The 71,173-nt window shown below is 35.8% G+C and overlaps 7 protein-coding genes and 1 non-coding gene across 11 annotated transcripts in view; 2 read left to right on the forward strand and 6 right to left on the reverse strand.

Annotated features, from left to right (window-relative positions):
* Window positions 1-7,470: 7,470 nt before the first annotated feature.
* LOC140882299 (fe(2+) transport protein 1-like) lies at window positions 7,471-9,751 on the reverse strand. Its single transcript, XM_073288231.1, has 2 exons — window positions 8,896-9,751; window positions 7,471-8,144 (listed from the first exon to the last, which is right to left on the reverse strand). Exons 1-2 carry the CDS (start codon window positions 9,535-9,537, stop codon window positions 7,689-7,691), a joined length of 1,098 nt encoding a protein of 365 aa, XP_073144332.1. The 5' UTR covers window positions 9,538-9,751; the 3' UTR covers window positions 7,471-7,688.
* A 20,206-nt stretch (window positions 9,752-29,957) lies between these two features.
* TRNAK-UUU (transfer RNA lysine (anticodon UUU)) lies at window positions 29,958-30,030 on the reverse strand. Its single transcript has one exon. It is a non-coding gene; the product is annotated as a tRNA-Lys (tRNA).
* A 105-nt stretch (window positions 30,031-30,135) lies between these two features.
* Window positions 30,136-36,809, forward strand: LOC140879704 (uncharacterized). 2 transcript variants are annotated; one of them, XM_073283549.1, is made up of 16 exons: window positions 30,136-30,322; window positions 30,894-30,938; window positions 31,051-31,091; window positions 31,184-31,265; window positions 31,421-31,465; window positions 31,766-31,822; window positions 32,294-32,353; window positions 32,450-32,577; window positions 32,710-32,974; window positions 33,101-33,167; window positions 33,685-33,755; window positions 33,899-33,988; window positions 34,887-34,995; window positions 35,467-35,558; window positions 36,317-36,422; window positions 36,521-36,808. In XM_073283549.1, the coding sequence occupies exons 1-16, from the start codon at window positions 30,191-30,193 to the stop codon at window positions 36,613-36,615; spliced, it is 1,485 nt and encodes a 494-aa protein (XP_073139650.1). In that variant the 5' UTR covers window positions 30,136-30,190; the 3' UTR covers window positions 36,616-36,808. The 2 variants fall into 2 exon arrangements, with proteins under 2 accessions (XP_073139650.1, XP_073139651.1); XM_073283550.1 differs by having other exon boundaries at window positions 30,270-30,322; window positions 31,184-31,254; window positions 36,521-36,809.
* A 221-nt stretch (window positions 36,810-37,030) lies between these two features.
* On the reverse strand, window positions 37,031-42,368 carry LOC140883933 (thioredoxin O2, mitochondrial-like). Its single transcript, XM_073290557.1, has 6 exons — window positions 42,092-42,368; window positions 41,459-41,524; window positions 41,253-41,303; window positions 41,062-41,141; window positions 40,666-40,710; window positions 37,031-37,388 (listed from the first exon to the last, which is right to left on the reverse strand). The coding sequence occupies exons 1-6, from the start codon at window positions 42,333-42,335 to the stop codon at window positions 37,290-37,292; spliced, it is 585 nt and encodes a 194-aa protein (XP_073146658.1). The 5' UTR covers window positions 42,336-42,368; the 3' UTR covers window positions 37,031-37,289.
* A 1,714-nt stretch (window positions 42,369-44,082) lies between these two features.
* LOC140884706 (uncharacterized) lies at window positions 44,083-46,417 on the reverse strand. Its single transcript, XM_073291549.1, has 3 exons — window positions 46,257-46,417; window positions 46,018-46,155; window positions 44,083-44,331 (listed from the first exon to the last, which is right to left on the reverse strand). Exons 1-3 carry the CDS (start codon window positions 46,345-46,347, stop codon window positions 44,315-44,317), a joined length of 246 nt encoding a protein of 81 aa, XP_073147650.1. The 5' UTR covers window positions 46,348-46,417; the 3' UTR covers window positions 44,083-44,314.
* A 464-nt stretch (window positions 46,418-46,881) lies between these two features.
* LOC140883824 (pentatricopeptide repeat-containing protein At3g51320-like) lies at window positions 46,882-49,513 on the reverse strand. Of its 2 annotated transcripts, none has more exons than XM_073290415.1 (2): window positions 49,287-49,513; window positions 46,882-49,195 (listed from the first exon to the last, which is right to left on the reverse strand). In XM_073290415.1, exon 2 carries the CDS (start codon window positions 49,093-49,095, stop codon window positions 47,383-47,385), a length of 1,713 nt encoding a protein of 570 aa, XP_073146516.1. In that variant the 5' UTR covers window positions 49,096-49,195; window positions 49,287-49,513; the 3' UTR covers window positions 46,882-47,382. The 2 variants fall into 2 exon arrangements, with proteins under 2 accessions (XP_073146516.1, XP_073146517.1); XM_073290416.1 differs by having other exon boundaries at window positions 49,298-49,353.
* Window positions 49,514-63,154: 13,641 nt separating this feature from the next.
* On the reverse strand, window positions 63,155-67,107 carry LOC140885009 (probable serine/threonine-protein kinase PBL8). 2 transcript variants are annotated; one of them, XM_073291922.1, is made up of 6 exons: window positions 66,929-67,107; window positions 66,067-66,413; window positions 65,595-65,730; window positions 64,745-64,881; window positions 64,281-64,404; window positions 63,155-63,877 (listed from the first exon to the last, which is right to left on the reverse strand). In XM_073291922.1, exons 1-6 carry the CDS (start codon window positions 66,990-66,992, stop codon window positions 63,468-63,470), a joined length of 1,218 nt encoding a protein of 405 aa, XP_073148023.1. In that variant the 5' UTR covers window positions 66,993-67,107; the 3' UTR covers window positions 63,155-63,467. The 2 variants fall into 2 exon arrangements, with proteins under 2 accessions (XP_073148023.1, XP_073148024.1); XM_073291923.1 differs by having other exon boundaries at window positions 66,067-66,410; window positions 66,929-67,105.
* A 1,139-nt stretch (window positions 67,108-68,246) lies between these two features.
* LOC140883433 (DNA replication licensing factor MCM6-like) overlaps window positions 68,247-71,173 on the forward strand; it is a 5,312-nt gene continuing 2,385 nt past the window's right edge. Inside the window, exons 1-8 of the mRNA XM_073289889.1 lie at window positions 68,247-68,730; window positions 68,846-69,008; window positions 69,673-69,866; window positions 69,948-70,143; window positions 70,307-70,381; window positions 70,531-70,760; window positions 70,839-70,953; window positions 71,136-71,173. The exon at window positions 71,136-71,173 is cut by the window's right edge and continues 37 nt beyond it. Of these exons, the coding sequence (XP_073145990.1) occupies window positions 68,348-68,730; window positions 68,846-69,008; window positions 69,673-69,866; window positions 69,948-70,143; window positions 70,307-70,381; window positions 70,531-70,760; window positions 70,839-70,953; window positions 71,136-71,173 (1,394 nt within the window). The 5' untranslated portion in view covers window positions 68,247-68,347. The remainder of the gene's footprint in view (window positions 68,731-68,845; window positions 69,009-69,672; window positions 69,867-69,947; window positions 70,144-70,306; window positions 70,382-70,530; window positions 70,761-70,838; window positions 70,954-71,135) is intronic.

Here is a 71,173-nt window from a genome sequence, read left to right on the forward strand (position 1 = left end):
GTCCCATTTAAATATCGAAGTAAGCGCTTGACGGCGCCCCAATGATGTTCAAACGGGGAATGCATGAACTGAGACAGACAATTGACAGCGAAAGCAATATCAGGACGTGTAAGGAGAAGGTATTGAAGACTGCCAACCACCTGTCGATAACGAGAAGCATCAGTAGAGGGACCAGCATCATGCAGAGAAAGAGTCATGCCAGTAGCAAGGGGAGTCTGAACAGGTTTAGCAGTCTGCATGTTGAAGCGGGAAAGTAGATCAAGAACCTACTTGCATTGAGAGATAAGAATACCACGAGATGTGTGTAGAACCTCAACACCCAGAAAATAAGATAACGGTCCCAAGTCCTTCAGAGAAAACCGAGCGGCGAGCTGTGCTATAATCGTGGCAATAAGAGGGGGAGAGCTTCCAGTAACAATCAAATCATCAACATAGACCAGAAGATAGATAGTGTCAGAGCCACGACGAAGAAAGAATAACGAGGCACCAGAGATGGAATTGGAGAAGCCAAGACCCAGCAAAAACGTGCGGAGTGCATGATACCAAGCGCGAGGAGCTTGCTTAAGACCATAGATAGCCTTACAGAGTTTACAGACATGGGTAGGGAAGTTGACGTCACAGAACCCTGGTGGTTGAGCCATAAATACCTCCTCATCCAAGGATCCCTGCAGAAAAGCATTATTGATATCGAGCTGCCATAGAGACCAGCCCTGCATGACCGCAAGACTTAAAATAATACGGATAGTTGTTGGTTTGACCACATGACTGAAGGTATCACGGAAATCAATGTTTGGGCGTTGATGAAAACCTTTAGAAACAAGGCGAGCTTTAAAGCGGCCAATTGAGCCATCAGGATGGCACTTGATGCGGTACACCCATTTGCAACCAACCAGATTTTGACTAGTATGAGAAGGTACAAGATCCCAAGTTCCATTGCGGAGAAGAGCATCAAATTCAAGAGACATAGCAGCTCGCCATCAAGAATCCTTAAGGGCGGCAGAGACACATGTGGGTTCGAGATCAGAAGAGCCAGGTATGGTGACAAGGGAGAACATGGGGTTTGGTTTGCGAATGTTATTTTTAGAGCGGCTGGTTATGATGGAGGCTGAGGTTGAGGGACAGCGGTGTGTGGAAGCGACGACAGTGAAGAATCCACGCAAAGAGGCGGGGCAGCAGACGGAACTATGTTCGGGGGCCGAAAGACTGGAGGATGGACAAGGGGAAGAAGGGAAGAGTCAACAGGGATGTCACTGGGGGTGGGCGGACAGACGAGGGTGGTGTAGGGGAAGAAAGACTCCTCAAAGTGGACATGACGAGAGACCAAGAGTTTAGTGGACACAGGGTCATAACACAAATATGCACTTTGGGTGAGCGAGTAGCCAAGAAAAACACAAGGACTGGATTTGGGGTCCAGTTTGTGCGTATTATACGGACTCGGCCAAGGATAACACAGAAACCCAAAGACACGGAGTTTTTGGAAATTTGGAGAGTGCCCGAAAAGTTTGGTGAAAGAGGAAGACATAGAGAGATTGAACTTGGGCATGCGATTGATAGTGTATGTGGTAGCAACAAACGCAAACGGCCAGAAGGTTAGGGAAAGGGAAGCTTGGTGAAGTAGAGTAAGGCCAGTTTCGACAATATGACGATGTCGATGCTCGGAATACCCACTGTTTTCAGGTGTGTGTGTAGGGGAGGGGTAAGATGAGAGATACCATGAGAGGAGAAGTGAGCGTAGAGCAATAAACTATCTGCCATTATCCGTGTATAAAGTGATAATTTTAGTGTGAAATTTATTTTCAACGAGGGGAGTAAAACTTGTGAAAGCAGCGAGGACATCAGACTTTCGTTTTAAGGGATAGAGCCATACATATTTAGTATAGTGATCGACAAAAATAACATAATATTTGTGTCCATCGAGTGAGAGAACGGGAGAGGTCCATACATCAGAATAAATTAATTCTAGGGGACGTGAGGAGGTAAGAGCAGAATGATAAAATGGTAATTGTGACTTTTATTGATATTGCAAGAATTACAATGATGGGACGAAAAGTATTTAGACGAGACTGACAAGACTTTAGATGAAACTAAATGACGCATAATATCAGACGATGGATGACCGAGACGTGAGTTCCACAAGGACAGAGAGGCCGAAGTGGCACTAAAGGCGATAGGGGAAGAACCAGAACTCGGCCAAACATAAGTGTCATCCTTACATAGCCCGGTGAGGAGTAGGGCCCCCGTGCGAAGATCCTTTACCTAAAAGGAAGACAACAAGTAAATGACAGAAAGGTGGTTAGTGCGACAAAGTTGGTGAACTGAGATTACGTTTTTGGTCATAGTAGGGACACATAAAACATTTGAAAGTAATAGGGGAGTAGTAGATGTAGATACGAAGACTGAGCTAGTGTGAGAGATAGGCAAACCCTCGCCATTTCCAACTGTCATGGTGTCAGACCCGTCATACGGCATATGGAGAGACAGGTTAGCCAAATCCATGGTGACATGATGGGAGGCACTGGAGTCGAGAAACCACTCAGTGGAAGAGGGTGAGGGCGCGATGTTTAACGCTGTGTGAGCCCACGGAGGGGTGTAGGCTGGAGCAATGCAACCCGATGATGGAGAGGTGGTCCAAGGAATGTGCTGGAATTCGGGGCAGTGCATGGAGGAGTGACCCAAAGTACCACACAATTTACATCGACCAAGATAAGGGAGAGGAGAGGCACTAGGGGGTCCCGAGGAGGGACGAGCAGTCCATGGAGAGGATCCGCGTGAGTCACGACTGCGAGCCGGTGCAGGGGAACGATGTTGTCCAGGAGCAGCAGTAGGCGAAGACTTGGAATACCGAGATGTGGAGAAGCCAGTGACAGGGCCTGATGAGGGAGGCGGCCGAAGGAGAAGTTGTGTAACGTCCCAAAGTTTATTACCGAATGAATTGGCAATTAAAATAATTATTGAGTTGGAAAAAAATAATTATTACTGCCAAATGAGTTATAGAGTGTATTTACAAAATACACGTGCCAATTAGTCAATGAGTTTGACTATTTCTGAATATATGATAATATTGACATTTTGAGATAATTATTGAGATAATGGAATTAAAAATAATTATTGATGCCAGATAATTTAAATTGGAGAAAATAATCAGTTTGGGTGATTGGTCAAAGCCTTAGATTGACTCAACTTATTTATTGGGAATTAATTGGTCTAGTTGTCAGGTCAAAGTTCGCTATTTCAGATAATTTTAAAAATGTGTTTAATTTCATATTGGAGTAAAATAACACAAGAATATTAAAATGGATCAGATCGGGTCATTTTAGAACCAAATTTTATAATATTAAATGGTACACTCTCTCTCACGCACTAAACACCTAAAACACACACTAAACCCTAACCCCCATTCCCGCCTCTTCCGTCGCCGGCCGCCGCCCATCGCCGTCGATTGACTACCCCATCTTGTAGCTCTCGTCGAGGCGGTCACAACCATACCAAGAATTGTGATTTTTGGTGTCCGATTTGCCGAGCACGAAGTCGAGAAGGAGTGGCCACTATTCATCGTCTTCCTCGCGCGTTTTGATCGGAATTTTGCTCGATTGGGTTGTTTTTTAGATGCTAGATGGTAGTAGGTGATGTGTAGAACATTTCCTAAGCTTGTAGTAGCTTTTTCCGTCGCGAATGGTGCAGATCGGAGCTCGGGAAGCTCACGCCGCCGCCGCTTGTTTTTCGCCGATTCCGGTGCCATGGTGGTCCATTCCGGACGTGGCCTAGTCCGTTAGAATCATCTCGTCGAGCTCTACAACCTTGCCAAATTTCATAATTTTTGGAGTTGTTCTGCGATTTTCCGACGACCGACGCCGCCATCGCCGCCGTCTTCTCCGACGAGCCACCGACCTTCGATGTGTTATCCATTTTTGACAGGTTCGACGTGATAGATCCGAATATCCAAGTTTCGAGTCATGAATCGAAATCGTTAAGCGGTGAGAGCGTAATAAAATTCGGTAATTTTTGGTCAAAGTTTGACCAGAGTTGACCAAGGTTGACTTTTGACCATTGTGTGATTTTTCGCAGATTGGAAGCTAGTTGAGAATAATTAGAGATAGAAAAAAACAGTTTAGGAATTTGAGCTTCCAGAATTGGATAATTATGAGATTTCCGAGTCCCGATACGTGCAACCGCAACCGTATTAGTTTTTCGTGCGTTTTAAACGTAAAGGCATGTTATTCTCACATCATTTAGAGCAGTATATTCACTGTTTTTATTATTAAATTGTGTTGTTGCATTTGTATGTGGATATGGTAACTCAAATTTTAACTCATGCATCATTCGTGTTTTTATGTATTGTGAATGATTTTTCTGTCATGGCTAGTTTTTAGTTGTTGTTCACTGGTTTGATGGCTGAGTCAGGTTCCTTTGGGTCTTGGTTTAAGATAGCTTGAACTAGTGTCGGCTAGGTGAACAGTGGGATCCGGGATACTATAAATAGAGGATTTTAATATTTTTGAAGGGTTCAAGATTTTCGAAACGAGGAGGACGCGCAAGGCGGCTATTGCTTGGGAGAAGATTTCTTTCTTTTCTTTTATTTTCGTTTTCAATTCATGATTAAAAACTTTGATTATGAATTATGTTAAACTTTGAGTTGTTTTTTTTCTTCGATCAAGACCACGTGATTGGGCCAGACAATTTATGTAGAAAACTTGTTTGTTTATTAGAGAATTTTCATACTTGATTTTAATTCATTGATTATTGAATTTATATTTGTTTTGTGAATTTCCTGGCCAGTTATTTGCTTGCATGTTAATCGATTCCAATTCGACAGAGGAGGTTTCTAAGAGTCCTGAACCCCCACTCGCGCGCAAACGAGATAAGAGCTCGCTCGCACGCGAACTAGATAAAACGTTGCTGGAATTTCCTTCGGCGCTCGCGCAAGAAATAGGTCCGCCCGCGCGCGTCTTGAATCTCATGTCTCTGGAACTTTGTATGACACACACGCGAGATAAGAGCTCGCTCGCGCGCGCGTCTTTAGCTCAGTTTTCTTCTAAAAACTCCATTAACCTACAAAAATCAACCAGGAACCACCCATCAGAGAACAAGTCTTAGAACAACATTCTATGAGTGGAGATGTATTTTATTTTTTGGGAGATTGTGGGTGATGGGCAGACGCGAGTGCCATCGACAAACCCCAAGAGATCGTATCCAATCAAGAAAGACCGAAACTGGAGATGTCATGCCGCATAATTAGAAAAAGAGAGTTTGAGGGGAAGTTGAGCAAGAGAATTGATGGTGATGAGGGACGAAGAGGCTGTGGGAGAAGGAGGAGGAACAACAGCAGCCATGGAGGGTGTAGGGTGGAGGTGGGAGTTTGGACGGCTATGTGAGGCGTGAGCCGAAGGGCTTATCTGATACCATATAATGAGATATAACTCGAATTGTTTTATTTCATAATAACACTCCAATAAATAGAGTACATACAAAGCTCTATAAAGATAGAAAGATTTTATAAAATAAATCTCTATCGTAACAATACTAAATACATGATAACAAATCAATGAATATGGAAGAAGATAAATACAAATATAAGAAATATCTCCAAAATATTTGCTAACATAACATTTTTTTATAACTAGTGGGAGAAACCTTCGTTGGGTCATTATCGTTTGGATGTTGATGCCGAGTATAATGAGAGGGATGATTGTTTTGCAATTGGGGCTATTATTCGAAATGAACATGGGGAGATAGTTGCGGCACAAACAAGCGTGTCTGATTTCTCAAACCGAGCTCGGTTTTCAGATGTGAATTATGGGCTATTATGCTTGGAATGGATCTCAGCAAGTTGTGTGATTAGTCAAATGTTTGGATTTACTCTGATTCATTGGAGACAATTCATGCAGAGTTAGATGTTAATGGATGCTTGAGCCCAGATGATAATCTTATCAAAGCAATACAATTGCTACTTTTGGATGGTTCCTTTCAAAAACTCCAACATGTCAAGAGGATCGCAAATGCTGTTGCTCATAAGATTGCAAATTTTGCTTTGTCATGTTCTCGTTCTTATACGTGGACTTATTCATGCTTTCCGAAATGGATTTGTAATGTTTTTTTTGAAAGATATATGAATTTGATATTTCAGTTAAAAAAACATTTTTTTATAACTTGAAAATTTATGTATTTATTCTTAAATTCTTTAAGTTTATATGTTATTTATTCTATTAATCAACTTAATGTAATTAAAAATTATATATAAAAAGCGATTTTTAACGCTTAAGTTTGTGAAGCTTGAAGTTTGATCATGACGTTTCGTCACACTTCACGCTTTTTAGAACTTACATACAACCGATATCACATGTTAATTGATTGAAAAATACCGAAAAAATGACAAGGAACATCATGTACAAAGTCCGCAGTAAAATAAATTTAATAAAAAAATGTGTACATTCGAAAATATGCATTAATTCCTACAAGGACACAAAATTTTAAAACAATTGAATGATAGACAAACATTGAAGAAAAAATGAACCTAAATTTTGATGAAATTTTGGATTTTATAGAAAATATGGAATATGAAAAATGAATTGAAATGATTGTTAACTAAAGTGTATGACGTTCATAGCTCGTGAGGAAAAAAGACTATACCGAAGATTATGGACTGTATACTTGAGTAGTAATAGCAGATAAAAATTGAGCCTAAAGTTAGAGTATGAAATTATCAAAGGAAAAAAATTGTTGTTGTTTTTTGTTTTTTGTTTTTTGTTTTTTTGTGTGTCCACTGTAGACAAGTGAACATGTAATAACAATATATAAAAATGTAAAATTTTGGGTAAATTATATATATATATATACACACACACAAATGTTTTATTTTTTTCCTCAAATATTTTTTTAAAAAATTTTTTTTGGCCAATGTGGGCTGTATAATATATAATACATATACGTGTTTTATTATTTGGGCCCAATGTCGGCAAAGGCCAGCTCCGACAGTGGTTACTTGGTTCTTTCTCGATGAACTCTCTTCGACGAAGATTGATTTATGTACGCTATATTTTTTAAAAAAGTGAGATAAGATAAGATTTTTTGTTAGACGGTCTCATTAATATATATATATATATATGAGACGAATCAACTCGATACGTATCCCAAAAAAAAAAACTTTTGCCATAACAAAAAATCGAGTTGGGTCCAATGAGTTCGCGAAGGTCGAATAGAAATTTTCGTGTTTTTTAATTAAGTTTGGTAGTTTACTATGAAAAGGGAATTTAAATTTTATACAACTCTTTGACAAGTACTCAAATGCAAAACCAAATTCATGGGCCCGTGGGAGTCATGTCAATTCAATACTGAATTAAAAGAAGCATCATTCAGCTGTCAGCATACGCTTGTATTCTAATGCAAAGAAATCAATTTGATTTGGTCCTTGTATATTTCTAGATTCTTTAGTTGCTTGGATTTTTATTTCAACTTGGTATATATCGGTGTCAATAATATTAATACCTACTGGCGTAAATTTATATACAAATCCGCACTATAATCTGGCAAACAATATTTGTCACCTCGATTGCTTTTTTCTTGTGTCTTTCCAATTTAAGGTAAACCAGACACTGATTCATAAAACTAAAATTAATATCTAACTTATAGAACCGAAACCCGAATATTATTTTTCCAGTTTCTTAGGGACGGAGACAGAAAATTCTAGTCGATCACGCCCATTTGGCCATGAGGGACATCCCCCCAGCCCCCAACAGAACCGCGGCATACGACTTGATCTGCAGCCTGATATTCCCCTGCAGCTTCGGCCCCATGAAATCCGCGGCCAAGAGATCGACCAGAGCCATGTAAACCAAGAGGCCAGCAGAACAAGCATTCAGCAAGCCTTCCGTGATCAATGCTCGCGGGCTGTCGTCCCTGTAAGTGGTGGAAAGCGCGATCCCCAGAGCTATCCCGAACGGGGTGGTCACCGAGAAGAAGAAGGCCATCGCGGCTTTCTTGATCAACTTGAACTCCGCCTGGAGGATGCACCCCCCCAGCCCCATCCCCTCGAACAACTGGTGGAAGCAGAGCGCCGCCACCAGGCCTTTGATCGTGCAAGTGTTGTTCGAGGCGCCAAGAGACAGGCCTATCACCACCGAGTGCACTATGATTCCTATCTCTAAAACCTGCAATAGGCATCATCATAAAAACGAAGTTCTTCTATAAAGCTTGCATCTTGGTCAATAAAAGCTTACATTAGGCCACACAAAATTATACATAACATAAAAATTCAAACTTGTAACACATGATCAAATATAGGTGACAAGAATTATTAATAGGTTCCATATATCCCATTCCCACTTGGCTATTTTAGCCCACTTCACTTTCAGCCAAGAATATATAGAGCCATAGTGGAATTTAAGGTCCTAAACCTTTAAAACAAAAGGTCAACACATAGAAGACTTTAGACTACACAAAAAGCACATAGACCTTTGTCCCTTCCTAAGATTGTTTTTGTTTTATTAGGACAACTACGACTGGTGGCAGAGTTGTGCCTACACCAGTCTCCACCCAACCTCTCAATATTTAGTCTTCGAGTCATTAATGAGATGGAAACTGGCTGACATATATTCACCACTGTTTTCAAAATTATATAATAATTTCATTTGATTTTGCTTCAGTGGGATATTAATTCTCTTCAGAACCTAACTCGCATGCATTGGTTTCTGTCATATCAAAAGAAACACCAAAACATTTCAACCTATTCATTAATGTGTGTTTAAGTAGAATTCAAATTTAAGCTCTGGTCAATCAGAAATAAAGATACGATTATGATCTCTGAAAATTGTTTTCCAAATATCATCCATATATTGTTTCGTGCAAGAATATAATTAATTAATCAAATAAAATATACATATAGAATCTCTGATTACTAACCATGGCAATCACTCTGTAACGAAGTAGTTGCGTGCCTTCCAGTTCCAGCTTGGATCCGTGGTGGTGGCCATGACCGTGGAAGTGAGAATGCCCGCCGCTCGCCGCCACCGCGCCCATCTCCTGATCTCCGGCGGCGGCGCCTCCGGCACTCTCGGGCAGAACCACCCCGGGGCTTTGTTTCTTGGAATAAAAACTGGTGGTCAAAGAATCCACCATGAGGGTGACAATGGCGGAGAGCATGGCGACGAATCCAGTGAAGGGGAACTTGTGCCACGGATCATCGTCCAAGCAGGTGGATGTGAGCATGTCGAAGGAATCCGGCAGCACGTGCATGAACCCGGTGGCTAAAATGATCCCCGAGGCGAACGATTTGACGATCACGAAGAGGCTGCGCTGCGGGCTGAGCGCCGCCACGGAGCGCGTGACGAGCGGGAGACAGACGCCGATCATGCTGGTGAGGAGGATGCACGCGATGGCGATGATCTTCAGGGTTAAAGCTTTCTTCTTGTTGATGCATGCGTCCGTCTGCTCCGCCCCGCAGCTTTCCACCACGGCCAACACGTGCGGGACGAAAAAATCGAAAGCGAGGAAGAAGACGAAGCCGAGGAGCAGCTTCGAGAGTGGTGGTCCTCTTGAAGCCATAATTATTATGAAAATGATGAGATTTAAGTTTCAACCGTACCTTTTCCAACTATATATATACCCCGGTTCTTGATTATATATATAATAAAAATTAGACAAAACTTAAAATATTATTAAATGTATATTATCAAGAAAAAAATAAAAACAACAAAATCTCGATCGTCGATATGTTTATTTATAACCTATCTGACGATAAAATTTTAAGTTTGAGACGTGAATCGGGTTCAAGACGGAAAATATATTCACACCGTCGTCTAAAAACATGTATATAGCAAGGTGTTAGGTCTTGCCACCGGTGTGCTTGTGGGGGGAGCGAGCTATAACACGAAAGGGGTGTGCGCTGAATTCCAGGAAGCAATTTGCTTGCGTGTAATTACTGATTCATATCTATTCAGCTATTTTATTAATTTAATTAATTAATTAATTACCACCGAGTTCTGTTTTTATTCCACTGAAATAAATAAAATACTTGATATATATTATGGTTATGGAAATTAATCAGTACATTTGTTTGTTTCCATGTGGAATTTACTTGATGCGAGTCATGTGGCAATGCAGTTACACATGGTCTAAATTGTCATTGCCACAACCACTATACACATGCACAATAAATTATAGCACGCTTTCCTTTGCCAACACCTTTTTGGATTAACCTGTCACACAGGGCTTGCCTAATGTGGTTTACTTGACTAGTTAGTTTGCAGGATATTGTGTTAGTCTGAGGGTTTACCCAGAGCGCACCAAAAGGTAGCGGCTGCGGGTTCCCACGTCACAAAAAAAAAATTTATAACACGCACCCCTAAGGGGTGTCCAAGTTGATAGAGTAGGTGAACTCTTGGTCATAGATCAGGAGTTTGATTCCCCCGGTCAACACCTTCTTGGACTAGCTTGTCACACAGGGCTTAGTGTGGTTTACCTGACTAGCGTAGTTTGCAAGCTATTGCGTTAGTCCGGGGGTTTACCCAGAGCGCAGCGAAAGATAGCGGCTGCAGGTTTCTACGTCATAAAAAAAATAAATTATAGCACGCTTAATGTCAAAAAAAAAAAAAACGGTTCAAAAATCTTTTATTACTATAAAAAATTATCTTTTGATATCTTTGAATTAAGTTGTTCAAGAGAAATTATGAACTAGAATAATAATTTTCTAGGAAAAAAATTTAGGTTTCGTTTGGACATGTACTTATAAAACGTTTTTATAAAAATTATTTTTAAAAAAATTTTATAGAATGTTTTAAAAGTTGTGTTAAGAATAAATATGTGCTTGTACAACTATTTTATAAAAAAATATTTTAACATTTCAAAAGTAACGTTGTTCATTTTTATTTTTCATAGTTTCATTATAAAAACATTCAAAAACACATCTCAAATATTTTTTAAAAAACTATACTTGGAAACACTCTGTAAAAAATATTTTTCAAAAATATTTTACAAAAAAATTATCTAAACGCATACTTTAAGTTTTCTTGATTTATAAAACATTGATTTTTTTAAAGTATATGTCCAAACGAAACTTTAGTTTTTGACCGGGGAATCAAAGTTTTTTTTAAAAATAATTTGAATATCACACCTACATTATATTAATCATCGAAGTGTGTTACGCGCGTGTCCGTGGCACGTGCACGAATGAAGTCGTCAACGAATCTTCGAGGTCGACTTGGAAAAAATATGTTGATTGACCCAATCTTTTATTTGTAGATTTCAACCTAGCATATGGGTAATACCGATAAGTTCGACCCTACCTCATGTGTATTACCTCATGGGGTAGGTAAAACTCCCTCGTTGGTCCAATCATATGGGCCCCACATCAATCATGTGGGGTTCACATCATTTGGACCAATCACATGTTTCCACCTATCCCATGGGGTATGCCCGAATTTTCCGGTAATACCCCAATGATAGATCTAATGTCTCATGATTTGTCACGTCAACAATATATAATTAATTACGTATGTATATAAAAATACGAACCGTTAGATGCATGATTTGGGTATTACCTATATGCTAGGATCTCATCTACCCTTTTATTTGGGGAAATTTTTAATATTTTCCTTTTCAATGAGAAAATTAAATATTTTCGGTAACCTTATTTAGAAAATTTATAAGTCTCGGCCTAGCTTTGATGTGTAGGACTGGGTTTTTTTATTTGTAATTAAAAAAAATAAAATAATATCAAAAATAATGTGTGCCACAACGAAACTACTACAATCCGCTGTGGCAAAGAAATTGCAGCGTCCGCTCATGCTTGCAGCGGACGCTGCCAGCATTTACATGGGGACTTGCACGTCCCATGTGCAACCTCTTTTTTTTTTTGGTTTTTTTTAATAAATCAATTATATAATTAATTATATTTTGTAAAATTATTATTTATTAAGTACCGGTGTGATAATTTTTTTCTCAAAAATCTGATTTTTTAATTCTAATTTTTGAATTCGATGATGGGGCTGAAAAATTATTAAGAATAGAAAACAAAAAATTTATGGTTCAAAAAATTAGATTGATTAAATAATTTTTTTGAACATATATATTTATAAAAAAATTAGTTAATCTAAATAAATATATTTTCATTAAATGTATTTTATTTTTTAAATATAAATTATATTTTTAACTTAAATTTGGGTAGCAAAGTTATACATATTCTGCCGTTAGAAAATTTCTCAACCCGAACTCGAGATGAAACAAAATCATCTCGAAAAATATGAACTTGAAACCGACCCAAATATATCAGAATTAATCCTCTAGGTCTATCCATATAACTGAAGGACTTGCAGAGATCCAAACGAATTAAAATAAGTCAATAAATTATTTAACCAATTATTAATACAAAAAATAAAATTTCTATTAAAAAATATGATATAAAATAAATTTATCGAAATATGTTTATTTAATTTAAGTAATTTGTTTTATAAATATAACTGATTCCAAATAAATTTATTTAATCAATTGAATTTTTTTAATCATAATTTTTTTTATTTTTGACTCTTAATAATTTTTCGATGCCGTCAAATTCAAAAATTAGAATTAAAATTTAGACTTTTGATAAAAAAAATTATCAAAATATTATTAATTATATAATTTATTAAAAAAACAAAAACTAAAAAAAGAAAATGTTGTATATGAGTACTTTGTGATCAAAAAAATTAGTTAACTAAATAAACATATTTAGATAAATATATTTTATATAATATTTTTTAATATAATTTTTATTGTTTTATTAAAAAATTGATTAGCGGAGTTATTAACTTATTTCAATTTGTTTGGATCTATGCAAGTCTTTTAGTTCTATGGATAGACCTAAAGAAATAATTCGAATATACTAGAGTTTACAATTTTTGAGATGATTTCGTTTCGACTCGAATTCGGGTTTAAAAATTTTTTAATAACATTTTTGAATCAATTCGACCCGAATAGATATGAATTAACTCCTCTGGATTTATCCACAGAACCGATGGACCTTCACAAATCCAAACGAATTAAAATAAATATATAACTTTACTACCCAAATTTAAGTTAAAAATAGAATTTATTTTTAAAAAATAAAATAAATTTAATGAAAATATGTTTATTTTGTTATGAAAAGTAAAAATTTATAGTAAAAGTAAAAACTCTAAAACTCAAAATATATATCAAATCAAACACTTATAAAATATTCTCTTTAAACTTGTGTATTTTCTTCACAAATGTTGAGGTCTATTTATAGATCCTCAATTGAGAAATGTCCAAAAATAAATATGTCATCTATTACATAATCAAAAATTAAAATATCATCACATCACCATCACAATAATTTTCAATCTAATTTTAATATATAATTTCCAATACTCCCCCTTGTGATGATGATCGTGATATTACGTGTTTGTATACTGCCTCGTTAAAAACTTTACTAGGAAAAACCTAGTGGGATAAAAATCATAGCAAGAAAAAAAGAGTGCAACCACGTAAACTCTCCCTCATATTAACACGAGTGATTTTTCACATATTTCGTAGATTGCGCATCCCAATGCTATATATATGTTTTCTGAATATTGTTGTAGGAAGTGCCTTTGTGAAAAGATCTGATGAGTTTTTGCTTGATTGAATATAACATATATCAATATCTTTATTCGTCTCAAGCTCTTGAGTGTAGGCAAAGAACTTTGGGGGGATATGTTTGTTCTGTCACTTTTGATGTATCCTTCTTTCATCTGAGCAACACATGCAACATTATCTTCATATAGTGTCACAGGCTTCTTGTCTACTGAAAATCCACAAGAACTTTGGATATGCCGTTTCATTGATTTTAACCAAACACATTCACAGCTTGCTTCATATAGCGCAATAATCTCGGCGTGATTTGATAAGTTGTCACGAGTGTTTGTTTCTGTGAACGTCAAGAAATTGCAGTGCCTCCGCGAGTAAATACATATCCGGTTTGGGAACGTTTGGGAGCGTGCCTTATGTGAATCAGATAAGTATCCAACATCATCATAACCAATGATATTTTTATTGGTATCTTTTGAGTATAAAAGTCCCAAATCTACAGTTCTTCGTAGATAACGAAATATATGTTTAATTTCATTCCAGTGCCTCTTTGTTGGATATGAACTGAATCTTGTCAATAAATTTACAGCAAAATATATATCAGGTCAAGTGCAATTTGCAAGATACATAAGGGCACCAATGACACTTAGATATGGTACTTCTGGATCAAGAATAACTTCATCATTTTCACATGGACGGAATGGATCTTTTTCTACATTCAATGATCTAACAACCATTGGAGTACTTAAAGAATTTGATTTATCCATATTAAAACGTTTAAGGACATTTTCTGTATAATTTTCCTGATGAAAAAAAATTTCACATTCTTTTTGTTCAATTTGCAAACCCAGACAATACTTGATTTTTCCAAGATCCTTCATTTTGAATTCTTCCTTCAAGTACATCATAACTTTTTGAATTTCCTTATCTGTGCCAATGATGTTTAAATCTTCAATATATATAGCAATAATCATACATCCAGATGTTGTTTTCTTGATGAAAACACAAGGGCATATTAGATCATTTACATATCCCTTTGTCATCAAGTGTTTACTTAACCGATTATACCACATTCGACCAAATTGCTTTAACCCATATAATGATATTTGCAATTTCACAGAATAAAATTCTTTGGGTTTTGAACTTTGTGCTTCAGGAATCTTAAATCCTTCAGGGATTTTCATGTATATATCACTACCAAGTGATCCGTATAAGTAGGCTGTAACAACATCCATAAGACACATTTTCAAATTTTTAGACACTGTCAAACTAATCAAATATCGAAACGTAATTGCATTCATAACAGGAGAATACGTATCTTCATAATTAATTCCAGGTCTTTGAGAAAAACCTTGTGCAACAAGTCTAGCTTTATATCTTACTATTTCATTTTTTTCATTTCGCTTTCGAACAAAAACTTATTTGTATCCAACGGATTTTACACCTTCAGGTGTAAGGACTATAGGTCCAAAAACATTACGTTTATTTAGTGAATTCAATTCAACTTGGATGGCCTTTTTCCATTTCTTCCAATCCTAACGAGTTTTACATTCACCAAAAGATTTTGGTTCATGATCTTCATTTTCATTTATGATGTCACATACCGCATTATATGAAAATATCTCATCAATATCTTCTATATCTTTTCGGTTCCATATTTTTCCAGTATTAATATAATTAATAGAGATTTCATGATTCTCGTCAGTTTGTGGTTCTGACGGAATATTTTCATTGCAGTGACCCTGCATGAAATCACCTACTAACTGGCAACTAATAGCATGCATTAAACTTAATACAGCAAAATACTTAACAGAGTAAAAACGTGCGGAAACATAATCCATAATTTACATATCAGCTTAGTAAATAATCCAGGCTTAATACTGTAGTGATACAACCAAATCGAAAACTTAAACAGTAAACATTATACAGCTATATCGAATCCTGCTGTATAATAAAATCCTCAAGGCTCCTGCTCCCTAGTCCTGCCTTGAACTACCAGCTCCGTCCATCCTGCGACCTGCCCCATGAAATAGGGTGTCCAAGATAACAACTAGGACGTAAGCGCTAACGTCCAGTACATATACATGAGTAAACAAATGTATATAATGCATGCAACATGATGACTGGTAAAGGGTCATCTGAAAAATCATGCTCAGAACCGGCGCCACATGAGTGTTGCCACCGCACGGATCAACCTCTGGGTGCAACCACACTCGTCTAGTACACCAGAGTAGACAGACATAAATTCCCCCGCCGTCGCGGTACTCTCAGTGACAGACTATCGAGTACAGAGCTGAGCGGCTCTATAGTCAGGTATAACAAGGTATATGCTCAACGTGTATATGCACATGACATATGAGTATATAAAATGGTAAAGCATACATCATGCCATATAATAATGCCAAATAAATGCAACATATAAACATGTATACTCGCTGGCAATCTCAGTCAATGTGTACGTACCTCTAGGCTAGTCCAAGTAAAATATGATCCTAGGTTCCAAGCCTATATTCAAAAGTTCACCGTATCACTACATAAATTCTATAAGCCTTAACTAAGCTAATAAGTACTCCCAAAACTTAAATAAATTCCCGGACCATACCTTCGTCCGTAGTTAGCCCTTTGAAGTCGCTAGTCCCGGATGACTATAACCACACCTTGGTTATTCCAGAACCTCTATTATAACCGATAGGGCCCTCAAGTGTATATCTCACACTATATAACTGAAGAAAGAAACTCGAGAATTCATATTTCAAAATGAAATAACGAGATCTATTTATAGGCAAAATTCTCGGCCAGGATCGGAACTTCTGATTTCGGGATCGGAGCTTTCGATCCAGCTCACTGCATGCATGTGTGACACGTCGGGATCGGAACTTCCGATCGGGCGATCGGAGCTTTCGATCTGCTCTACGTTCAACACTTGTCAAAACTCGCGGCTGAGTCATCGAGTATTGCTGGCAGCTGGAGATCGGAACTTCCGTTCCTGGATCGGAGCTTCCGATCTCGTGCTTTCGCTGAGCTTCCGAAGTGGCTGGGATCGGAGCTTTCGATCCGGCCCAAAGTCAAAAGCCCAAATTCTCTTCCGAAGTCCAATAATACTCCGAAATTGATTAATTACCAACCCTTAATCATGTTTAACATATTATTATCTTAAAATGGTCTCTGGGTTACTACATTCTCCTCACCTTTAGATATTTCGTCCGCGAAATAATATCTAAAGACAAACCAAGATAACAATATGAAACATCAAACCATGTTTTATTATAACAACTGTAATTACATCTTACATGGTAAATCAAAAGTACAAAAAAAACAACTCAGGATATTCCGCTTGCATACGACTCTCAGTTTCCCAAGTTGCTTCTTCAACGCCTCGGCGCTGCCACTGTACCATCACAAGTGGTATAGTCTTGTTCCGAAGAACTTTCTCCTTTCTGTCTAGGATACGGATTGGTCGTTCAACAAAAGACAGATCTGGCTCTAGCTGAATATCAGTAGACTGAATCACATGAGATTCATCAGCTATATACTGTCGAAGTAACGACACATGAAAAACATTATGTATACTGGAAAGATTTGGCGGTAAAGCCAAACGATATACAGCATCTCCGATTTTCTCCAGTATTTGGAAAGGCCCAATGAAACGAGGAGACAACTTGCCTTTCACGCCGAATCTCATCACCTTCCTGAAAGGTGATACTCGGAGAAACACATATTCACCAGGCTCAAACTGAAGTGGCCTGCGGCGAATATTAGCATAACTGGCTTGTCTATCTTGAGCAACTTTGATCCTATGCTTGATCAAATCTACCTTGTCTACAATCTGCTGCACCAATTCAGGACCCTCGAATTGTCGTTCCCCGACTTCATCCCAGAATAACGGAGTACGACACCATCGACCGTACAATGCCTCGAAAGGTGCCATATCAATATTACGATGATAACTGTTATTGTAGGCAAATTCGATCAAAGGTAACTGATCCTGCCAAGATAAGTCAAAATCCATGACAGAAGAACGTAGCATATCTTCCAGCATACGAATCGTCCGTTCTAACTGCCCGTCAGTCTCTGGATGATACGCAGTGCTCAAACTCAGAGTGGTACCCAACGCCTCCTGAAAACTACCCCAAAAACGTGAGGTAAATCGCGGGTCTCTATCACTGACTATGCTCATTGGAATCCCATGTAATCGCACTATCTCCTGGATATATAAGCGTGACATGCGATCATAAGAATACTCCCGGTTATAATGAATAAAGTGTGCTGATTTCATCAAACGGTCAACGACAATCTAGATAGCCTCACACTGACGTGACGTCATAGGCAAGTGGGTAACAAAGTCCATAGTCACATGCTCCCACTTCCATTCGGGAATCTCAAGATTTTGCAGTAATCCACCTGGTCGTCGATGTTCAGCCTTGACCTATTGACAAACCAAACATCTCAAAACAAATTGATACACACTTCTCTTCATCTCTTTCCACCAGAATCTAGTTCGCAAGTCCTTATACATTTTCATGCTTCCAGGATGAACTGATAATCGACTCCTGTGAGCTTGAGAAAGAATATCGTTCCTGAGCTCCGCAACATTAGGTACAACCACTCGATTAGATAGGCACAATAAACCATCTGCCTGAAAATGGAATCCAGATGTATTAACTCCATTGGCTAGACGTGCCAATCGCTGAGTCTTAACATCAGATATCTGAGCATCTCTGATCCGAGAATATAATGCTGGCTCAGATAGAATAGTATACAAACGAATCTCATTTCTCCCTTTCTTGTGCTTGAGCGTAAAACTCAATGAACAGCACTCTTGAATCATATGAGATACTTCACTAGTCTGAAGTGCAGAAAGTCTCACCTGCCGACTCAAGGCATCAGCAGTAAGATTAACAGAACCTGGATGATATTTGATTTCACAATCATAATCCTTCAAAAGATCCATCCAGCGTCTCTGTCGCATATTCAACTCCGCCTAAGTGAATAAATATTTCAGACTCTTGTGATCCGTGAATATCTCAAATTTCTCGCCAAAAAGATAATGCCTCCAAATCTTGAGCGCAAATACAATGGCGGCTAACTCGAGATCATGCACTGGATAATTACTCTCATACGTCTTCAACTGTCGAGAAGAATAGGCAATAACATGTCCATACTGTGTCAAAACACATCCTAACCCCTGACCAGAGGCATCAGTATAGACAACATAACCTCCTGATCCAGAAGGTAGAGCTAGCACAGGTGCAGTAGTAAGACGTCCACGCAGCTCGTGAAATGACTCCTCACAATCCGAGGACCATATTAAGGTAACATCTTTCCGAGTAAGCTGAGTCAAAGGCCTGGCCAACTGTGAAAAATTCTCGATGAACCGACGGTAATATCCAGCTAGACCCAAGAAACTACGAATCTCAGCAACCGTCGTCGGTCGAGACCAGTTCAACACTGCCTCTATCTTACTAGGATCAACAGATATTCCTTCACTAGAAATTACATGACCGAGAAACACTACCCGATCAAGCCAGAATTCACACTTGCTCAATTTCGCATACAGCTGCTTATCTCGTAACGTCTGTAAAACAATCCTTAGATGCTGTGCATGCTCATCCTTGTCATGAGAATAGACAAGAATATCATCAATGAAGACGATGACAAAACTATCCAGATACTCTCAAAATATCAGATTCATCAGATTCATAAAGACTGCCGGTGCATTCGTCAAACCAAATGACATCACCAGAAATTCATAATGCCCGTATCTGGTCCTGAAAGCAGTCGTAGATATATCTGAGTCTCGTACCCGCATCTGATGGTATCCAGATCTCAGATCTATCTTAGAATAAACAGAAGTACCCTGTAGTTGATCGAACAGATCATCAATTCGCGGCAAAGGATACTTATTCTTAATGGTGACATGATTCAACTGCCTGTAATCAATACACAATCGCATCGATCCATCCTTTTTCTTGACAAACAAAACAAGTGCTCCCCACGGAGAAACACTCGGACGAATATATCCCTTATCAAGCAGATCCTGCAACTGCTGTTTCAATTCCCTCATCTCTGACGGTGCCAGACGATAAGGTGCTCGGGATATAGGCGTAGTTCCTGGTACTAAATCAATACCAAATTCAACCTCTTGCACCGGAGGAAAACCAGGAATCTCATCAGGAAATACATCAGGAAACTCGCTGACAACCGGTAACTGATCAATACCCGTACTACTCATGGACATATCAACTGCATAAATGAGGTAGCCCTCCCCATCTGACTCCAAGACATGACATGCCTTCAGAGCCGAAACAAGTGGCATCGGAGGTCGTGCACCCTCACCATAAAAATACCAGCTATCACCCTCATCCGAATGAAACTGTACCAGACGCTGATAACAATACACAGTAGCGTGATACAAAGTCAGCATATCTATTTCCAAGATACAGTCAAAATCTGTCATCGCTAATATCATCAAATTAGCTATTAACACATTACCCTCAAACTCCAGAAGGCAACCCATCACTAGACGCTTAGTTACTATCTCTTGCTCCAACGAAGTAGATACAACTAAATCCATATCTAATGATACATAAGGTAATCTATGTTTCTTAACAAAGCGACTAGAAATAAAGGAATGCGATGCTCCAGTATCAATTAATACAAGTGCAGGAATACCACATAATAGAAAGGTACCTGCCAACATACAATCGCTTCCCTCAGTAGCCTGCTCCTGAGACAGAGCAAACACCTGCCCTTGAGTCTATGTACGATAACCAGAAGAACTTTGTGGTGCTGGCTGCTGACGTGGAACAATAGAAGCCTGAGATCCAACCTGTGATCCCGATCCACTAGCAGAACCCATGCGTTGAGGACAATCTCTCCGCATATGTCCCTGCTGACCGCAAATATAACAAGCACCAGTAGCTCTCCGGCATGAAGCTGCAGGATGCTTCCCTCCACAATGGCTACAAAATTCTTCCTTCTTCTTCTTCTTTTCGAAACGGAACATACCTTGTGAACCACGAGATCCAGATGAAGTAGTAGGAGTAGAAGAAGACGTAGGTACAGATTGCACAACAGATTGAGCTCGGGGCTCAAAAGATCCACTAGGCTGTGCTGGTATCATCAGCTGTGCACGCCTGTTGCTAGTCTCCACAAGACGTCAACGATTCACCAAAGTCTCAAAAGATACCGGGTCATCACAGACGACAACCTGAGAGTAGATATCTTGGTTCAAACCTTGTAGAAAGATATCATACTTCGATGCATCACTCTCATTAATATGAGGACTGAAAGGTAGCAGAACAAGAAATCGTTGCTGATATTGATCAATAGTCATTGATCCTTGCCTCAAAGTAAGCAACTCCATAGATCGTGCTTGGCGAACAGCCGGAGGAAAATACAATTTCTGAAACTCCCGACAGAAATCCCCCCAAGTCACCTGTCCTCTCTCAGTACGTGTCTGATCAGCTTTGGCATCCCACCAAAAACGTGCTCGATCCTCTAGAACGAATTCTAGAACTTCCAGCTTCTGATCCTCAGAACAATCGAAAGCACGAAAAGTAATCTCGAGTTTAGACATCCAACTCCTCGCTTGTTCAGGATTCTCACCTCCCACCAAAGGTTTCAGTCCTACTTGCATGAACTTATTAATAGAGTAGCGACGTCTACCCTCATGATAACGATGTTGATCATCATGATGGCGGTGATGACGATGATGATGACCACCTCCCTGGCCAACACTACCGTGACTCTCGTCAGCCATATCCTGAAAAGAATTGCACATTAAAATCCCAAATGCGCAAGAATTACTCAAGACTAGACTAAATCCCAAGTACTAATCCCAAAATCTAAGCATGCTCTGATACAAAAAATGTAGTGACCCTGCATGGAATCACCTACTAACTGGCAACTAATAGCATGCATTAAACTTAATACAGCAAAATACTTAACAGAGTAAAAACGTGCGGAAACATAATCCATAATTTACATATCATCTTAGTAAATAATCCAGGCTTAATACTGTAGTGATACAACCAAATCGAAAACTTAAACAGTAAACATTATACAGCTATATCGAATCCTGCTGTATAATAAAATCCTCAAGGCTCCTGCTCCCTAGTCCTGCCTTGAACTACCAGCTCCGTCCATCCTGCGACCTGCCCCATGGAATATGGTGTCCAAGATAACAACTAGGACGTGAGAGCTAACGCCCAGTACATAGACATGAGTAAACATATGTATATAATGCATGCAACATGATGACTGATAAAGGGTCATCTGAAAAATCATGCTCAGAACCGGCGCCACATGAGTGCTGCCACTGCACGGATCAACCTCTGGGTGCAACCACACTCGTCTAGTACACCAGAGTAGACAGACATAAATGCCCCCGCCGTCGCGGTACTCTCAGTGACAGACTATCGAGTACAGAGCTGAGCGGCTCTATAGTCAGGTATAACAAGGTATAGGCTCAACGTGTATATGCACATGACATATGAGTATAGAAAATGGTAAAGCATACATCATGCCATATAATAATGCCAAATAAATGCAACATATAAACATGTATACTCGCTGGCAATCTCAGTCAATGTGTATGTACCTCTAGGCTAGTTCAAGTAAAATAGGATCCTAGGTTCCAAGCCTATATTCAAAAGTTCACCGTATCACTACATAAATTCTATAAGCCTTAACTAAGCTAATAAGTACTCCCAAAACTTAAATAGATTTCCGGACCATACCTTCGTCCGTAGTTAGCCCTTTGAAGTCGCTAGTCCCGGATGACTATAACCACACCTTGGTTATTCCAGAACCTCTATTATAACCGATAGGGCCCTCAAGTGTATATCTCACACTATATAACTGAAGAAATAAACTCGGGAATTCGTATTTCAAAATGAAATTGAACGAGACCTATTTATAGGCAAAATTCCCGGCCAGGATCGGAACTTCCGATTTCGGGATCGGAGCTTCCGATCCAGCTCACTGCGTGCATGTGTGACACGTCGGGATCGGAACTTCCGATCGGGCGATCGGAGCTTCCGATCTGCTCTACGTTCAACACTTGTCAAAACTCGCGGCTGAGTCATCGAGCATTGCTGGCAGCTGGAGATCGGAACTTCCGTTCCTGGATCGGAGCTTCCGATCTCGTGCTTCCGCTGAGCTTCCGAAGTGGCTGGGATCGGAGCTTCCGATCCGGCCCAAAGTCAAAAGCCCAAATTCTCTTCCGAAGTCCAATAATACTCCGAAATTTATTAATTACCAACCCTTAATTATGTTTAACATATTATTATCTTAAAATGGTCTCTGGGTTACTACATTCATCATCAGGTGTTTCTTCTGGAACACCATTTTCTATTTTGTGATCATCACGTTTCTCTATTAATTTTCTTTTCCGATGATTTTTATCTTTGGAACCGACTGGCCTTCTACGCTTTTGGCGCTTTATGACATCATGAGTGTCTTCAATTTGTTTTTTTTGAATTTCAATTCGAGCAGGGACATTTACAACAGATATATATGATTTTGTTACCCCTTTTGTGTCTACAAATGCATCTGGCATTTGATTTGCAATTCTTTGTAAATGCACAATTTGCTGTACATCTTTTTCACATTGTTTGATCCTTGGATCCAAATGTAATAATGATGGTACATACCATGTGATTTCTTTTTCGATGTGTTTCTTTTCTTCCCCTAACATTGGGACGATATTTTCATCAAAATGACAATCAGCAAAACGTGCTGTAAACACATCGCTTGTCCGAGGCTCAAGATATCGAATGATCGATGGACTATCATAACCGATATAAATACCGATATTTCTTTGAGGACCCATTTTTTATCGTTGAGAAGGTGCAATAGGCACATACACCATACATCCAAAAATTCTCAGATTAGAAATATCTGGTTCTTTACCAAAGGCAAGCTGCAATGGAGAGTATTTATGATATGCACTTGGCCTGATGCGAATCAATGCAGCAGCATGTAATATTGCATGTCCCCATATAGAAATAGAGAGTTTTGTTCTCATAATCATTGGTCTAACAATCAGTTGTAGATGTTTAATCAATGATTCAGCTAATCCATTTTTTGTATGAACATAAGCTACACGATGTTCAACAGTGATTCCCATCGACATACAATAGTCGTTGAAAGTTTGGAAAGTAAATTATCCAGCATTATCAAGTCTTATTTTCTTGATTGTATAATCGAGAAATTGATTCCGCAATTTTATTATTTGAGCCATTAATATCGCAAATGCCACATTTCGAGTTGACAATAAGCATACATGTGACCATCTGCTAGAGATATCGATCAATACCATAAAGTATCGAAATGGTCCACATGGTGGATGAATTGGCCCACAAATATCACCCTGAATACGTTCAAGAAATATGGGTGATTCTGTTTGGATTTTAGCTGGTGATGGTCTCATAATAAGTTTTTCAAGAGAACATGCTTTACATTGAAACTTATTGTTCTGAAAGATATTTTGGTCTTTCAATGGATGACCATGTGTATTTTCAATAATTCTTCGCATCATTATTGAACCAGGATGTCTCAATCGATTATGCAAATTGGTTAATATTGAAGAACTATTAACCACCATATTTGATTCGATTGGACTTAAATGTGTATAATGCAATCCAGTAGGGAGCATTGATAATTTTTAAAACCACATATTTCTTTTCTGATTTATATGTTGTAAGACACATATATTTCTGATTTTCATCAGTTATCGTCTCAGTATCATACCCATGAGAATACATGTCATTAAAACTCAACAAATTTCTTTTTCGATTGTAGTGAATATAAAGCATCATTTATCAAAAATTTTGTAACATTAAGTAACAAAAATTGTGTTTTACCACAACCTTCAATCAAGTCAACAGGACCTGATATAGTATTTATCATTGTTTTTGTTGGTTTTAATTCCAAAAAATATTTTTCATCTCGAAGAATAGTGTGCGTTGTACCACTATCCGGTATGCAAACTTCCATGAGATTATTTCCGTGTTTGCTCATATCATTTTCCATATCAAACTTCACAAAAAAATGCAATAAATAAAAATTAATTACAATGCTAATGCAAAATATAATATTATAATACAAGGATGCATGAAAAATACAAATTGTTATATTCTAGTCCACCAATATTTTAATCAATGTCCTCAAACTCATTTAAAAAATCAGCAACATTGAAACTAGTTGAACCAATTAAATGGTCACTATTTTCAACAAAATTGGTCTATTTTCCTTTTTCGATTCTTTATAGAGCTTACAAAGGTGCTCAGGGGCTCGACAAGTACATGACCAATGTCCTGGAGTGCCACATCTATAACAAACACTCTCAGCTCTTTTTGAGTGATTTTCATTTTCACTCATATTTTCATGCTGCCTTTTTGGTGGGTGGTTTATGACGTTCTTTTGAGATGAGTTATTGAAATAACTATCTCTATTATTTTCATATCCACGGCCACGACCGCGATAATTTCTACGTCCACGACCACGCCCCCGTCCTCGACCTCGTCCACGACCAAAATCTTGTCTATGCCATTGATTTTGGTTTTCATTTTTAATTACAACATTTGCTTCAGGAAATGCCGTTGATCCAGTGGGTCGGGGTTGATGATTTCTTATTAACAATTCGTTGTTCTTTTCCGCCACAAGAAGACATGCGATGAGTTCATAATATCTCAAAAATCCACGCACTCTATACTGTTGCTGTAGAGTTATATTTGATGCGTGGAATGTGAAAAATATTTTTTCAAGCATTTCCATTTCATTTACTTTATGTCCATAGAATTTCAATTGCGAGACTAGCTATTCGATACATCGCAGAATTATAATCACTGACTTTTTTAAAGTCTTGGAATCTCAAAGTATTCCATTCATCACGGGCGGTCGGAAGTATAACTTACCTTATATGCTCAAATCTTTATTTCAACCCTTCCATAAAATCATTGGCTCTTTTTCTGTGAGATACTCACATTTCAATTCTTCATCAAGATGTCTACGTAAGAAAATCATAGACTTTGATTTTTCTTGTGATGATGATATATTATTTTCTTTGATAGTATCACTTAGACCCAATGACTCAAAATGCATCTCTACATCGAGAGTCCATGGCATATAATTTTTCCCGGTAATATCGAGCACAACGAATTCAAGCTTTGCCAAATTTGACATGGTGATACTAGAAAAATAACAATGCATTTTATTAGTTAATTTCTATTAATATGACAATACAAAATAATAGAAGAACGAAGATTACAAGTGCGTGTACAAATAGAGAAAAAAATGTGGTGGATAATCACCGATAAATAAAAGAGTCGTGAGTATGATAATCATAACAGTTATAAAAAATAGTCTTAAAAATGCCAAAAACTCCATCTTCTTCTTAAAAAAAACTGAGGAGAAAATATTTTGAGAAAAAGAATGAATTTGGTGTGATTAAAATGAGTTTGAGTAAACATATTTATAGGCAAAAAACTAGCTGTTTATGACCGTTTTGTGACCGTTGGGAACAAAGAAAATCGAGTATATGTTGAATAAAAATTTGTGATGATCATGTGATGCATATAATGATAATCATAATTAAATAATTATGTATATCATATCACATTATTATAATGAGGTGTCATAGAACTCATATTAAATAAGAATGTGAAATTATACAAATATAGTTACTATATATATACACAATAAAATTATATAAGCAGCAGTGTATAATCATATCACGTTATTATAATCTCGGTGTCATACACATCATCTTATATAATAACATGAAATTATACAAATATAATTACACAATAAAATTATATAAGCAGTAATGTATAATCATATCACGTTATTATAAGGTCGGTGTCATAGATCCTCTTATATAATAACATGAGATTATACAAATATAATTAGTATAAAGTCAGGTATTGTATATCACATCACAATATTATAATGAGGTGTCATAGACTTTTTTTATATAATATTGTGATATTATACATATATAATTAATATATTATAATATATACAATAATAATAATTCATAAACATAAAAAAATTGCATTAAATAAATGTTAGATGCAATAAGATAAATGTTAGTGTTAAACTATATATTTCATTTAGAACAACCGGCAGAGCCACACTATCGTCTAAACAAAATATATAATTTAATTATAATATATATAATAAGAATAAATAAACAGTAAATTAAATATTCTTACTATTGAATAAATATTTACCTTTTTCCTTGTATTTTGGAGCTTGGAAAAATTTGGAGAACTTTAGAGCTTCGTGCTGATAACGTGTTATAAAAAGTAAAAATTTATAGTAAAAGTAAAAACTCTAAAACTCAAAATATATATCAAATCAAACACTTATAAAATCTTCTCTCTAAACTTGTGTATTTTCTTCACAATTAATGTTGAGGTCTATTTATAGATCCTCAATTGAGAAATGTCCAAAAATAAATATGTCATATATTACATAATCAAAAATTAAAATATCATCACATCACCATTACAATAATTTTCAATCTAATTTTAATATATAATTTCCAATATATTTAGATTAAATAATTTTTTTATGAATACATATGTTCAAAAAAAATTATTTAATCAATATAATTTTTTTATTTTATTTTTTTAATAATTTTTCATCCCCATTATCGAATTCAAAAATTAAAATTAAAATTCAGATTTTTTAGAAAAAAATATCATACAGTACTTAATAAATAATAATTTTACAAAATATAATTAATTTTAAAAAAGCAAACCAAAAACAAAAAGAGGTTGCACATGGGGACGTGCAAATTGCAAGTCCCCATGTACATGCTGGCAGCGTCCGCTGCCAACATAAGCGGACGCTGCAAAACATTGCAGCGTGCGGATTGCTGTGGCATGCATTATTTTTGATATTCTTTTATTTTTTTAAATTACAAATAAAAAAAACCCGTGTAAGACTAGGATCTGAGCAGAGGTTTCGCTTGGAGAAATATATTTATAAATGTCTTTATAAAAATATTTTTGACAAAATTTTTATAAAATGCTTTAAATTTTTTTTAAAAATAATATATGTCTGGAAATTTTTTTTAATAAAAATTTCTATAGTTGAAAATGTGTTTGAAGTTTGAACAATTATTTTAAAAAACGATTTTATAGTTATAAATAATTAATAAGATATTTGGAAAATTATTTTATACTAATATCGATTCTCGTTTAACCTCGTTTTTTTTAAATAATAAAAGATCATTATTATTTTTTTAAAACTATATTTGAATAATATATTTTCAAAAAAAAACTTACAAAAATTTTATTCAAACGCATACTTTGAGTTTTTTCTATTTATAAAATACTAAAAATATTTTTGATGTTTTTATCCAGACAAAATATTATATTTTTATTATAAAATTTTGATGCTACTTCTATTCCATTTGGAACGGGATCCACTTCTGGGGACATACTATAACTATAAGGCTCCGCTTGGTTCAATGGATATGATAATGTATGGATAAATTAAGTTGATATTATTGAAAAAATTGGATAGGATTGAAATAGATAATGTTATGTTTGATTTGAATAATTAATATCGGGATTGAGACAATGATAAACTGAAAAATGACTTTTTTACCCTTATCATTATTAATAAAATTTAAATATTATATTAATTATTGAATTCTCATTAATTTTAATTCAAACCACAAAAAATAATTTAAAATATTAATAAAAATAGAAATAATAAATTTAATAATAATATAAATATGAATTTATTTCGATAACTAAAAAATTAATAAATAATTGGACTATTAATTTTAATGTTAAAGTTAATTTGCAACAATTAATGTTAAATAAATAATATATTAATACATAATAATTATTAAAATATGGTAAACAATAATTAAATTAGTTATATTATAAATTTTAATTATTTGTTATTAAGTTAATTATTACATTTTTACTATAAAATATAAAATATTAATTAAAATTTAAAAAAACCATTAAATTTAATGATAATATAAATATGGATTTATTGGGAAATAGTAATAAAAATCTGAATATCAATTTTAACGTTAAATAAAGATTGATAACAATATTATTATATTGTTAATAATTATTAAAATGTGATGAATAGTAATTAAAATATTAGAAAGTTTGACGGTGCCTAAATGAACAAATATTGGGGCAAGGGCACAAATGAGAAAAACCAAGTAATCCAAGACACTGTTAACTAGAGACTTATTAATACCACCTATTTTGGTTGGACAATAGTACCACATTTTTCAGCTGGTACAGTTACTTTGTAATGGGCCTTAAGTACTAGCATTTTTTTTAAAAATTTAACCAAATATTGGATTGGACCCTTATTCAAAGGTAGTCCAGGCTACCAAACGGGGCCTAATAGAGTTATTTGCATTCACATACTATATATATATATATATATATATATATATATATATATATATATTTAGATTTGACACTTGCCAGTTTTCTATTATCCTATTAAACTTATAGCATGCTAAAATATGTGTTAAACACGAAGTGCATAGGAGATTGATGCAAATTACCCTACAATAATATTCATGCTAGAACACAACCGATTAAAACAACATATTCATTTTTTTCAAACGATAAGGGAGCAATTAACAGCTATATTTCAATGTGCATTGGGTATATCAAAAGTTTACGCAGTAAGCTTCAAATCATGTTAGCTAAGTAAGCTATACTGAGCAAACCATGTGTGCGACAAAGCTCATTTGAGAAGATGTTGATATATAAAAAAACATAATACATATTATTGGTTCAACGATCACCTACTCTACAAATTCGAACATCTATAAATGAATTCAATTGGCAACATAGTATTGGATAGAACTACTCGAGTAAAATACCATTATTGGATAGAACTCCAATATTATTTTGAAATATCTACAACTATATAATTTTATAAGTGTGTGTTAAGTGTGTGATTATCATAATAATAAATATATTGGTCAGTTGGAACGAACAAAAGTGATATTACAAATTTTTATCCAAAAACGTTTATTTTTTAATTTAAAATGATTCATCTATATCTATACAAACGAAATGAGTCATTTACACTCACATCTATACACTTTATGCATTTGACACTCATCTCTCCTATTAAGTGTAAAATCACATCGTAAGTGAATGTCAAAAAACAAAAAAATATAAGTGAAATGAATGCAAATTCGCCTAAAAAATTTATTCCCCATAAAAAACGAAATCTACTTTATAATATGGACAAAAGAAAGCTATAGAAACAAAAGGGAAGAAGAGCTATAACGTATCACAATTTGCACCACCCACACAGTATCTACATTCTATTGGCTTGAAATTTATTTTTTTTTTTTTTAAAAAAAATTTATTTATTTTTTTTAAAATATAAAACGCCGTCTGTGGGAATCGAACCCACGACCACGTGGTTAAAAGCCACGCGCTCTACCAGCTGAGCTAAGACGGCAACTGATATCTTTTTGCAGTTATTAAATTACTAAAACTATTATATGATCCCAAAATGCCAAAGCTTCGCGCCCCCAAAAGCCAAACAAGAACTCCTGAAGGAATTCAAGAAACAATTGTGAAGCTGTATCTGAAAACCCTAGAATCACTATACTATACTGATGGAGACCAAGACATCACAGAGCGAGCCACAGGTAGTGGATGTGCGGTCCGTGGTGGAGGCGGTCTCCGCTGAAGATTCCGACGCCCCTCTCTACGAGGTCGAGAGCCTATGCATGCGCTGCGGAGATAATGTACGCCGCCGTTTATTCTAATTCTGCATTCGTGCTTTCCAGTTCTTAGTCTGCTCTGCTCTGAATGGTCTACAGTGGGGTTTTCTCCCAAGTCCCAACAATTTCATTCCAGGGTCTACATTTTGTCTGGTTTTTTATTTCCACGTTTTGTTTTCCAATAATGTCGGTTTTATGTGCTTGCTGTAGTGGAGTTTGCTTATGATCAAATTTATTTACAGTTCATTCAAATAACATACCTCGCAGCATTCGGTGATCTGTAACCACGAAATATATATGTATTATGGTAGCTCGGGGAGTCGTACTAGACTTCAGAAGTCTATGCTTTGGCACTAGTCTTAAGACAATTTTATATTTGCATTTGGATGTAATGTGTTTGGTTTTACTTGGATGACACTTGTTTGTGAGTTCGATATTAACATTTCAGATGTAAAGAAGAAGTTGTATACTTTTCTGCAGAAGTTGATGGTCTATCTTACACGATACTGATGAAATTCCAGATTTTATGTTTGGAAAATGTGATTTTTAACTTTATCATGAGCAATGCCATTTCTAATTTATTTCTTGTTAACAGGGGACTACAAGGTTTTTGTTAACTCTTATTCCACATTTTAGAAAGGTAACCTCCTTGTTTCTTTCTCTCAATTCTGATCGAATTAAAGTTTTGTTCAAGATAAAAAAGATTAGAATGTCAAATGAACTGAAACTTGATTTGTATATCTTTTCTACAGATACTACTGTCAGCTTTTGAATGCACCCATTGTGGGGAGAGGTATTTTTTACCTTTACTCTCTCCAAGTACACAAAACCTGTCATTTTAAGGTTTTATTTTATTTTTTATATCTTTTGTGCTTCTTTGTGAAGGAATAATGAAGTGCAATTTGCCGGTGAAATCCAACCTAAAGGTTGTCAATATCGTTTGGAAGTTCCATCAGGTGATAAAAAGGTTGTCCTCCATGGAGTTTGATTCTCTTGGTTAGTTAGACTGTTCAAATTATTACAAGATGCCACATACAGTGTAACCGTGGATTATTTTTGGTGGGTTCAGTATTTTTCCCTGCTGATTTAAATTTTATCTTACCGGTTGGCTTCTTATTGCAGATGTTTAACCGTCAGGTTGTGAAATCGGAAATGGCCACAATCAAGGTTATTTTCTTAACTACTTAGCATTTGAGTTGCAACGTGCATGCATGTTGACAAAGGCGACTTTTACCAATTTCTTGTGCATGTGTAGAACTAGGATGTTGTTGACCAGGAATGCTGTTTCCCTCTCCCAAATGGTGTTGATCTTTTATCAATGGCGACTTTTACCAATTTCTTGTGCATGTGTAGAACTAGGATGTTGTTGACCAGGAATGCTGTTTCCCTCTCCCAAATGGTGTTGATCTTTTATCAATAATTTTCGCTACTGCGAAACATTTTAATTGTTTTATGTTGTTTGTGCAGATCCCTGAACTGGACTTTGAGATTCCTACTGAGGCTCAGCGTGGGTCTTTGTCAACAGTATTTCCTGATATCTTCTCAATTCAATTGTTGTTTCTTTTGATTGGATAATTAGTCAAATTGATCGTGAGAATGAATTGGCTCACAACTTGTATTTTGGTTCCATTTAAAATCAAGAGAAATTGCCTTGTGTTTTCTGTTATGCGTTCATTTTTGTCTATTTCAAAGAGAGAGTAAATAGTTTAGTCTCATATGCTTACTACGTTTTTCTCCTTTGTCATTGAAATTTACATATAGTGCTTTAGCCCAATTTTGATTTTAGTGCAAAATATATGCTTGAGATGTAACTTTTTATATGAACAGCCTTATTTTACTTTAGATAGTTGAATACTGCTCAAGGTCACAGCATATGCAGTTCCGTGCAAACTTATAGGTTTATTCATGTTGAACTAGTGGTTTATAGGTTTCTCATCAACCCTTATGCACCCTTTTATCCTTCATGGTTTTATCATCCATTTGGTATGTTTACAGGTTGAAGGAATACTGGTCCGGGCTGCAGATGAGTTGGAAGCCCTTCAGGATGAGAGAAAGGTAACTGTTCTCTAAATTCGGATACTTGCTTCCTAAAAACCCATCATCCTATTGTTGTCATAATTGCTTTTTATTATGGGGGGTGGGGACATTCAGAAAGTGGATCCACAAACTGCGGAAGCAATAGATGAATTCTTGATAAAGCTGAGAGCTTGTGCCACTGGAGATTCACATTTTACTTTCATTCTTGATGATCCTGCTGGAAACAGCTTCATTGAGAACCCGTAAGTGTCTAATTATTTGATGCAAAAACATCACCGCGAGCTGAAATTAGAACAGGAAAAACCCAGTAATTATCTACTTGCTTGCATGCATGAGATAAGTAACGTGGAGAATAACTAATAAATTTTGATTAGGTATGCTCCTTCACCTGATCCATTGTTGATAATAAAGTCCTACGAGAGAACACCTGAGCAACACGCCTTGTTGGGATATCTTGTGGACCCATCGCAAGTAGGAGAACCCTCTGCTGAACCAACTACAGATGGGACCATTAGTATTCCACAAATCCAAAGTGAACCACATGGTTTGGTTGGAGCGAAAGCTGGTCGTAAAGCAATAGCTCAGGGTAATAGTGTGGAAAATGTTGATGCTTTGTTTCGATATTCGTCACCTGAAGAGGTAATATAACTCGTCCCTTTTTCCCCCCTTTTTTCATGTATTTTACCTATGCATGAACTTGGACAAGATTTCATAATTTCTTTATTATGACATTGGATCATAACCACTACTTTACTTTGTGGACAGGTCATGACTTTTCCATCAACCTGTGGTGCTTGTGCTACCACATCTGAGTGTCGAATGTTTGTAACAAGTATCTTTTTTTTAAAAGTTTTCTCCTTGATGATGAGATGTACCAGGAAAGCTCTCTATTTTTGTGTAAGGATGTGCTGTGTTGCTCGTTATTGCTCAATTTCTGACGCATGAGTTACACTTCGTGAGTTGTGAGGACATTTTCTCTGGGTGATTTTGCTTCTGGATTTATCTCGGGTCGTGCATGGTTGATAGCAAAGCTGATTTATCTCATGTCGAGTTATTGTATCAGTTGCTGCTGACATTATAGTGGTGCCCTTATTTCTATATTTTAAATGTGCGCTGGAATCCGTTCTGTCATAGAATTATAGTTGATGTGTTATGCTAATGCTTAACCGGCTAGACCACCTATTAAGTACCTGACCTTTTTCTTCATTTCGTGTAAATTTTTCTGGCAATACATTGTGCGAGAGGTATTTGTTCCAACAGGTATACAATACTCAGCCTAAGATTGTTTAGCAGTTGATTTTGACGCATTGATGATCTGTCATCGAATTGGCAACCTTAACTATTGACAGATATTCCTTATTTTAGAGAAGTTATTGTCATGGCTTCCTCTTGCGATGTTTGTGGTTACCGTAATTCTGAGGTAAGCATTTGTGATTTGTCAACTCTAGCTCTATTTTATATACCAATGTCAGTTCTCTTTATTTTATTCTCTAATTTATGCTCGTTTCATGTGCTCTCTTTATTTATCCTGTCTAATCTATGCTCATTTCATGTGCTTTGCAGGTGAAGGCCGGTGGACCTATTTCTGATAAAGGTAAAAAGATTACAGTTCATGTGAAGAATGTAAGGGACCTTAGCAGGGATGTCATTAAGGTAGACAATTTTTGTAAGTAGCTGGGTTTTCTTACAAATGTGCGGTTTATTTCAGTAATATGTTCACTAACATGTGGAAATGTAAGCTTAAGCTTGGTGACTTTTGAATCAACTGTTAATGCAATTTACTTGGATAATCAAAGTCTATAATTGTTAAATGCATCCGATCTGTCATTGTGCTGAGTGGCCTCCAGGGTTCTGGATGTCACTTACCCTACATGATGTGACTTTGAAATTTGTTGATTCAAGAGTTGGTGTCCTTCATTGAAGTTTTATCGTATATATATCTATACAACGAGAGCATGCAAGAATAATGGTTATTCAACTTCTGGAAAATATTTGTTCATCTCAGATTTCCACCTTTTTTTGATGGATTGGTTCACTTTTGACATTTGAGAGAAAGACAATACATGGCATTGTTATTTGTTTAAAGTTTTTAGACCTTTTAGTATGGACCTTAGACCTTATAATTATATTTTCGGCTCTTTTATAGATCTGCCCTGTGAAAATTGAATTTCAATAGCATTTGTCTGGTGCAAATCCATCAATGTCCCACCATATTTTTCAAACTATAAAATTGTTAACATCGCTGAAAGATAACACACGTTAAACTATTAAAAGTATTAAATGCAAATTTAGTTGCAGAAACAGTTGGCATTGCATCTTTTATTTTACTACTAGAAGTAAATCATTTTATGTTACTTTCAATTGCCCATTCCCACAATTTAATTGTTTTTTTTTTTTTCTGGTTTTGCTGCGCCGCGGAAGGCTTTCTTTTTCTCCATTTTGGATCGGACAAAATGCTGCAAATACTCTAATTCCTGATCATTAAGTCCTCTGTCTGTCTTTCATGTTTTTTTTTCAATAATTCTGATTAAAGATCCTATCGCTATGGTAGTCGGACACGGCTGGTGTGATCGTTCCAGAGATTGAGTTGGAATTGACCAGTGGCACTTTAGGTGGACTTGTCACAACTGTTGAAGGTTTGATATCAAAGATTGGTGAGAGTAAGTATCTTTTTTATCCTTTTTCTCCCCCCCCCCCTCCCTCCTTGCTGTGCTTCTCTTTTCAATTGAATATTTTCTGTGTTATTTTGGGGTAGAGCAAGGGAGGTTTAGAAATATAAATCAAGTTAAGCACCATACTATGGTGCCTTCAATCCATTAATTGGAGACATGGAAAACATGCCTCGTAAGTTGGAACAGAGCAAGGTGGGCTTTTTGGTTTGGAGCATGCACATTATTGGCTTCCTAATCCTACTTTGTGAGCTTTTCCTACAAAGAAAGTGAGCTTTGTGTTGTTAGGTTTGTACATGCTTCATCCCATAATTGCCCATCTCTGATGCGAGTGCCGTTATGTTTTATCTAGTTTTGTGATAACCTCATATCTGCCATTTGATCAATGACTTTAAAGAGGCTCACATTTTAACCATCACGTCTCCAAATTTCAAAACTAATAATTCAAATTTCAACTTGCAGGTCTTGAGAGAGTACATGGTTTCACGTTTGGTGATAGTGTAGATTATACCAGAAAGGCCAAGTGGCAGGAATTTAGCGCAAAACTTGAAAAGGTGCTCGCTCTAGTATTGACAGTGTCTACTCTACCTACCACCCCTGAATTTGAGGCCTTTTCTCCCCCCTGTTTTGCACTTTCATACCCTCTTGATACATGAATTAACCCATTGTTCATTGTACTCTTGTTCTCCGCAATATCTATGCTCCATTCTCTCATTGTTTTTTTATATTTTTTACTAATCTCGTTCTGTTTTGGTGTTTTGTTTGTCGGGTTTGAATTTGCGTTCCTCTTTGAATTGGGATGGCATGGAAAGTTTTGTACTATGGTTCCTTATTTTTTTAATGGTTTTTGTTCAAGTAGAACACAATGATTGTGCTGTGAGCTTACTCTACGAGGTATGCTGTATATTGACTGTATATAGATGTAAGACCTCCACAGATGGGCGATTTACTTCCTCAAACATGAATTAGACTAGCTTTCACAAGCTCTTGAGGAAACTGTACGGAAGCTTGATTAATTTCTGATTATAACCATCTTGGGGAAAGCCATGGTAACACATAGGTTTAGATACAGAAAGACAGTTGACGTGACATATTAAGAGCTTCGAAGGATTGACAAATAAAAACCAATTTTATGCAAACTGGGATGGGCTTTGCGGCAAATGGTATACATAGTCGAAGTTACATGTGCATGTACCTGATTAGAAGCTGTTAAAAAACCATTCTAATTCTTAGTTATCCAAGTATATTGTTCTTACTGCACTGTTCGAATCTTTGTACGTAGTAATGTCAACTTGTCGTACATTTTCTGCAGTTGAAAAGCTTGGAAGAACCTTGGACTTTGATTATTGATGATGCTTTGGCAAACTCATTTGTTGCCCCTGCAACCGAGGAATTAAAAGACGATTATCAGCTGACATGTAAGTCTGTCCCCTCGATGTTATTTTGAACTTCAACCAATCTTTTTGCAGAAAAAGATTGTAGTATTTACTTTGTGTTGATGAATGTGTGAGGCCAGTGGAGGAATACGAGAGGAGTTTGGAGCAAAATGAGGAACTGGGGCTAAATGATATGGATACGTCTTCAGCTGATGCTTATGTTGAAGCCAAGTGATGCTCAAGTGTTGTATGCTATTTTTGTATTTGTTTGTTTTAATTTTATATTGTCGTCGCGTTACTGAACAATAGAAGAAAGGGATTTGTTATTTATTTTAAATTTAAAGAAAATTGGTGTCACTACGACACAATTTTGTCTGCAATTTTGGTGTTATTTACGACAGCTTCCAGTTGAAAATACACGTGTAACCCGCTTCTAAATCAACGTATTTTACCAAGGGGTGGGATCGAATAAAATTCGTCATAGTTCTTTCGACGAATTCGTGATTTTTGGAATTTATTTATTGATGATCCACCATGGTTACAAATTTTTCGTCTTGTTGGGCTTCTGACAGTGGCGAGAAATATTGCCATCGCTAAACTAACTAATACACAAGATATAATAAATCTAACAGGAATTAATAATCTGGACTACAAGGTGAACGGATGATTGATAGCAACGACTGATAGCATTTCAGAGCAGTAACAATGAAGCTGCATCGATTTCTTGACACCAAAATTTCTCATGTTTCCTTCTTAACCGGGAAAAAAAAAACTAATGTTGCAGGATTTATATAAGAAAAATTTGCTCATGGTGCGGATGATTGATAGCATTTTAAATCTGTCCCGATTCTTGGGCAAGGCAAAAACATAAGCATACAACTTGAAATAGGCAAAAACATGATTGTTACTTCATTTGTAGAGTGCTTCCATCGTATCCTTCAACCGTTGCACGTCTGCTCCGATGACTACGGAGGCTTTCTTACCATTTTGAAAAAAGTGCAGCGTAGGCTGCATCAAGCAACCATACCTCAGCATCAAATCAATATATACAACCATGTCCATCCAAACTAATCATAGTTCATGCATAATTTAACTTCCGCTCCTGGCAAGTTGCGTCCTTTTTGGTCCTACGTTATTTTTTAAAACATGCATTCGATCTACAAGGTAGTCATGCTTGGTGCTCTACCATTTTTCACATTGACACCAAAAGGAATTGTAACACCCGGTATTTTTAATTACATAAATCCGCCTGCATAATTAGGATATTTAATTAATTAAATTTATGATTTATGGGTTAAATAATTATGTGAATTATTTATGCATGATTTAATTTATTTCTAAGCATTTAACCCATAATTAGTGATTTTTATGATTTTTAGTATTTTTATTATTTAATCGCGTAGACGGGACCGTGGACGGACGAGATGACAACTTTCTAGCCAAATTATTTTATGAGCCTTTTTGGAGCCTTAAAATATTATTTTGAGTTTTATTATCTCAAAATTTTAAGTATTTAATTTTATTTAATTTTAGGGGTCATTTTTATCCAAAAATTAGTCAAAATATTGACTTTTTAGTATTTTTAAAATTCCCCTAAATTATTATTTCGAGATTTATTTTATGTTATCAGATTTCTAAAGTTTAATTAAGAGTTTAAGTTGTATATTAATTATTTAAAACCTTTTTATTTAATTATTTAACCTATATTCTATTTAACACAAAAATAAATCAACCCTAATCTACCAAACCCTTCTAGCCGATTGTTTTCTCCCCCATCAGCCGTCACTTTCATCCCACCTTCTTCTTCATCGATCTTCAACCCTAGGAACTCCATAGAAGGTCGGTTTCAAGGTTCCAAGCAACCCAAGGTCGCCCCGTCGTCCTGAAGTCCTTCCTACGCGTGTTAAATCCATATTTACGGTGAAAGGCATGATTCTTCATTCTCTTTTCTTCTCCATATTAGTATATGCATGTGTGGTCGTGTATACATCAGATTTTCCAAGAATATTTTTCAGAAAGTTTCAATTTTTAATGTTGCACCTTGTTCTTGCATTGTTTTGGGTTTCACACTCACGTTTTCTTGCATGGATGGATCATGGCTGCTGCTCCTTAGTTGGATACATGTATCAAGGTCCCTTGGGTCGAGTCAGGTCGGGGCTTGAGGCTAAGGAAGAAAGGAAACGAAGCCTTTCCTTTCTGAAGCTTCTGTCGCGCAGGTTTAGGGTTCTGGGGAAAAAGGCTGAGATCTTTTTCCTCAGGCCACTATTTTGGGTAAGGTCGGTTGGGTTAGAACCCCCTTTGAGTTTTCTAAGTTTTTGCAGAAGGTTTCATGGGCTTTCGTGGTCGGAGCTTCGAGGACGAATGGTTTTCCCGCAGCTGCTCGGGTCTGCGCGACAGTGCAGAAGGGCCGGGTTGCAGAGCTTCGTTCTCACTCCATAGTCGACGTTCTCACTCCATAGTCGACGGTTTGGGCTGGTTCTTGGCTTGTTGGAAAGGTCTGGATGTGAGCTAAGTCCTAGGGGTGGCCCTCCGGCCGGTGGGTGGTCGGAGCAAGGCGGCCGCCGGGATTTTCGGTGGCTGCTCACTGTGGCCGAACAGTTTTGGGAAGGGGGGATCGGGCTAGGGTTTTGGCATGTTCCGGGTCGGGTCAGGGGCTCGGGTCGGGTCAGTAAGTTAGTGGGTCGGGTTAAGTGGGTCCGGGTCCGGGTTTGGTGGGCCGGGCTCGAGTCTTTTTATTTTTAAAATATTTTATGAATTAATGGGTTATTGAGTCAACTAAATTAAAATAAAATTATTTGGACTCCCAAATAATTTTATTTGAACTTTTAAAATTTTAATTAAGTTAGTCCATTAATTTTATGGGCTTTTGGGCCCATAAAAGTTAATGGGCCAGTCTTTGGGTTTTTGGGCCCAATGGGCCAGTTTAAGTGTTATTGGGCTTAGTGTAATTTTAATGGGCTTAATTAATTTAATTGGGCTTAGATTAATTAATTGGGCTTAAAGTTTAAGTTACTGGGCTTAAGTATGTTAATGGACCAGATTTAAGTTAATGGACTTGAGTGTAGGGCCAGCAGTCCAGAACCATCCATGAGAAAATTGCATGTGTCCTGATTATATATTTAATTATTTTTATGCATTTAAGTTATTTTAATATTTATATGTTAGTAAGAAAATTAAATTAAATATATATGAAGCACACACAATTTATTTAAGTACATGCATTCATGAAATCAATTTTTATGCTATGATTTAATTTCTATGGTTGAGCAAATAAAATATTTTAGGTGGAAATTGAAGTAGTGTGGCCATTTATGTATGGGCAGTTTCTGCCATTTATGTATGGGCAGTTTTCTGCCATTTATGTATGGGTGGTTCGCCACCAGCCTCGTACGATGGTTTCTTAGACTGATCAGTCGCACTATGGGTCACACTTACGGATAGGACCATTCGATGTTAAGAAAATAAATGCTCAACAACTCAAGTATGTATGTTATGTATTATGTATTTATGTTTATTTAAGTAAGTTATGTTATGTAATTTTTAAGCATGCTCATTCATGTATATGTATGTATTAGTATTAAATTGTTTTAAATTATTTTGAACCCTTGTTAGTATGCATGTTGGGCCTCTAGGCTCACTACACTGATATGGTGCAGGTGAGTACGTAGAGGAGCAGGTTACTCCTACCGGTGGTGAGGACGTATGAGCAGCGCTGCAGTAGCCCCGTGACCGTGACAGCTTCTGAGTCACCGTGTATGATGTCATGTGAAACATTTTATTATATTTTTAGTGGTTGAGGTTTATGGGAATATTTTATTAAATGTCTTAGTGCATGCACATATTTTAATTATTTTATTTATGCAGTATATTTTTAATTCTAGGGTTGACTCAGATGTTTAATTATTTTAAAGAATGCATTTTTTCTTAAGTATTTAATTGTTTATTTATTTAGTCATGTATTTATTTTAAATATTTTATCCTGTGCATATATGTATGGGCATATATGTACATATTTTATTTAGTAGTATATAAAAAAAAAAAAAAAAAAAATTTTCCGCATATTTATTTATTATAGAGTTAGGGTCGTTTCAGATGACTTGGATCGAAAATTCGATATCATAGCACCAACATTTATGCTTGAAACTCAGTGAACAAATTTCATTTTTTAAACAAATCTTCACCAGGCATTATTCCGGTGTCTTTAAAGTTTAAGAGCACCCGGGCAATGGACAAAAAGACACAGGAACTGTGAAAAAGGATAAAGGCAAAAGAGAAGAGGCTTTACCACAGAATGTATATTTAGCTTGCTCAACTCATTTCCTAGCTCTTCCTGCATGCACCAAAATTCAATTACCATGGATATCATATCAACAATAATCGAAGGCATCTTTAGAAAATGCCTAAGCCCTGTCTCTGTTGAAGGATCACGACATAGGCTTGACAATGTAGTTTAATCTTCAAACCATTAAGCCAATTTCTTTTTTGCTAAACAAAAATAATTTAATATATATTTGTAGCCTATGCTGAGAAAATTCAATATTTTGCTAATATATTCTGTACAGTGATCAACTCTAGAACCTAAACGCTGATCAATAAAATGCATTACAAATTACTTCAATTTCAACACAACCATTAGACATGTTGGCTCAGGGAAAGAGAACAATTTCTGAGTGAAGATTACCTTATCAATATCAATTTTATAAGTGGTGACATGGGGATATTTCTCGCTTAACTGCCCAATTATCGGAGACAATAACCTACCTGCAAAGAATAATTCACAATAAAAACAGAAGTACACAAGTAACTAGCAAAAAACCTCACACACAACAATGAGTTGACCAGATGGCCGATATAATTGTCAACAAAACTTACAAGGACCACACCAAACCGCAGTGAAGTAGAATATTGCTGGCAAGGATTCATCTGCACGAGATTCAAGATTAAAATCAGTACAAAATTTATGTAAATTAAAAGACAACAAAGTAAATACATAAGATATTGGCATCAAATTATGTAAAATAGAAGACACCAAGGTAAAAACTAAAGACATGAAAAACATAAGAAATTGGCATCCATACCTTGTACCTTGCGGAGAGAATCAGTAAACTGCTCCTTAGACTCGATCGACACAATATTTGACGGATCTGTAATTTGGTCCCAATGAGCAATAGAAAGAAAAAAAAAATAAAGATATGACAAAGTAGTGAAACTGAAACTCAGGCGAAGAATGAGATTTAAATAGCAACTACTATAGTCCACAACTCAAATCAAATGGCTTCTCAAAACATCAATCACTGGGGATGTTATAAAACATGACAACTAAGAACAAGTAGTCGTGCTGTTTTTCTTAAATTTCTTCATTCCAATTTTCTAGAGAAAAGTTCGAGAATCAAAATATGCTTCAACATCAGGAGACAAACTATGAGATCAAGTTCGATATTGTCAAAAAAACCAAGTACATATTCACATGATTTTCTGAACACTTAACTTTTTTTCTCTTCCACACCCCCCCCCCCCCGCCCCCCGATTTTCTGTTCAGTGCTTATCCAATCTGTCCTGCTCCCCTAAATATAATCCTAACTCCTTTTTCCGAACTCAAAATCCAAACTTTGAAAATTAAGAAAAAAAAACCTAAAAACAACTACAATCTAGATAGCAAGTAATAGTGCTACACAAGTTGCTATAATAGTTGTAAGTAGAGAAACAGAAACCTGACGAGGATGAAGAGGAGAAGCTCCGGAAATGATTTTGTATAGCTGATTGATAATTCAACGCTCCGCCTGGGGCAATTGAGGAAATGAACCGTGGACTGGATTTATCTTCGGCGAATAATAGTGCGGAATAAGCGGCGGCGGAATAAAGTACGAGATTCTCGCTGATGGAAGACGATTTTGCGGCGGTGCGTGGCGCCGTGCCGGCCACCAGACGCCGTATTACGAAGCTCAGTCCTTTCATTTCCGCTGCTTAAACTTTCCGTTGGGCTTTGGATAAATATATATATTGTGAATTTTGTTTTTTTTAAAATAATTTAATTTAATTAAGAGTCCTTAGGCTGAAGAAGAGGATTAACCATTGTTTGGTTATAAATATTGTTCTAATAAAGTTATTAAACAACATTTTTAAAAACAAAAAATTTTAGCTTTTGGGCTTTGACTTCTACTTCTACTTGAAAATAACAACAAAAATAATTTTCAGTATTTATCAAAATATCAAAATCATTTCAAATTTTATTTAAAAACCACTTTAAAAAATCTGAACTTATTTAAGTTAGTGTTTGAGACTTGGGAGAGCTTCTAAGAAGCACTTCTCATCTTTTTGTTAACAAAAATTCACAAAATTTCAAATTCTTGTGAAAAAAAAGCTGAGAAATGCTTTTCAAAAGCTATCCCAAATACTAACTAAATACTTTTGAAATTTTTTTGTTCTACCTCTAATCGACTATTCGACGAATTAAGTCACCCGCTCATATGGGGCCTGGGGGGCATGAAAATATTTATTTTGGACTCGTTAGCTATGGTTTGATGAGTTTGAAAATGGCATCAATTTCCCAATACAATTTACCAATTTTATTTTATAAACACTAGCGTCCGTTGCACACGTATTGCGTGTGTAAGACGTATTTATTTCAAGTAAAAATTTCATGTAATTCTCCCATAATTGAAATTATAAAAACTGTTTTTTTGATAGTCTAATTTTAAATTTTAAATCTAAAAAAAGATAACATTATGAGGGGCAAATGTGGTAAAAAAATTTGGTATCTCACTAACCAACAAAAGCAATTTGTATGTAGTGCTCAACCTTTATAATATTGTATAGATTTATAAAAGATACATTGAGTACAAAATCTCTTGGGAAATCAAAGTACTTGGACAATTATTGTTTTTTCAATTAACTTGGCCTATTACTTGGATGTGCTAGCTTCACCATTCTCGCTTCAGAGGTCCAAAAGTACTTTGAAAATGATGTTGAAGCGCACTCCAATCCCCAAACTACAAAATGGTATCACATTGACGGACCAAATGCACCACTCACGTTCATCCACAGTCCTTTATCGTCTCCACGCCAGCCTCACAGTCCCGGGTCTCTGACCATCTCATTTTGCTGTTGATCCAACTAACAAACATGGGGATATTTCAGGACTACTTAGTCGTCGAACATGTTGAAGTTCGACTAAACATCATCTATAGTTGATGCTGAATAATTGCAATACAGGCATGGTCAACATAGCTTGACGAGAAACACAGCAACATTGCCTGGTTTTATTATGGTTTTATGCTTTCATCGTTCAATTACTTCATTTAAGGTGTCCCGAAATCTCTCTTTGTTTCTCTATCACACGAGTATAATGAGAGATATATGTGTATGGCTAGCAACATTAGTTGCAATAAACCGAGTACTTATTCCAAGTATTTCACCACTCAAAAAGTCTAACACTCAACCATCTCCAATGTTTCTAGTTGTACGGAGTTTATGTTGGAGTATCATCTATCCATTTTCACTAAACTATGCCAAGTTAATCAAGTCATAAGTACCATTTTAAGAATTTGAAATTTGTTTAGCTTCCGAGATGATGTAACATAGTTACATAGACCGCATCCATGCAAGAATGATTTCCCACACATAGCGAGGAGACAACCGAAACATCAATTTCAAGAAACTTCTAAATTCACTAACTTGCATCAACATTCAATCAAAGGAGCTTAATATATTTTACTCATTCAAATTCCGGTTAAGGTCATTTATTCATTACTTGATAACCAAAGAAATCAGCATTTTGTTTTTAAAGTTGACATCAAAACCAGACAAAAAGATGTCATTATACATTAGGCAAACAGATGTCTATGACCATCTGTAACTGGAATAAGTAGGAAAAATACAATCTCAGCAAGTGATTTATACCAAAGAAAATGTGTTTCAACCCCAGTATCAGGCTTCTAATCTTCATCATCATCTGCAATAAAAATATCCAAAAACATTATACCAGAGGAAAATTCATATCAATTATGACATGAAGAAAACGAGACATAAAAGCCAACATAGTAAAGTACGAAAAGCTTTTAATCTCACCAACAAAAATTAGCATAATTACGTCCAAGTGTCCTCGTTTGATATGATACCAACAATTGATAGAAAGTGTCAACTGAATGAAATGGCCATTAAAGCCAATGTTGGCTTTGTTTTGTTTAAGGTTATGTAGAATGTCTTGCATCAACTAGCTTACTTCCTTTTTCATGATACAAACTTTTCACCATGTAAAACTGGAAGCTTTTTGGAAATCAGATTCCAAAATTTTCAAGAAAGTGAGCGATAGAAAGCTTGAGAATAGTAACTACAACACTCGATCAATTTGACACTAAAGTATATAACTGAATTTTGAAATTTAGGCAAAGAAGAACCAAACTTGTATCAATTTTCACAAACTTTGTTGGGGAAAATTCACAGAAACAGCAGAAGATGTTCTACCTACCCCCTCCGTGGAGCCTAAATCCGGTGGATCAACTACAGAATATATTTGTCAAATTCTCTATAATTCTCAACAAATTTTGATTCTCTTTCAGCTAAAATAGCTTGCTCTATCATCTCTTACATCACTTTTAATGATATGCTCCCTGAAACTACTGTAGCTGTCCAGAATTACTTCTTCACACCATAATTTACAGTTGCGGGATAAGTAAAAGGTCAAAACCAAGCATGGGACAGATCATCCCATCCCGCCAACATAATATGGCCGTGATTACCAATAATGATATACGAATGAGAAAAATCCTTTGCTTTTACTTTATTCGTATATCAAAAAAATCTAAGTGATCCATTTTCGCGGTTTCAGTCAGGGAAGTACGTCAACATGAATTAAAACAGGGATTCTGCCAGCTATATATAGAGGAAAAATTGCATCCAAACTTGGGTCACTCTAAGTTCAGTTCCATCATCATCATCATCTCACAGATACTACATTAAATGCCTTTTGATAGTCTTGACCTGTGAACACGGAAGATTACGCGACGAACCTATTCATTTGTAACAATAGGTAAAGTTCATTATTCAGTGTGGTGTTGTTTTCTCTTAATATTCTAACACCTCAGTATAACGTAGATGGAACTAGACTAAAATGATCCCACCACTCAGAAACTAAAATTTCAACTCAACTTCCAGATCATGATAACTAATCATCACAAAACAGAGAGTTTAAAATCAATATAGCCACATTTTCAGCTTCACATAGAGTAACTTTCAGTTAGGATCTTCAATTCCACTGAGGACAAGTCAGAGTTTTTACTAGGATATTGGACGAGCATAACATTTCTCTAGTTTGATTTTAAACGAAAACGTGAAGGAAATGATTGTACAATCAACTTCTACAATACCACACTTTGCTTTCGAGTTGGGCTGGACTTTTTATACTTCTTTAAACATTTTGTTCTTCAGGACTCTCACAGGGACTAAGAAAAATCTCAAGCCCTACCACTCACCCATTGAAACCAATAGTCACCACAATTTAGATGGTAAGCAAGACAAACTGAATTCAAAACGAAAAATCACTCGATCGACAAATTTCCCGATTGAAGACTAAACAGAATCACAAACCCCAACACAACAGGAACTGCGGCCAAAAATGAAAGAGAAAACATCGAAATACCGAAGTAGCGACGCTGGTTGGCTTCCTTGGCTTTGAGAAGCAATTTGTCAAGGTCTTCCTGAGCCTTGGCATCCCACTTCACCATCTGATTAGCGAGCACCACGCCTATTCCCATTCCCAAAACATGCTCCCACGGATCTATGCCATTCAATTTCGCGTAATGGTTCAATTAATCGATCCATCCATAAATGACAGCAGTAAAATGATTGAATTTGGATCTATATAGAGAAGGTGCTTACGGCGCATGTAAGGGAGCTTTCGCAGGGCATTGGAGTACATCTGCGTGCCCAATCCCAGCAGAGCTCCGATGGCCGTCGCGCTTAACGGCATCCTTCCGTCTTCGTTCACTTGGTGTGGTGCTGTTGTCTAATGACCGACCCGTAACTACACAACAGGGTTTCTAAAATTATAAAATAATTAAATTCTTTTATATTATTTCGGTTTTTCAATAATATTGTGCTGAGGGCATCCGCAATGTTATGTGTTAATAACACCCAATCAAGTTGCTCAACTGGGTTAACTTTTGGCCAAAACAGATTAACTTTTGGCCAGAGGTCAGGAGTTCGATTTCTCTTAACAACAACTTCTTGAACTAGTCTGTCACACAAGATTTGCCTTAATATTAATACCGCATAACTCTTTCACAACAATCCTTTTAACATTAACATTCATTATTTATGAATTTAACATTCAACTCAATAATTTAAAATTATTTTATATTAAATAAATACATTTTAAATATATTTTAAAATATTTAATATACTAAAAAGTCTCAAGTTTAATAATTATGCATAGATATATATAGAAAATCTAATATATATCAACTCATCGATTCACAATGAGTCTCATATGTTGGAACCAGGGGCAGAAATGCAGATGATGTTAATTGTTTTATCCTTGGTATATCTCTTGAGCTTTAATAAAAATATTTGCATCGAACCATGAAAATCAAATAGAATAAAATAAATATTTTCCCAACTACAAACCTTAATAAGGATACTTATAACACCCACAGGTGGGGAAAAAAAAGAAAAGAAGAAAGATTGAAATTACAGTTCTAGCTAAATTTCTATCCATTGATTGAAGATGTCTTGATCCTTACAAAGCTGCTATCAGAACTAAGCTTACTCTGTGTCCAAGTGTTTGGGAAACTGAAATCACATGTGGTTTAAAGGAAAATTCATCAAAACTGATCCCAACATATTGCAGGGGAGTAAGAAATTCAAGTGAACTTATTTGAGAATCTCCAAATCACTGAAAAAGGAGAGCCTCTCTTTTCCTCTCCTCGAATTCATGAGGATTTGTAGCAATGAGTAATAATCAACGGAGAATAATCAATATCCACGATTCACTTGATCAGCTCTATCAGCTAATCCTACTGTCATTTGCCTCGTGATCTAGAGTTGTGTGAACTACTTCCTTCAAGTCCTTGAGATTGCAACCAGGCAACCGTCTTATACCTCTCTTTTTCATCATATATTTTGTTATATTAACTTCTTCCCATCTACCTGAAACAGCATAAATATTTACAAGCAAAGCATAATAAGAGAAGTTCTGAGGATCTTGTTTGATCAAGTCATTTGCAACTTGCTCCCCCAAGTTCACGGCCCCTTGAAAACGACATGATGCAAACAATCCTGCCCAGAAGGAGGATTCTGGAGACTCGTAAGTATCAGTTGGTATGTTCTTTAGCAGATCCACTGCCTCTTGCGCTTGACCAACACTGGCCATGAGATTAGCCATGCACCAGTAATGAGCAAAATTCGGCTTCACACGAAACACGTCAATCATCTGGGAGAAGTAGTTTCTCCCCTCGTTCAACATTCCTTTCCGGGCACATGCACAAAGAACACCTATAAACGTAATTTCATCAGGGAGAATCCAATCCTTTTTGTCTAGATTCACACCCTTGTCAGAAATTGGAGTCGATTTATTCAGCATCATACTTTTATCCACCATTTCAGAATACAAATTAAGCCCATCAATAGGATTACCATGAATGCAGTGCCCCAAAATCATCACATTCCATGAGAACAAGTTCTTGCTCGACATTCTATCAAAGATAATCTGAGAATGATCCACCCTCCCACATTTACTATACATATGAATAATAGCAGAATCTATGTTCAGACTAGAAAGCTTAAACGACTTAAGAAGAGAGCCATGAACCGACCTTCCTTCCTTTAATCTATTTGACCTCCCACAAGCAGTGAGCACATTCACCATGGTGGTGTCATTACTCTTAAATCCTAAGTTCATCATTTTCCTAAACAACTTCATTGCAGTCCCTGGGTTCTGAAAGTTCAAGTAACCGCTAATCATAACATTCCAAGAAACCACATTCCTTTGAGGCATTGAATCGAATAGCTTGTGCGCCGCATCCATTTCACCCTCCCTCACAAAACCATCTATGATTGTGTTCCACGACACCAAATCCTTAAGGGGCATTTCGACAAACGTTTTCATAGCAACATCAGTCATCTTACAACAGGCATAGAAGTGAATGAAAGAATTCTGCACAGGCAAAACTCCATCCACCCCAAATTTGACAGTCTGTCCTTGGCACATTTGCCCCAAACTCAAACAACCCATTTTAGCGCAAGCACTAATAAGTGGTGGAAAAGTAAAACTATTAGGATAAAATCTGCCATCTTTCAGCATTTCAATATAAAAGGCAATAGTTTCCTCGTAATAACTGCTGCAAGAATAGTGCTTTATGATTCTATTGACACAGAATGTATCAGGACAATCAATACACCTGAAAATCAAGAATGTATAATAGAAATCATCACACAAATCCGCGGAGAGCTTCAGAAGGCGTCCGGAGAAAGATGGACCTTGGAAAAGATCTGAAGTAATTAAGAAAGCTTGAATCTGAAAAAGATGGACCAAGCTTTTACAAGAGTTCAGAGAGTAAAGAGCTTTGTCTTTTATACGATTAGACAAAACATAATCTTGCTTGATACGATGAGAAGCATTCAGGTCTAAAGAAGAAGAAGACAAGGAATTAGAGTGAAACAGAAATCGTTTGGAGGCTTGGGAGAAAGAAAGGTTTTTGAATCGAAAAAATTTGGCCATTCATCGGATTTTCGAAGCTTCTGCCTCAGTGTCACAATTTCCGCCATTAGCACACTCCATTGCCTATGAAACGAGATTGAAAAATAGCCACTCGCCCATTCTGCACATATACAAGTGAATTCTCACAAATATAATCGCCGGAGAAAGTGCAGCAATCGGCCCCCGTATTTAAAAACCAAAATGCATCTTACAATCGGTGAACCTGTTCACAAGCTGCAGTGATGGAGTTGCACAGGTAAAAGCCATGGGGGCTTTTCGTCGAACAGGCTACGTGCAAGGTCAGGTCTTTGTGTATGTCAAATTTGGGGTTCTTGCCGGGGTTTATAATATGGTTTTAGTGGGTTTCATGAGACCTTCCCTTCGTGTTTTTAAATTTCGATATAAATTTAGAAAAAAAAAAAAAAAAAACAACATTCTCAAAAAAAAAAATTAGATTCTCAATACTCAGCTCTGATTTCTCCAGAAACAATTCAAAAACACAAAATTTAAATTATAATTAACTTTCAAATTAATTATAAAGATATATTCTTTCACGTAATTTCTACTTTAAATGATAACTATACATACAATATATAAAAGTTGAGATCCACTTCGCTACACCAACATTTTTAGTTTTTTTACAACAATACCTCTGACAAATTTGAAAAAAAAATTAATCTAATAAGAAATTCAAATTAGAAATTAATATTTAATTTAATAAAAAATTAATAAATTTACAATTTACTCATATTTATCACATTTCATCCATTTTCAAAAGTTAAAAAATTCTGATTCAAAAAAAATTTTTTAAAATTCACAAATTATCTCAATAAATTACATATTAATATGTTTTCATCGTTATCCAGATTATAGTTAATAAACTATACCAAAATAATCACAATTCCAAAAAAAAAACATAAATAAATAAAGGGCTACAAGCATGAAACATATGTATAATAAAAATTATTTACGAAACACAAATATGGTGTGTGTCACGATATTATATTATATTATATTATTTATTTTTATTTTTATTATTATTATATTAAAAATAATTATAAAAACTATTCTTATTAATATTTAAGTTAAATTAAACTAAAATCAATAATTTTATAATATTATTAATTTATTATTTAATAATAATAATAATAAAACATTTGAGTAGCTATTATTTTTTTTCTTTTTGGTGAAAAATATCTGATTATTAAATACAGTTTCATTCCATTCATTTTTTTTCGATACCAATAATTGAAATAAAATACAACTATACAAGTGTCATTTCATTTTCATTTTTATTTCATTCCAAAATTGATTCAATTCGTATCTCTAATGTACCAATGATTTATTCATGCCATAAGTGATTGTATGGGTTGACGACGCTATCCTTATGTTGCGCTAGAATGATTATATTTGATTTAATGAGAGAATATTATGTGAAGAGGATACATATCTTGGAATATTTCAAATTCATCATCATTAATATTCCACATGAGTCTCGATCTTTTTGATTATAATAACAGAACATGAGTCTCGTCTTTTTATAATAATAAATAATAATAATAGTTCGAGGATTTATCCAAAGCGCACCGAAAGATAGCGGCTGTGGGTTCCCACGTCACAAAAAAAATAATAATATAATTTTGGAACAATCTACATCTTTTGAATTTTTTTGGTAAAAAACAATTTGTGAATGAATAAAACAACAAAAACAAAGATATCAATCGGTAGATCGTTAGATTGAGATGGAAAAGAGACAGAAAAAAAAAAAGAACGATAGGCAGAGTTGCATAATAAAAATTAAACAAAAAAAGAAAAGACAAAAACAATAACTACAAAAGCAAATTTGAAACCATCTACATCAATTTTGTGAACATCCTCGATTTTATGTAAAAAAAATTATTATTATTTTTATCACAAATATGAATCAATCCGACTGATTTAACAAAATATAGATTTATAATACCGTAACATATTCCTCAACAAAACAATTCATATTTCTTATCAACATTTTCATAATCTTCATCAAGAATTGAATCATCAAATTGTTGAGGCCACAATAACCACAACAAACCCATCGTCTCCTCGTCAAATTGCCATGGATGGATTGGCCAATATTCTTCCCAATTCCTTATATTCTTCAATCTCTCTATTAAATCTTGTGGTAGGGAGACGTGTGCATTCATATATTTTTCTTTGTGCTTCTCCTCTCTCAGTTCTCAATCAACATACACATATATATATATAAACACGATATCATTTATGCGCATGTGTGTATATATATCAAATCGACCCCGCTTTCCATGGTTATTCGATATGTCCATATGCAAAATCTTTCCTTTGTCAAATGTATTTTTAGGTTGTGGTGACTGGTGTGTACCATCGTGACATAAGGTACTTGGGATTGGGATTTAAGTGCTTACCTAAAACATGCAAGATTTGCACCAAATGCTTGCAAATCTACTTGCCTGATTGAGGGTTCATTCCTCTTCAATTTGCTGGTAATATGATAAGATATATTTTTGGTACCTTTTTTTGGTACCTTTTTCTTCTTTTTTCGGGATTTATATAAATAATGCACCTTGAATATTCACGGAATTGATATCAAAAGGAAGGAAATAAACTTTCTTATTAGTTTACAAGAAACTACATTTTTAGGAATTTTCGTATGGAAGGAATTGATCTATTTAAAAAATGAAATTAATGCAAGATCGTCTTAATATATTCTTCAAAAGGTAAACACCAAATTAGAAAATATTGCCTCGACGGCTCCACAACTCCCTCCTAAAACCAATATCAAATAAGGGTATCATTAACCTCAGAAATTTTCTACCTACACCTTGAGCGTTTCTCTCCTTGATATTTTTTAGTTCAGATCATCAATTCGTAATATCGACTACCATTAAAATGTGGCAAAAGACTCATAGGATCTAACGATGATGTCACACAAAACCTCTTCCACGTAAAATTTTTCCCCGTATTCAAGATCCATATGGCAAGTTTGGTGGAGCTGATTTCGTACCATGTGAGTTAAAATTTTTATCATACAAATATTTCACAGCACAACAACAATTAATACACATCACACCGCGACAAAATAATTCACAAGGTTTTGAAAATAGTGGAGCATTTGTTGATGACATCAGACATCAAAGTCCCAAATTTGGGACAAAATCTCGAGTTCAAGATTCAGTTATAAAAATTCCCTCGACTCAATATATATTAGAACTAACTCCTGTTACCATCTCACTCATACAGTGTGTCATAATTCATACCTTGGAATGAAAATATGTTACCAAGCATAGCGCAGGTAGCACATTCAAATTAATGTTATTGATTGGCGCTTTCAAGTTTCAAATATCAAACCATACTCGAAATCTTGCACATTCAGAAACTCTACTTTCCCAGCAATGGAACAATCAGAAGGTAAAGTTTTGGTCGTGCCATTCGCTAAACACAATGATCTATAAATGAAGTATTAGTTCTTAATCTCAATGGTATCAAGAAAGGTCAGTTCATACCTGATTTAAGCTTCCACAGCCGACAAATGAGAGTAAATGGTCTAAAAAAGTAGCAAAAAAGTTGAGACAACATCAAAGTGATCATTTTCTAGGACATATCAAAAATAGTTGCCAACAAATTACGGATATGCAATAACATGAATTAAACACAAATCTAGCAATCACATCGCACACACTGAAAAGTATAGAATAAGTATGGTCATTTCAGGATGCACGAATCAGGTAAAAATTATGATACACAATATTTTAATTACCGTAGATGATCGAAAATCTACAACCGGTTGGGGATCAGCAAAAGAAATATACATGTAAGCATATTGTAACAAGCAAGAGACAAGGCATTTTAATTACTCGCACATGACAGAAAATCTAAGACCAGTTAGGGATCAGCAACAGAAAATATAGATGTATTCCTGTGTGGAACTGCATAACCAGTTAATCAACCGTTTTTGCACTGTGCTGCATTCAGAGTCTTAAAAAGATAAGACATCAGGTATATTAGATTCGCACCATATACAGTGTACGTTGACACAACAAGAAGCAGCAACAACAAGAAGCAGCAAAAGTTAAGTGATTAAGTACCACTGAAATTATTCGCTTTGTCATTTCATAAAACTCACATCTCGTGCACAAAAAAATAAAATCATCCATTTCAAAATAATAATATCATATCGGAAAATTGGAGATATGTTTGGTCGACCTTACATGCAGCTCACAGTTTTCTTCTACAAATGCCTTAAAACATATGCACATGTATTATGTTCGAAGTAACATAACAAAATAAAAGAGCTTCAAGCCATATATTCCTAAGACTTCAACTTCGAAATTAAAAATGACCTTGCCTATTCCAAGCCCTGTAAAATCCCAACATCATATTGCCAATTTCAAGCATAAAACTTTAAGAATCCAGCCTAAGCCACATCTTCCACTGATATTTTAGCATAGTTGTCTAACAACTTCTGTAACACAAACTACTCTGGATTCTTCATGATGGTAAAACTGCATATCGTCTCATTTTCCTATCACCACAACTAATAAGAATAGGCGGAGGCCACATCGTTTTCAGCATTAGCATTACAGAAGATTGAAACTTCACCCATAACACCATGACAATTGATAAGCGCTTGAAAATTATAGTCTCCAATAATATGGATGTGTTGATGTAATGCTAGGATGCATTTTGGAGTATTAGAAGATAAAATACAAAGAACCATATAGAACAGTACCAAGGAAAAGGCTTTATCTGACTAAGTGTGATTTGATGATATAATTTTAGTCTGGAAATTTCTAAAAGGGGGAGGTTTTATGAGACCAAGTGCCAGATCTGCTAATATAATTTTAGATGTAGAACGATATAATCCTTAAGATGAATCAATTGCTTCAATCTGAGATGGATACACAAGCACACATACTAACTAATGGTATGATATTGAAATAGTGGCAACAAGTCAATTAAAAAGGTTCCCTGATTCTGGTACAAAGTATAGATAAAATAATGAAACATAAGATTGTAAAATCGGAGTTTGAAATATTTCACAGCAGTATGCAGTCTATGTTTATACAGACAAAGACAGGGCACCACACTAGAAAAATCTGAAACACCAGAATATATGATGATGTGAGGGAAAAACATCAAGCAATAAAAAGAAGAATACGAAAAAAGTAACATTCATGTCTCAATTTTATCCATTTATTACCAAATATCTGAAATCAATCACAGGAAGATACAAATATTTTGATTTATTCCAATTTTTGGATTTCAGAGAGCTCTTTGATTCATCGTGAGCCCATATATAAACTCTACGCATCATCATCTGCAGCGAGTTGACACAGCAAATTTTCTAGGTATAGCAAGCCACCACATTTGTTCCTCGGCATATGTCCAAGGAGAAGCCCACTCATCCCAATTTGTGATATTCTTCAACCTCTCAATCAAATCATATGGAAGCGCAACATGAGAATATCCGTCGTTCTTCTCCATTTGTTACCACTTATCACTCTCTCAGTTGTTTTCCCACCAAGAAAGGAATTGATTTTTGTTGTTTCACCTATCCTTTCTCTGATTCGCTTAAATAACATAAAATCACGTAATGCAATATAACAGAGGAAAAAGGACAAAATCGAAAGTGCAGATATTTGGTGAGTAGGGGGGGGTATGATGACATATTCTGTCTATAAAGAAGGCAATCTGGCAGTGGTTTAGTCAATCTACGACAACAGCAATAAATAAGTTTGTCGCTTTAACACAAAACATATGTATTATATGCATATTCAGTAAAATCTGAGAAATTATCATAGAATCTCGCAAATATTATATTATGAAATAATATTAAGGCAATCTGATACGAACTCAAGACACAATTATAAAAGAGACTGTAATTTTATGAACTAAAACAGAAAAATTACATAAAAATAATTATCAATCCTCACAAAGACTTAGAGCAGAAAATATTTCTCATAGAATGATTTTCCTCTCCCTAGCCACAGCAATGTTACTCCCCACCAAAAACTAATACCCCTTATTTATTATGCTATTTCTTCATCTGCCCTACTGCCCTATTTTGACCCAGCCCATTACCCCTTAATCCAAACCCATAACACGATATTAGACAGTAACACTAACAACCTGTTCAACATCGGTAGAAAAATTGATGAAGGAAAAGATTTAAAAAAAAAATAAATAAAAAATAAAAAACGAAAGGACAAGGACAAGGACAAGGACAAGCACCTGGATATACGACTCATATTTTATAAGCAAACAAAACTCTTTCACATTCACTTTTATACTTCTGCTAGCTCAATCTCTAATCCTGCCTTTTAACAAGAAATGAGATATGAATGTTTATCCAAATTACAAAAAAGAAATGGTTTAATATTATTTGACTGTAGAATAGACGAACACATATGAAAATTTAAGGTTGAAAACTTAACTATTTAGTAAAAGAACATTCCAAAAGTTGGAGCCCAAACGAGTCCATATTATATGTGAGGAAAAGAATCAATACATGCTCGTTGCTTGATCACATTAAAATAATTGGGGCGGGGGCCTGAGATAAGGATTCATCACTTAAATAATTGAGTGACTTAATTGGGATAATAGAAGCAAAAAAAGAAAAAAAGAAAAATAGTGACTCTACCAGCTTAAGAATGCACATGGTTAATTGTGCAATGAAACTCTATGGCTCATGTTCAACTTTATCAATTTAATACAAATATTCCCCCCATCAACATGTATAAACTCAAGTGGAATTATCAACCTGTTGTGCATGCTACTAACGATCAAATTGTTATGCTTGTTTGCATTAAAATAATTTGGGCCTGAGACAAATAAGGATTCGGCACTGAGATAATTTAGTAACTTAATTGGGTAAAAAATAAATAAATAAATAATAACAGAAACAATGACTTCGAAAGCTAAAGAATGTACGTGAATTATTGCACATGAAATTTTATGGCTCATGTGCAACTCTACCAATTTAATACAAGCATTTACACCGCAAATATAAACTCAACTGGAGTTATCAACATATTGTGCACAACAACTAACAATCATGTTGCAGATGTCCTTACTAAGACATTTTAGCATTTGAGTTCCAACGCTGGTCATGAAAAATGTGTCCAACCTAGCCTGAGGGCAATGTAGAAATATTTGATTTGTTAAGCTAATGTCCCCTCCTAGTTTGTTTCCATATATTTTTTTTATAGTGACGACTGTTTCTTTAGGATTTCTTGTCCTCTTTTCTTTTTCTGCTGAAGTAAGAAATTTTTTTGTCTATTTTCCCCATTTTTTTGGCATCGGATATGTTAAGGTTTCCTTTATATTATCTTCTAAGTTGCATCATTTAGAGTACCGGAGCGGAAAAATTAGAGCCAGACCTTCTTGTTAAATAAACTTTGACGACAGATCAAGCATCAGTGAGTATATTTGTGGATTAATGTCACTGCAAATTATCAATTAGATTGGAAATAAAACAACTCTCACCTAAAATCAACGCCAAAAGGGAAAACAGCAAGGAAAAATATGACTGAACAAATAAATTTGTGCCACAGATACCAAAATTATCAAATTTCGTAATGCAGAAGATGCAACACCAGAAGCAAAAGTATGACATCACAATAAATCTTCTCATAACCTCTTTTAGCCACGTGGCACGCATTGAGTCAGTGTATACGACATGTTTAGGGATGGCAGCGGGGCGGGTTTGGATGAACCCAAGACCCGCCCCGCCATGTAAAATATTCACCCGGACCCGCCCCGGATCTTTCACGAACCCGCCCCGCCTTGAAAACCCGGTGGGTCCATTGCGGGTTGGACCCGCCAGCCCAAAGAAAAGATTCAAAAATAAAATTCAAACTAAGCAAGGAAGTAACCTGAGATAATTCTAATTCAAGAATTCATGCAAATTAAACATAATTCGAGCATCCGAATAAAAAGAAATTCGTGAGTACAATTTTTCACATCATACACACATCATAATAGAACACAATCTAAAGAAACAAATAGAACACAACAGTACTTCAAATCTAAAGAAACAACAAATTCAATTGGACAATGTTTTTAGTCATCAACAAGACTATGTTCTACATCATCATCTTCTTCCTCGTCAAGCATTGTTGGACAATCTGATAAATCATGGATAGTTGAAGTACCTACAAGAATAAACAAAAAACTGCTTAAATTTGTTATACATATAACAATATATATATAAATAATATAATATAATTAACAAAATACCTTTTAAATTGTTCCACAACCAACGACGAGCACACATCAATGCCTCCAAAGTAGCTGGATGAAGCCTACTTCGATGAGGACTAACCAATCTTCCACTGCAACTAAAAGCTGACTCAGACGCAACTGTTGAAACCGGGATGACCAAAATGTCTCTTGTCATTTTTTGCAAGTTCGGATATTTAACTCCATTTGTCTTCCACCAACTTAAAATGTCAAAGTTTTCAGTTCTTGGTAAAACATTCTCACCTAAATATATATCCAACTCCGATGTTTTGGAAATCGAAGCAATAGGATCTGAGCTTAAAGCCACAAATTGGTCATATTTTTGTAAAGTGACATTCACAACATGACCAAAAACACAAGATGATGATCCAACATCCATTGAACTTCTTGCACTTATGTTATTTTCCCTATTTCCAGTTCTTGATTGGTAATCCACCAATAAATCACAACAGTTTTGTCTAATCTCATCTACCTTGAACTGAGATCTTTCACCATAAATTTGTGTAAAGTAAAATTCAACCAATTTCATTTTGTACCTAGGATCTAGAACAGCAGCAACCCCCATCATAATATGGCAAGAATCCCAATATTTTTCATACTTTTCTAACATCTTCGTCACTAGGAAGACTTTTGTATTGTTTCTCTCGACATTTCAATCGTGGAAACACATCACGATAAATTATAGCAGTTTCTAACATAAAAAAAGTAGAATTCCAACGAGTTTTGCAATCAAGAGATAATTTTTTTGTGCAATGAATTGGCAATTGACGTGCAGCTTCATCAAATTTTTCTACTCTTGCAGGTGAAGCACTCCAATACATGACACTATCACATATGTAGTGGTAAATCTTTTCTTGGGATCTTCTCCAAGAGAAACCGAATCATAGCATCATTGGTGGTGCAATTGTCAACCGTGATTGTTGAAAGTTTGCAATCAATATTCCAATCCAAAAAACACTCAACAAGCTTATCAGCAAGAATCTCAGCTGTGTGCGGCGCTGGAATATATATAAACCTGAACAAAGAATTAAAAATCATAAATATTTTTTATTTCAAAATATATCACTAAGAAATAAAATTTATCATACCTCAAGATAACACTTTGTAGTGTCCATGAATCATCAATAAAGTGCCCAGTAACTGCCATAAAACTTTTTTGTTCGATTTCCACATGTCAGTCAATTCGACACTTAACCTTGCCCAATAATTTGTAACACTTGGTCTTCTCTTTATTGTAAATCTTTAAAATATTTTTTTTCAAGGTATTTTTTGAGATAATCTTAAAACAAGGTTGGAGGCTAGCAACAAAATCTTGAAACCCCTCATGATCAACAATACCAAGTGCATAATCATGCAAAATAACCATAACAACAAGCTTATGTTTCGAATCTTCTTGGCTGAAAATATGGGCAGTTAAGTTTTGACTTCCACCAGCTTTCTTGCTTGCCATCATAAAACTTTGATGAATATCCATCTTTCTAGGACGGTTTCTACAAGTCTTGTCATGATGTTTTTTCAAATGTGAAAGCTGGTGGGTTTGAAAAAAACATCATGACAAGACTTGTAGAAACCGTCCTAGAAAGATGGATATCCGCCAAAGTTTTATGATGGCAAGCAAAGCTGGTGGAAGTTAAAACTTAACTGCCCATATTTTCAGCCAAGAAGATTCGAGACAAAAGCTTGTTGTTATGGTTATTTTGCATGATTATGCACTTGGTATTGTTGATCATGAGGGGTTTCAAGATTTTGTTGCTAGCATCCAACCTTGTTTTAAGATGATCTCAAGAAATACCTTGAAAAAAGATATTTTAAAGATTTACAACGAAGAGAAGACCAAGTGTTACAAATTATTGGGCAAGGTTAAGTGTCGAATTGCAATCACAACTGACATGTGGACATCGAACAATACAAAAAAAGGTTTTATGGCAGTTACTGGACACTTTATTGATGATTCATGGACACTACAAAGTGTTATCTTGAGGTATGATAAATTTTATTTCTTATTGATATATTTTGAAATAAAAAATATTTATGATGTTTAATTCTTTGTCCAGGTTTATATATATTCCAGCGCCACACAGCTGAGATTCTTGCTGATAAGCTTGTTGAATGTTTTTTGGATTGGAATATTGATCGCAAACTTTCAACAATCACGGTTGACAATTGCACCACCAATGATGCTATGATTCGATTTCTCTTGGAGAATCCCAAGAAAAGATTTACCACTACATGGAAACGTGCTTCATATGCGTTGTTGTGCTCATATTTTGAATCTGATGAATCTGATTGTGAAAGATGGATTTGAACTAATTAGTCATTCAATTGAGAAAATACGTGATAGTGTCATGTATTGGAGTGCTTCACCTGCAAGAGTAGAAAATTTTGATGAAGCTGCACGTCAATTGCCAATTCATTGCACAAAAAAATTATCTCTTGATTGCAAAACTCGTTGGAATTCTACTTTTTTGATGTTAGAAACTGCTATAATTTATCGTGATGTGTTTCCACGATTGAAATGTCGAGAGAAACAATACAAAAGTCTTCCTAGTGACGAAGATTGAGAGAATGCAATTGAGATTTGTGATAAGTTGAAAATATTTTATGATGTGACTGAATTGTTTTCTGGTACACTTTATCCCACATCTAATTTTTATTTTCCAAATATCTGTGATATCAAATTACAATTAGATGAGTGGGTGAATAGTCCAAAGTTGATTATCCAATGCATGGCGACGAAGATGTTAGAAAAGTATGAAAAATATTGGGATTCTTGCCATATTATGATGGGGGTTGCTGCTGTTCTAGATCCTAGGTACAAAATGAAATTGGTTGAATTTTACTTTACACAAATTTATGGTGAAAGATCTCAGTTCAAGGTAGATGAGATTGGACAAAACTGTTGTGATTTATTGGTGGATTACCAATCAAGAACTGAAAGTAGGGAAAATAACATAAGTGCAAGAAGTTCAATGGATGTTGGATCATCATCTTGTGCTTTTGGTCATGGTGTGAATGCCACTTTACAAAAATATGACCAATTTGTGGCTTTAAGCTCAGATCCTATTGCTTCGATTTCCAAAAATCAGAGTTTCAAAAAATATTTCCTCATGATCTGACAGTCGTTTAACCCTCCTTTGTTGTTGGGTACAGAGAATCCTGTTGACTGCGAGAGCTGGTTGGACGACATTGATCAGTTGTTCAGCCGCCCTCTCACGTTCTCTGTGTCTGAAATTCTGGAACCCTTCGAAAGTATCAAAATCTCCTATTTATAGTGTTTGGATCCCATAATAATTATTTTCCTTAGGCCACAAGGAATTTCCGAAGGATATATATTTAGGTGAGAATGTTTTGCCAAGAACTGAAAACTTTGACATTTTAAGTTGGTGGAAGACAAATAGAGTTAAATATCCGAACTTGCAAAAAATGGCAAGAGACATTTTGGTCATCCCGGTTTCAACAGTTGCGTTTGAGTCAGCTTTTAGTTGCAGTGGAAGATTGGTTAGTCCTCATCGAAGTAGGCTTCATCCAGCTACTTTGGAGGCATTGATGTGTGCTCGTCGTTGGTTGTGAAACAATTTAAAAGGTCTTTTGTTAATTATATTATATTATTTATATATATATTGTTATATGTATAACAAATTTAAGCAATTTTTTGTTTATTCTTGTAGTTACTTCAACTATCCATGATTTATCAGATTGTCCAACAATGCTTGACGAGGAAGAAGATGATGATGAGGAACATAGTCTTGTTGATGACTAAAGACATTGTCCAATTGATTTTGTTGTACTTTGTTGTTTCTTTAGATTTAAAGTACTGTTGTGTTCTATTTATTTCTTTAAATTGTGTTCAATTATGATGTGTGTACGATGTGAAAAATTGTACTCACGAATTTCTTTTTATTCGGATGCTTGAATTATGTTTAATTTGCATGAATTCTTGAATTAGAATTATCTCGGGTTACTGTCTTGCTTAGTTTGAATTTTATTTTTGAATCTTTTCTTTGGGCTGGCGGGTTGGCGGGTCCAACCCGCAATGGACCCGCCGGGTTTTCAAGGCGGGGCGGGGCGGGGCGGGGCGGGTTCATGAAAGATCCGGGTCCGGGGCGGGTGAATATTTTACATGGCGGGGCGGGTCTCGGGTTCATCCAAACCCACCCCGCTGCCATCCCTACAAATATCAATTGTCTTGCAATATCTTAAACCTGTAATGTATTTGCCGTCTTGAAGTATTTCCAAAAGATTACTCTGTGATCTGTTGTAAAAATAGATTACATCCACTCAAACCTTCAATCGTCTCACAAATGGATTCAGAACATGCTAATTACATACCTTGCAGCAGCATCACTCTTTGTAGAAATATAAATGTCATATATGTATGTATATATATACGAGAAGGGGGCAACTCTACTAACCTCTCAGAAATTTCAGCATCGCTGTTTTGCTTAAATTTACTCGGAATTTGCTGTAATCCGTAACAGCAGTTGAATATCAACATTAAAAATATACAAATTACCTCAATTTCCTGTCTTCGATTTGCAGAGAAACCCTTCACAGGTATTGACAATCAACAGACATATCAAGAAACATTTTTTATTAAAATGAAAGTAAAAAATATATATATAGGCGAAAGGAAAGAAAAACACACAGAGGCCGTGAAATTGCGCAATCCATGGAGTACAGTAGACGAAACAAAACATCGAGAGAGGTGAAGATTTGAAGAGCAAGATAGAAAATCCATAGAATTATTATTATTAATTGTCATAATGAATGTGAAATAAAATAATATCTACCAAAGAAATAGCAAATGATAGATAGTATTTGGGTTCTTAGTGAAAAATTATTATTATTTAGCTAAAATGTCGATTTTAGTCATGTATATATTGATGTGTGACATTTTTAGTTTGATATGTTTCAATTAATAAATTATAATCTTGAAATTAAATATTTTGATCAATTTTAGTCTTTTTCATCAAAATCAAATAATTAAATAGATAATATAATCATTAAATTTTATAACTACGTTGTAGAATAAATGTTCATATCTTGAACAATTTTCTTAACCATGTATTTAAACAATTTAACCTTGATATCAGTTATTTAATTAAGTAATTTTAGGTTGAACGGACTAAAATTGATCAAAATAATATAATTATAAGACTATTTTTGATTCATTGAAACATACATGACTAAAATTGTCACACACAAATACATACAAAACTAAAATTGACATTATACTTATTTTTATTACAAAAATATTATTTTTCTCTTAAACAAAAAAAAGGACGGTAAATATAAATAACTTTAACTAGTCTCCCGAATAACCTGTCTGACAAAAAACCACTCTTAAACTTTTGTTTAGAAATACGAGTTTTTGGACATCAAACTTATTTATCATATGAATATTTCCCCTTGACAATATAATATAGATAACTAAAATTTAAAGATTATGTTATTTCAAATTCGGACACCATCAATTTATATTGTTTTCGACACGGTCATACTACAGACGAATTTCCAAATGCCAAATAGTGTGATTTACTGGTCGATATCATCTTATACAAATATCATACAATTAATTACATTATATAATATATAATTATTTTATATTTCATATATATAGTTTTTATCATTATTTATATATTCATATCTTATGATCATCTCATCTTATATATCAAACAATAAATCAGAGTATATTTCCACGGGAAAAAAAATAAAATATCCGGGTAAATTACCTTATCGAAAGTAAAAGATTAACTTATATATGTATGCATATTCTATAGTGCTCATTTTTATTTTTCCAAAGGGGTATGATGCAAGCAAAGAGTACAGCCACAAAATTCTCTAACTTCAAAATGGACACAGAACATCTATTTGGATCACAAGTCCAAAACGTACCATCACCAAAATGCCAAAAGGGGTAGGGTCATAACATAAATAATTAACAAGCTTGCAATTTTCACACAGATATGCATCCAGCACAATGCAGCAGCAAATGCACCCCAGCCCACAGCGAGTTATGGCAGGCACGAACCAACAAACACGGATACATCATATACGTGAACAGCTTTTTCCATCTACTCTGGTATGGTCCAGAGAAACAATTTCTGTTCCCGCACAATACCACACGCCTTAGAAATTCAGCTTTGCATCCGGTAACCTGGAATCCTACCTGAAACAAATGGGCTGCCACTGCATATAAATGTAGGGGTTGAGGACGAAGATGGTGAGACCTCACTACCACTGGTGCATTGCAAAGGCTCCAATGTCTCAACTACATCGCTCATCAAAGGTCTAGCTTTCGGGTTTTGGCTCAAACAATAGTATGCCAAACTGCAAGCTTTTTGTGATGCTCTTACAGAGTACTGGTTTTCTAATCTAGGATCGATTATCTGAATCAGTTTCCTCTTGTCGTTTAGTTTCGGTCTGGCCCACTCTACCAGGCTCGTTTCCTTGCTCGGCCTTGTCTTGTCAACAGATTTCCTTCCCGTTAATAGTTCCAGAAGAACTACACCAAAACTGTAGACATCACTCCTAGCAGTAAGGTGCCCTGCCCATGTCATGCGGAGATGAGACATCAACTAGATACTCAGAGAACATAAAGGCAACCAGCAAATAGACTCCAAAATTTCATGGAATGATAACCATCGCCGAGAGATTAGTGTTCCTAATAACAGATGTATCAACGAACTTCGAGTACTCAAGGATGCATGTAAACAAACCCGTGGCGATTTAACAAAGCAAGGATTCCAACTTGTTGCCATAAGTAATTAATGCATGTTACTGAATCAAGCCCTCTCACTCTCCACATTGAGATAAGATGGCTGCCAGACATTAATATTTGATATCTCTATATATATTTATCTTCAATAGTTGGGATTATATTTCAGATAACAGAGAAACATAAGAAGATATTCTGATAAAAGGCAATGGTAAAAATTTAGAAGCAATACCGGTCATGACATATTCTGGGGCCGCATAGCCATAGGTACCCATAACTCGAGTGGATACATGGGTCTCGTCACCTTGTGGCCCCGCTTTTGCAAGCCCAAAATCAGAAAGCTTTGCCATATAATCCTGCAACCCATGCATAATTTATTTAGCTAACATATTAAAGTTCTTTATCATAACGTTGACAATTCTGTTTCTCTTGTATCTGAGAATTTCAGTATTTTGATCAAGTCATTCATTTTTATTTTCTGAATCCTTGTTAGGCTTGCTGGAGAACCTGTTGCTGAACTTGATTAATCGTCCATGTGCTTGATTGCAAAAAATTGACCATGGGCTTAAGAATTGACTCACATATACACCCCAAAAGTAATAAGTCACAGTAATATCAAATCATTTTTTCCAAGTTAGGAACCTAGGCAGAGTGCAAAGGGAATATTCTGATTCAAAATATAACACCACCACCTACCGAGTCCAGCAGAATGTTTGAGGTCTTGAAGTCTCGATATATAACTGGCCTTTCAGCATTATGAAGGAAAGCAAGCCCTTTAGCAGCCCCAAGAGCGATCATCATCCTTGTTGACCAAGATAGTGGAGCAGTTGTTTCTGGATGCCTCAGAAAATTCCAGGTAAATGTTAGCCAGCAAAAAATCAAATAAATCACACAAGAAAGAGAGAGACACTTTTCAGTATGGCACCCATGCCAAAGAAACACGGAAAAATACACGCAAATGCGTTACCGACATCAAAATCAAACAATGCAAACAAGATAGAAAAGCTAGAAAACAACGAGCGGAAAAAGAGCTTCGTACAACCAAACATAGAAGAGAAACAACTGGGTAGAGAGAGATGTCTCCAATGAAATTAACTTAGCTCTAACACACTATACAAGTATTGTTCACTAATTTTGATAAATAATTCTACTAAGAGTTATATTACTCCACTAATCATATCACAATTGATTCATTATATCAATTGAAAGCACTATTTGGATTTTGGATTGCATGAAAAAGTCTACATCAATCAGTTTACTGAACTCTGTGAAAATTCTGAACATCACCAGGCTCTAAAATCATGCTAGACTGTTAGCTCATTGTGCTCCAACTAAACATATACATAGGAACTAGGAAGAAAATATCTGACTCTCGCACGAACCAAGATGGGACAGCTTTCTTAAATAGAGGAAAATTCACCAAGCTAAAATAAGTGAGGGGCTATTTTTGCACCAATGTTCTCACCAGAAAAATATTTAACGAAATGGAAGAAAAACTTATCAGTAACAACACCGAAAAAGTAAGCTTAGGAAGAAATAAACCTACTTCGAAAGAGGTGATTCTCAAGGCTTCCTCGGAACATGAACTCATAAACTAGTAACCTGTGATCGTCCTCACAGCAATATCCAATCAACTTCACCAGATTTGGGTGCCTGAGCTGCCCGAGGAAGTTGACCTCAGTCTGAAACAGGAAATCATCCCTTCAATTCAGATATTTGGATATATTCACGAGACAATAAGATGGAACTGTGGGGGGAAATTGATGAACCTAGCATTCATGGTAACTTCTAGTTGCATGAAATGAAATTGTCAGTAAAAAAGGCTTGAGTTTGAGAAAGTTTAACTTATTATTTCATAAGAAAAAGAGTAATTACAGACATAAATACAATAGTAGAAGGATTGAAAACCATCCACCGACTTGAAATGAAGCACATAAAATACATGCAGGACATGCATGGAGCACACAAAAAACGAAGTCCAACTCCAGCAAAGCAAGAAAAAAGAGTCCAAAACTCACAAGCCATTCACGGTGCCCTTGAAGGCCTTCCTTGTTAAGAACCTTAACAGCAACAGGGAGAGATTTGAGTCCAACCCGAACATTCTCATCAATGTAGCCTTTGTACACCGTTCCAAAGCCACCCTCTCCAAGTATGTAGTCAGAACGGAAACTTTTTGTGATGGTCTCGAGCTCGAAGAGGGTGAAGGCAATTACATGCGTGTACAGCAAGGAGTTCTTCCGAAAGTCCTCCAAGTTACGGGGTGTGGAGGGATCACTCAGATCTGATGTAGAGCGACTGTGCTTCCTCCCTAGACCTGATAGATTCCTGGTGGGAACTGGCAACACCTGGAGCTGCTGTTGAACTGCTAAATTTTTTTATTTTTTTTATTTCAATTCCAACATTAATAACCTCGAACTTTTGAACCACCCCACAGTTACTACCACCTCCGTTCAAGTGATACAATGAAAATGCAATCGAGTGATGACACAGTCACAGAATGCTTATGTTTCAGCAACAATTTCCAAAAAAAACAAGAGGAAAAACAAAACGCCATTGGGCAGCAAGCACAAAACATTAAAATTAAACCCTAACCACAAATTCCAACAATCAAACGACAGAAATGGAGTCAGCGAGAGCTCCAATCACACAATGCTCACACATTCCGCACAACAATTACATCAAAAATCAAGAAACAAAACCAAAAATAAAAAAAAAACAAGCAGAACATCATCCCTAGACACAACTGTTTGCAAAGAAATCCAGTGACACAACATTCAGACCAAGAAGCTGGGAAAAAAAATGGAAGCTAGACCTAGATCTATCACCACACGACACAATGCAATAGAAATGATAGCAAACTGAGAGTAGGGAAAAGCGAACCTTGAGTCTGGTTGTGTGCGGTGGCGACGATGGCTGATTCCTCCCTAGTGCCGCAATTGCCCATCTTGTTTGTGAGGCAGTGAAGCAGTTGGTCTCATTCTTGGGGAAATTTAGGTGGGGCCGCCTCACACCAAATGCATTTCCAGGATTCAACTCTCTCTATACTTGTTTGTAACTTGTAATATAACCCAACCCAACCCCCCCTTTCAAGACTTTTCTCCTCACACAACATGCCACATTATTATTTCCCACATTCATTAACTATTTCTTTACACCTTTTTATTGCTATCAATATCAATTAATTATTAATTAATGATTAATTCAATATTTGAAGTATATAAATTCGAGTTTATTTAAATGGAATAAACCACTCGAGTTCGAGTCAAAGAGATGAGATATTTCGTTCATTCCATTCAAAGTATTTCGACTTTAAGGTAACGTTTGAAAATGCTTTTAGGAAGCATTTATTAACTTTTCGTTCACAAAATTTCAAATTTTTATTAACGAAAAAGTTGAGAAGTACTTTTAAATAAGCTATCTCAAACACTACCTAAATTTGATCGAGTTGCTGCAGAAAATCTATGATGATAGTATTTTTTTGCCGGAAGTTCAAAAATAGTTGTTTTTTTAAGAATTTTATTTTTAATTAGTTCAACCAATCAAGAATGAAGAAAAATAACAATATCTCAACGGTTTGGTAGTCTATATTATTAATGTTTGTATAACTTATTTTATCCAATCATGCGTTCTTTTCGTCATATTATTTATCCATCTATTAATTATTTATTTTACATCAATCAAATCATTAATTATTTATCTTATATCAATCAAAGTATTGAATTTAAATTACTATATTATCTTTTATAAATAATATTATTTATATTTTATTTATTCTTAAAAATATTAAATGATAATTTATTATTTTTATATAAAATTTAATAAATCAAATCAAATAAACTATAAGTTATCAATCAAATCTCATACTACATTAACTATCCTTATTTATTTATTTTTTATTACATTACATTACTTATCTATGTATTATTTATCCTATCACTCAAATCAAATGACGCAATGTTACTTTTTTCTATGAAATTTATTTAATAAACTTCACAATTGAATTTTTTTTTTTCGCCCTTCATAAATCAATTGCTATAACAATATTAGGGCCATAATGGGCTTTGATGGTCTGGCCCAGCCCACTTCATCTTGTGACCGGTGGAGGGAAATAGTGGCGGGAAACTGGTTGTTTTTCCCGCCATGGGCATATAAACCCTTCGGCTTTCCCTGCAATCTCCAAATCTGGTTCGTTTCGATTTCGAATCTAGAACCAAACGCGGATCTTGATTTTGCTATTCGATTCTCTCTGGTGGAGTGAATCTTGGTTAGCTGGAGAAGAGGAATTGTTAGATCTTGGAAATGGAGGGTTATGGCGGCAGCGGGGGATACTGTCTGGACGAGAAAGCAGTGTGGGTGGAGAACTTCTTCTTGGAGTTTCTGAAGAAATTCAGTCCGGAAGAGCAGGGCGGCCGTGGAGGCGGAGGCTATCCGCCGTACTACGAGGCTGAGGTGGAGGCGATGAGGCCCAACGAATCCAACACCATGTTCATCGATTTCTCACACGTCATGACCTTCAATAACATCATACAGAAGGCAATCTCAGATGAATTTCTCCGCTTCGAGCCTTACTTGAATAATGCCTGCAAGAGGTTTGTCATGGAGCTTAAGCCCACATTTATTGCTGATGATAATCAGAACAAGGACATTAACGTCGCGTTCTACAACCTTCCCGTGGTCAAGAGGTGCTGCTTATTTGTTTCCACGATTCTTTGGATTAAATCAATGTTTGACTTCTTTTTCAATCAGATTACGGTTGCTTCTTTTTTTTTTTCCACTGTAACGTGATTTTTTTTGCAGATTGAGGGAATTGACCACTTCCGAGATAGGGAAGCTAGTGTCGGTGAGTGGCGTGGTCACTCGGACCAGTGAGGTTAGGCCCGAGCTTCTTCAGGGCACTTTCAAATGTTTGGAATGTGGAAATGTCGTTAAGAATGTTGAACAACAATTCAAGTACACCGAGGTTTGCACAATTTTCCTTCTAATACGTTCCTATTCAAGCATACATAACCAAAAAAAATGTGGTCTTTTCCCAGACGGTTATCTGTTGCTGGGTCTGCCGTTATAGTTGACTTGTTAGTTAGCTTGTCTTTACTTATGGGTTAAACCGAGATTCTGTTTACCAGTTTCTTGAGTACATCCAAGTTTAGGAATGGAGGCAAGAAAGGATGTTTCATTAACCAGAATTCAGATTAATTCCCTTGTAATGAATAATGACTTTCAAATACTGGTTATCCAGAGTCCAACGTTGCAAATAATTGTTTATCTAATCCGAGTGTGTTGTAATTTAAAATTTTGTCAGAGAAACAGTTGACACCTATTTCTTTTAGTTGGACTTGGCACTTGGGTGCTACATTCCACTGAGTTTGTCAAATAAATTTATATTTTCTTTGCTGTGACAAAGAATGAAACATCGATATATCAAAAAAATGTATATATATCGAAAAAATTTCAGTACGATATCTCGAAAAGTCGTTATTTTGGTTCGGTATCCTAGCCCTATTTCTAGGACAAAAATGATGTGCTCCAAAATTTTGCTATTGGCACAATTATTTATGCCACCTTTAACTAATCATTGAATCATCTGTCAACTTCATTTGTCTCTGAATCCCTGTGATCTTGTGCAGCCAATTATCTGCATGAATGCAACTTGCTATAACAGATCCAAGTGGGCGTTGCTGAGACAAGAAAGCAAGTTTGCAGACTGGCAGAGGGTTCGAATGCAGGAGACTTCCCAGGAAATACCTGCTGGCTCCCTTCCCAGATCACTGGATGTCATTCTACGTCATGATATTGTTGAACAAGCTAGGGCTGGTGACAAGTAAGGATCATTTATTTGCATTATTAATGCTTTGTTTTAATTGACTAGTGAAAAACTTAACATGGTGTTTCAACTTTATAGGGTTGTATTCACTGGCACCGTGGTTGTTCTACCTGACATTCTGGCATTAGCCTCTCCAGGAGAGAGAGCTGAGTTTCGCAGAGAAGGATCTCAGCGTAAGAATGTAAATACTGGTCAAGAAGGTGCAAAAGGTCTTCGTGCCTTGGGTGTGAGAGACCTTTCTTACCGTCTTGCCTTTATAGCAAACTCGGTTCAGGTGTGTAATACCTTCGATGTTGTGCATTATAAAACATGATTATGACTGACACTGAGTGGCACTCTTTGATAAGCTATAAACGCATAAAATTCCGCATAAGGTCATTGAGCTGCATATTTCAACACTTCATTTTTACTTTTTTATAATTTTTTTTTGTTGCAAGATTTGTGATGACCGAAGAGATAATGACATCAGAAATAAAAGGGATGTTGATGAGGATGAAAGTCAGCAATACTCGGTGTGTTCCCTAATCAGGCGATATTTATGATTTTTTTCCCCATATTTTATAAATTTCCCTTTGAAACTTTTGTAAAGCCTGTTACTCATAAGTTTTGATCTCCTCATTTGAAATATGCTTTTCTCCCCATGGTTCTATTGGTTGGACAGGCAGAAGACTTGAGTGAGATGCACAGTATGAGAAACACACCTGACTTCTTTAATAAGCTTGTTGACAGCATTGCACCTACAGTGTTTGGTCACCAAGATATCAAGCGAGCAATCCTGCTTATGCTTTTGGGTGGTATCCATAAGTTTACGCATGAAGGCATCAACTTAAGAGGAGACATTAATGTTTGTATTGTGGGTGATCCCAGCTGCGCAAAATCTCAGTTTCTCAAGTATGCTGACATTTGATTTTTATTGTGCCCTCTCATGAATTCAAGTTGTTTTAAGTTGTACTGTTCTGCCCACCATAGGTATGCCTCAGGTCTAGTCCCAAGGTCTGTCTACACTTCAGGAAAGTCCTCATCCGCCGCTGGGCTTACCGCGACAGTGGCCAAGGAACCAGAGACTGGTGAATTCTGCATTGAGGTAGTGTAATTTTTTTTCTTCAGGTTTTACCATGAATGATTCATTTGAGAGCTTCAGACTCTGACATGAGGTTCTTTTGGAGATGAAAAGTAAACTTGCACCTTGAGCAGCAATACTTCATCACACGTGTATTACTTATATGATGTCTCTAAGTTAATATACTATCTGTTGATTTCCTTCAGGCTGGGGCACTAATGCTTGCTGACAATGGCATCTGTTG

This window comes from Henckelia pumila, chromosome 2, assembly GCF_033568475.1.
Source record: "Henckelia pumila isolate YLH828 chromosome 2, ASM3356847v2, whole genome shotgun sequence".
NCBI classification, from domain to species: domain Eukaryota; kingdom Viridiplantae; phylum Streptophyta; class Magnoliopsida; order Lamiales; family Gesneriaceae; genus Henckelia; species Henckelia pumila.

Excerpts from the sequence above, each read along its gene's own strand:
- LOC140885009 (XM_073291922.1), bottom strand. The coding sequence starts at position 66,992 with ATGGGCAATTGCGGCACTAGGGAGGAATCAGCCATCGTCGCCACCGCA. Across the intron at positions 66,414-66,928 it reads CGCACACAACCAGACTCAAG|CAGTTCAACAGCAGCTCCAG; the intron begins GTTCGCTTTTCC and ends AAAAAAATTTAG. Across the intron at positions 64,882-65,594 it reads TGAGAATCACCTCTTTCGAA|AAACAACTGCTCCACTATCT; the intron begins GTAGGTTTATTT and ends TGAGGCATCCAG.
- LOC140879704 (XM_073283549.1), top strand. The coding sequence starts at position 30,191 with ATGGAGACCAAGACATCACAGAGCGAGCCACAGGTAGTGGATGTGCGG. Across the intron at positions 33,989-34,886 it reads TTAGCAGGGATGTCATTAAG|TCGGACACGGCTGGTGTGAT; the intron begins GTAGACAATTTT and ends TCGCTATGGTAG. Across the intron at positions 35,559-36,316 it reads TTAGCGCAAAACTTGAAAAG|TTGAAAAGCTTGGAAGAACC; the intron begins GTGCTCGCTCTA and ends CATTTTCTGCAG.
- LOC140882299 (XM_073288231.1), bottom strand. The coding sequence starts at position 9,537 with ATGGCTTCAAGAGGACCACCACTCTCGAAGCTGCTCCTCGGCTTCGTC. Across the intron at positions 8,145-8,895 it reads GTTACAGAGTGATTGCCATG|GTTTTAGAGATAGGAATCAT; the intron begins GTTAGTAATCAG and ends TGCCTATTGCAG.
- LOC140884706 (XM_073291549.1), bottom strand. The coding sequence starts at position 46,347 with ATGCCGTTAAGCGCGACGGCCATCGGAGCTCTGCTGGGATTGGGCACG. Across the intron at positions 46,156-46,256 it reads AAAGCTCCCTTACATGCGCC|ATCCGTGGGAGCATGTTTTG; the intron begins GTAAGCACCTTC and ends TGAATGGCATAG.
- LOC140883824 (XM_073290415.1), bottom strand. The coding sequence starts at position 49,095 with ATGGCCAAATTTTTTCGATTCAAAAACCTTTCTTTCTCCCAAGCCTCC.
- LOC140883933 (XM_073290557.1), bottom strand. The coding sequence starts at position 42,335 with ATGAAAGGACTGAGCTTCGTAATACGGCGTCTGGTGGCCGGCACGGCG. Across the intron at positions 41,304-41,458 it reads TTCTCTCCGCAAGGTACAAG|ATGAATCCTTGCCAGCAATA; the intron begins GTATGGATGCCA and ends AATCTCGTGCAG. Across the intron at positions 37,389-40,665 it reads AGCTAAATATACATTCTGTG|CCTACGCTGCACTTTTTTCA; the intron begins GTAAAGCCTCTT and ends TGCTTGATGCAG.